At 42.2% G+C, this 60,948-nt stretch overlaps 1 protein-coding gene and 1 pseudogene across 1 annotated transcript; both read right to left on the bottom strand.

Annotated features, from left to right (window-relative positions):
• Nucleotides 1-3,731: 3,731 nt before the first annotated feature.
• Nucleotides 3,732-48,894, bottom strand: LOC100719875 (ubiquitin carboxyl-terminal hydrolase 42-like). Its single transcript, XM_063233610.1, is given in 20 exon segments — nt 3,732-5,651; nt 7,098-8,054; nt 9,158-9,892; nt 9,894-10,364; nt 11,555-11,637; nt 12,048-12,177; nt 12,179-12,324; nt 13,683-13,839; nt 15,139-15,239; nt 15,429-15,456; nt 15,458-15,567; nt 16,673-16,784; nt 18,021-18,042; nt 18,045-18,102; nt 30,849-30,919; nt 31,630-31,697; nt 32,628-32,730; nt 34,066-34,176; nt 46,596-46,790; nt 48,660-48,894. Coding segments are annotated over 19 exon segments (3,102 nt in total). The 3' UTR covers nt 3,732-5,651; nt 7,098-7,888.
• LOC134472486 (small ribosomal subunit protein eS6-like) lies at nt 45,707-46,432 on the bottom strand (annotated as a pseudogene).
• Nucleotides 48,895-60,948: the final 12,054 nt, after the last annotated feature.

Below are 60,948 nucleotides of genomic sequence, written 5' to 3'. Positions count from 1 at the left end.
GTTATTAATGACCTGAAGCTAGAAATAAGCAGAATAGTTAGAGAAATGCTAAGCACCACCCAAGAAAAAACAGATGGTGGAATGGAAGATCAGAAAAAGAGGGGAGAATTGTTTGATGGAGAAAATAGAGAAAGCATAGAATACGTGAAGCAGGTTCAAAGAGACTACCAGGAAACTAAAAAGTCTATCGAAAACTGGCATAACAGCTTGAAAGAAACTAAGGACAGACTATCTGAACTGGAGGGCAGATTTGTAATATGGGAGAATGAAATGAAAAACTTCTTAAAAGTAACAAAGAAACAAACAGCAATAATACAAAGACTAGAAGATGATAAGAGGATCCATAACTTAAGAATATAAAAGAAGAAGTAGGGACACAAACAAATGAACTACAAAAGCTACTCATAGAAATAATCCAGGAGAATTTTCCTAATTTAGCAAAAGGTAAAGATACTCAGTTGTATGAAGCATACAGGACCCCAGCCACCTACAACCCAAACAGAGCAACACCCAGGCATATAATAATTAAAATTCCAGAAATTCAATACAAGAACAGAATATTAAAATCTGTCAGAGACAAGAAACAGACCACTTACAAGGGAACACCCATCAGAAATACAGCAGACTTCTCGGCACAAACAATCAAATCACGAAGAGCGTGGGGGGAAATAATTCAAGCTTTGAAAGATAATAATCTCCAGCCAAGATTGATATATCCTGCCCAACTATCCCTGGAAATTGATGGAAAAACAAGGTGCTTCCAGGATAAAGAGGAACTAGGGGAATATGCAACCACCAATTCAACTCTACAGAGAATACTACAGGATATTCTAAAAAAGAAAAATACAAAGAATCCAGAAATAGTGGCAGAGAGGCCATAATGCATGGAGCAGAAAACAAAATGAAGAAGACAAACTGACAACTAATGACAGAAAAAGAGCTCAACAGAAATGAGGCAGAGAAGATTGGATGATAGGAACAGCTATTTTGGAGAAAATGATGTCTTAATAGGTAATACTGATTTAGTATCATCTTGTTTTGAAGTCTCATCAAGCTTTTGCTCTTCTGTCTCCATTGGTCTAAACAGGTTGTATCTTATTGGATTTTATTATGTATGATAGTATAGGCAAAAACTTTTAAAGACAAGGAGATTATACAGAAACCATTGTTCGTTTTCTGCTGGTTGATTCTAAATACCCTGTAATGCTGTCATTCTCTTAAATGATTTTACATTGTTTTGATATATTTGATGCTACAGTATACAAAGTTATACTCAAAGATTTCAAGGAAAGAGACAATATGGTAACTACTTTTATGTTGGGATTATCTTGTGGTGAAACACTATTCTGCTTAAATGGTTATGTTTTGATCTGCACTGTTTTGTTGTTATGCCCTCTTTTATCTCAATCTCCACTTCATTATTCACTTTTTTATTTTTATCCTTTTAATTAAGGGAAAAATAAATAAAAAATAGCAGGATATATTATAGTAACCCACTTTGACTTTCAATTATCTTGATTTAAAGCCCTGTATTACTCTCACCATCTTGTTTTTGACTGATGTCCCTCTATTCTGTTTGCTTGATAGTACCAGGTTCAAAAGTTTAAGCAACAGCTGTGAAGATAGTGAGATTCATTATAACGCCCATTCTCGTTGACTATTATCTATTTTTGAAGACCTATAATGTCTCCAATGTTTTTGTTTTGTCGGTTTTGTTCTTTACTGTTTTGTTCAATTTTATTATAACTGATGATATAGGCAATTCTATTAGAGATAGTGGGAGGCATTATGGTAACCATTGTTGATCACCTTGTATTATGCTTTTACATTATCTATTATGTCCACCCTTTTGATTTGATTGACTCTGTTCTGTTATGTCACATTTGGTTCTACTCCCTTCCAAAAAAAGGAATAACTGTGGGAGCAACAAAACCCAAAATGGGTAATTGTCATTGTTCAAAAGAAAGTGCTCTAAACGATATAACTGCATGTATATATAAGTGTATAAGATAGATAATGATATCACTGAGTTTTGTTGGATCATTGAACAGAACTGTTTGCAGTCTCACTGTTGGAATGTCCACTTTACAAGCTTTAATTTTGTGACTTGAACAATTATTTCTAAGATGACAATATGTAATCCATTAACTAGTGATTTCCTACTGTTTATTTTTTTCTGTAAATCTGTATAACTTGTACCCTTTTTCTGCTTTTTTTTCTCCTTAAATAAAATTTTTAAAAAATTAAAAAAAAAAAAAGAAACTTGGCTCCCAGCTGCTTTGACCTGGACCAACCACAATGCCCTCACACTGTGGGTCACCCTTGGGCCAGCTCTGCAAGGGACGACAGTAGTGCTGGCTCAGCAGGGCACACAGGAATGAGCAGTTTCCTCTCTTCCTATTGTCTAACCCAGGTACGGCCCTGGGGATGTGGACCTTTGTTTTAGGGTGTATACGTGAGCATGGAGTCACCTGGTGGTGAATCTGTCATCACTATGGTCACCTGAGAGCACCTCTGCTCGATGGCTGTTCACCCAGGATCATGCAGAAAGCCTTGGTGCTCAAAATCTTAAGTGACTTGTCTAATCAAGAAAGAGTATTACATGAAATCACCTAATTTCAGGTTTTCTTTCAATAGTATTAACTCTGAGGGCCATCATGCTGTGCACCTAACCTCCACCAGGCTGCCGAGAAGTGGGGACCCCACCACCACACTCCACTTATGGGGCAGCGAGCCTCAGTCATGCTCATCACCTCCCCGCCCGAGGGTCTACACTCCATCCTGAGTCATCAGTCCCAACTCTGGCCAAAGTAAAATTTCTTCCAGACACACAAGGCGATAGGCAGTTCTGAGGAGAAAAACAGGGAGGGAGATGGCAGCTCCACAGCACCCCTAGCTGTCTCACTGGGCCCCGGTATCATTTGAGGTTTACTTGGAATCACCCTAAATCCATACCCAAAGTCCCCACATCTCCGGGTCCTGTAACACTTTTGAATAGTTTAATGTGGCACCAAATGTACTCAGAGTAAGACCATTTATAGATGAAGCAGCATTTAATGCTTCACACAAAGCAGTGCCTGTTTTCAGTCTTTTTTTTTTTTTTTTTTTTACCGGTACCAGGGATCAAACTCACGACCACAGGCTTGCAAGGCAGGCGCTTATGCCGCTGAGCTAAATCCCAAGCCCCTAGCAGTGCCTGTTTTCAAGATTTCAAATGTACACATCTACACAGATGTGCTTTGCTGAGCAGTTAGGTCTATTATAGACCAGAATCCGCCAAGTTGTGATTTCTCATTTTCTTTCCCTCAGAAAACATTTCTATTAGCTAAACATAGATAATCTACAAATAATGCACATATACTGACCGGTATTTTGTTATTCAATGTATATACTCCCTACAACTTGTATGAATTTTCTATTGATATCAAAATATCTACTGATATTTCATTGCAAAATGAACAGTACAACTGAAGGTGTATGTTGCTAAAACTTGCAATACTGTCCTCACTAAATCTCATGTTGTCAAAACAAGGTGGTCTAAGACTTGCTTCTTTAAAATAGAGACGTGTTGGGTCCAGCAGACCACTGCTGGTTCTCCCTGACCCACCTCTGAGGTCTAAGGCACCTCCTGAGACGCCAGCCAGAGCTGTGGAGGTTTGAGAAAAGTGAACCCAAAGTCAGAGAAGACATGGCTGGAAGCAAATGGGGAAAACAAGTAACAAATGGCACAAAGTGTTTAATTTCCTGTCATTTACATGCTGTATATTTACAGGGGGCAAGTGCTTTTTAAATAGTTCATAACACTAAGATCAAACTTTACACATCTCTGAACAACACAAACTGTCTAAACCATACAGATTATTCAGATAGAAACAGTTTCATTCTGTATTAAATACAGTTTTCCCTACTCCATGTCCTGATGCAGGACCAGTAAAGTTTGAGTGTGATAGCATATCCATATTAAAAATAAAATCACAGCATGATATTGTCTATTACTAGAAACTTTAAGGGACTCAAGCTGACAACTCAGACTCTAATATCACACAAGTGACGAGACAGTATAAAAGTTTTACATAATAAAAACACTGTGAGCTTTACAAGTCTTTGGACTAAACATTCATTATGTGAATACTCATCATAAGTAGGAAAAGTCCCACAAAGTTAATAAACAGAACTTGTCTATAAAACACATTTTCAAATCTGGAACACAACTAAAATAGGAAGCCAATTACTGTCTACAATCAGACATCACAGAAAACAGACTGCCCTGTTGAGAGCTTACAAACTTTTAAATATGTGCACTGTCAGTTTGCATTTTTAAATAATTTCATGTATTCCCAGTTGGCCTTGCACCAGATTCTAACTTGGAAGAACATTACATGAAATACAAGTAACCAAACAGAATCTGGAATCAAGCAGCATCTAACACATTCTATTCCAGGTCATTATTTTCAATGTGATTTATATACACTATATCTTACAATAGTCAGCAATTCTAGAAAGTATTTATTCTTTTGGAATAAGAGTGATTAAGACAAGGTTAAAACTAAAAAAATAACACCAACAAAAACCAAACTAAACAAACAAACAAAAAAAGCAAGGTAAAACCTGCATGGTACTTAGCAAGGAAGTACCATGCAGACTTGCACAAATTTTTCTTTAACATTTAGGCTGAGGTGGCATGACCTCTTTGGAGCATGTTGAATCTGAAAGAGGAGGCACAAGCATTAGTTGAAGGCAGAGACCCCAGGAAGCCAGGCCCCCCTTTCTGTCTCACCCTGTCCGCAGGTACCCTTGGTCTTTGGGAAGCTCTTTTCCCTTGAAGCCATCACTGCCTTCCTGAATGGCAGTAGAGAAACCCAGGGATGCCAGGCAGCTGCAGAGGAACCGCTGGTGGCCCTGCCAGGGAAGCGCCATCTGCTGGGCCCTGCTGTACCCGCCCAGCCTGAACCCCAACTGTGGCTAAGCCTTCCCAATCCTCAGGAAGAGCTTAGTTCCTCAGAGTTAGTGCTTTCCCTTGAGGACACACAGATAAAGCATGTTAATTACTGCATACTGGTCTTCTATAGATAATTTGCCTTGAAGTTCATTTGAAATCACCCTCGCGATTGGGTATGAGACACAAAACAGTTTGCTTTCGTGGCTTAAATGGTTCACCACTCCCTTTACCTCCACAAGTGCACAGCATGAAACACAAGTCCCCACCTTCCAGGACCACAGAATACAAGTGATTCAGACACAGCCTGGACACCATGAAGGCTCTGCTCTAAGACACTCGGACCTCATCCCAACAGAGCGGCCGTGTCAGGTGAGGGCTGTGACCCAGCCCCAGCGTGACCTCTAGGCCTAGGCCCTGAGCTCCTGGGATGGGCTCTGCTGCCTGGGTAGGGGACACACATGAGCTTCTCATCCCAGATGCTTATCCAATGACTGCTGATTCAGATGGGGGGCGCTGCTGGCTTCTTCCAGTGAGGGAGGCAAGAGGAACCAGCCCTGCACTTCCCTTGCTGAGGCTGCCCCAGTCTCCGCGCTCTCCAGTGCTGGCTTGGAGTTCAGTGCCCCCCACTCCTGCTGCTCTTTCCACAGCTCAACACCAGGGAATTAGGTTTTCCTCAGGATTTCAATGCCTTCTCTGTCCCTGCTTAGTGCTCCTACAAAGAAGCAAAGGGACAGACAGGAAAAGTGCTTACCTTAACTTGTGAATTTTTTGTTTTGTTTAGAAGGCAATACTTAAGAACACTTTTAATGACTTTGTATGATTTGTGATGTCTGTGCTCTGAGTATGCATTACGTGGTTACAATGAGACAGTTTTCTTATAACTTAACACTGGCTGCCTGAGATCAGCCCCACATCAGGCTGAGCAAGTGCAGGCTGGCACTGCCCCTCCTGCAAGGTCCTCCTAAGAGGAAAGCACATTCCCATGATGATGAGGGCCTCTGGTCCCAAGGAAGATGCCCCAGAGGCTGGGGCTAGGGGACAGGCCACACCCGCCTCATCACACTGCTGAGTTCTCACAGGAGGTCAGAAGGGACTTCAGGCCAGGGCCAAAGAGATTTACCGGATTTGAATGGAGTCAGAGGTCAGGGGTTTGCAGGAGAAAGGTGAGTGGTCAAAGGTCAGGACACAGGAGCACAAGTGCACAGAAGATGGCAGAGTGCTGGCCTCAGCCAGGCCCCCTCTCAGGAGGCCCGGAGTCCAAGGGCCCTTGGTCTGTGCTCCTGGCAGAAGTGCTGGCTGCAAACCAGTCATCAGTGGTCCTGCACTGGGGGCAGAATGGGCCACCACTCACACACGAAGTGACTGTAGCACCTACAGTGGCTGAGTGGACTCAGCCCTGAATGCCATGCCAACACTATGGAGGCTGCTGTCCCCAGATGGGTGGGCTCTAGCTTGACCTGCCCTGCCAGGATGAGGGATTCTGACAATGCTGGGACCCTGCCCAACACACAGACCAGATCTGTGTCACTACCCAATCCTCAGGTAGCACACAGAGGTCAGAAACACCCATCCCCTCTGCAAATCGCTGAAATGTTAATGTGAAACCACTCTGCGCATGTAAATAATTTCTAAGGGTGAAGAGCAAATGCCTCCCTCCAGTCCTGGCAGCAGCACTGAGTCTGCTGTGCTCCCTGTGGTGGCCTCTGCCTTCCTCGAGCCTGCTTCTCTTCACAACTGTCAGAGCTGCACACAGATCCCGGTCTGCAGAAGGCAGGAGCCTGGCCCTGCCTGGGCCTCCCCAAGAGAACACATTTCAACCACTGAGGACCCAAAAGGCCTCGGGGCAACCGAGGTGATGTGTCACAATCCCTGCAATGATATGCATGGCCTTTACTCAAGAAAGTGACTCTCAGTGTCTAGGGCAGGGCCTGGCTAAGTTTCTTCCCTGTGAAGGGCCAGGTGACACACACTGAGTGTGGTGGGCTGTGAGGTCTCAGCGGTGACTACTTACCTCTCTCAGAAGCACCAACCTCACACAGACCACTGCATGCTTCAGCCAAAGTCTACAGACACTGACATTTGGATTTCACACATCGTTCAGGGGAAGCAAAGTGCTGCTGCTCTTTGGAAGTTTTGAAAACACGAAAGCCATTCTTACCTCACAGGTGATGAGCGATAGGCACAGGGCCGGCTTTGGCCTTCGAGACGCAGCTTGTCAACCTGTGCCCCGGCCCCAACTCCCATCACTTTCACTCTTAACAAGCTTCTCAGGGCTCCTCCTCAGGGAACCAGTCACAAAGGGGGAGGGGCTGCCCCACTGCAATCAGAGCACAAAGAGCAGTCTACACACAAGAATCCGAGATGCCCGGGAGCCCAGAGTGGGATAGCAGGCCAGGAGCCTCAAAGGCACCCCTGGCAGAGGAGACCACTACGATTTCTAATGGCCCAGATCATCAAATTATGAGCTAGGATACACTCTGGATGCTTTAAGGAATCAGGAGAGTAAAGCAAACGCTGCAAAAGCATCGCTTTCAAAAATGCATGAAAAACACAAAAAAGTTCTATCTTGGGAGCACATACACAGACACCCAGAGTGCCTAAATTCCAGGGTCATAAATTCCACTTCCACGTAACCATCCTTTGGTGCTAGGGATCAGTGTCAGGCACCCAAACTACACAGAGACAATGAGTGGCTCAGAGCCTGGGAGTCAAGGTGGACAAGGCAGGAGCCCTGTATCACTCACGCACCCTTTCAGGCCACCTCAGTTACTGTCTCTGTGTGTCAGTCACCACTTCAAAACCTTGTCAGAGTTTTTCTCTTCTGAGGAGTTCCAAGAATCTCCTCTTACCCTGGTTACATGCCAATACATGGCTCTTCTTTGGGAAAGATCCAGTATCCTCCACAGTCAGGCCATCAGTGAGCAGGTAGTTGCTCTTGGGTCTCTCAAACTAGCTGATGTTCCTGTAGCTGGAGGCCTTCAGCAGGTGCAGTCCTGGTTCTTTTTCAGAGTATTCTGCTTTCCCCAGGTGCCTCTTCTTTTTCTTTTTCTTCTTTTTGTGTCTGTAGAGGTCAGCTTTGGAGTATGCATCTAGAATATCTGAATCCAGCCGATGCCTGCAGAAGCAGCAGTCAGAAATTAGCAACCCAAACACCAGCACCACCTCAGACAGCACCTGGCACTGTCATGACCACATACTGAGGACACTCAATGTTCGGGCTCAGGTAAAAGCTTATCTAGTTAAAAATGTGTTCTCTACTTTCCCCCGTAGTGATTTTTAAAGCCAGGGTCAGAAATTCAGCAACTGAGCTCCACTCCTGGCACCTACCCTTCCGTGGTGCTGGGGCTGTCAGCCGGGACATGACCTGCAGGACTTAAGTGACATCTCCTGGAATCAGTGGCCAAAAGAAGGAAGGAAGGACATTCTGCAATGTGCCTCAGCCATAGAGGAGGGAGAGGCTTGTGAGCTGATTCCTTTTCCTAACCATTGCCTATTTACATATGGCTGTTGGCAACCTTTTGCTAGGATTAATTTTAAAAGAAGTCAACTAGAATACATGGGATTTCATTCAGGCTCACTCATCTTGCTTTGAACCAGTCACTTTAAGGCAGTTGCTGGGGTTGGGCGTGTGGCTCACTGGTCAGAGCACTTGCCTCGTGAGCACAAGGCTGTGGATTTCATCCCCAGCACCACATACAACACACACCACACACCACACACACACACACACACACACCACACACCACACACACACACACACACACACCACACACCACACATCAACTACCTTTTTTGCATTTTAAAAGTACAAAGATATTTACATTTCAGATTGAGAATTAGAGATAAAGGCCAAGAAAATAATGATGCCCTCAGACCTCCACTCTAGGCAGGCAGCAAAATATCAGCAGAACTATGGCCCCCCATTTTCTGCTGACTGCGTAGTCACTAAGTTTGAAAAAAAAATAGCAGATATAAAAATGTAACTACACCTGACCACCAATCTTGAAGTGAGAATCCCCAAGTTCCCTCTACAGAGCTCACATTTACTCCTAGGAGAGGTATAAAGCATTACCTGAGAATGGCAAAGTGAGACATTTTATGACACATGAAGTAAGACAGAGCTTGAAAGCTGCACCATTTTAGAAATGTGCGGAAACTGAAGTCTCAAAACCCACAGAGGTGAAGAATTCAGACTCCGCTGGGAGAGCCCGCCCTCACCTGTGGTCACGCTCCTGGTGTTGGTCTTTAGATTTCTTCTTCTTCTTTGACCTTTTGTGCTTCTTCGCCTTAGGCTCCTCCAGGTCTTTGGGCAGGCTCCTGTGGGCTTTCTTTTCCTCATGACTGTCATTACTTTTTGTATTCTCATACCTGCATTTGCGTGACTTCATGCTTTTGTGTTCATAAAACTGATCAGACAGGCCACAGCCACTGTCGTCAGCTCCAAAGGCAGCTTCTTCCTGGGAGTAGCGCTTGGGGTGCAGAGGGAAAGGGGGTGCAGCACCTGTGCAAGGGCTGTGGAAGTGGGTCCGCTCCCTCACCGGGGCAGGAGGCTCCCAGCCCTTCCTGGCCCAGGAGGAGTCCTTATGTGGTCCCTTCACATTGGGCTTCCTGCCTGCATATGGGGTGTACCTGTCGGGGTAATACCTGCACCGGTCCCACCGCATCTTCTTGGGGTCACACTTCTCTGGGAGCCAGGAGTGCTCGCTGGCTGAGCGGTGATATCGGCTCCAGTCCTGCTCAGCCCCTCTCCTGGTTCGGGAGTGGTGGCAGCTGTACCTTCCCAGATTGTAGCGCTTGCCAGGACTGACTGACTCCCCACAGCACAGAGGGTGCCGGCTCCTGCTGCGGGGCTGCACAGCAGCGTGGCATTCCTGTTCGCTGTGCTTTCGGGTGTAGGAGCGCCGCTTTTTGTGCCAATGACACCCAGTCGACCGCTCCTTCCTTCTTCCTCTTCTGCATGTGTTCCCCACCAGAGGAGTGGTCTCTACGGTTATAGCAATGTCCTTGGTCAACTTTCTTAAGACTGCCGACTTTCCCTTTCACTGGAAGGCAATTCGGAACCTTCTGGCAGGCTTTATCTTTGTCACACCTCTCCCCATGACTGTGTCCAGGATCCCCTTCAGGATGGGCACCTGAGGTCCTATGTGGCTGAGCAGAGGGCAGTGCATCAGCAGATTCATCTGTGCCCCAGGACAGGGCCTCTGTGTCACTACACAGGTCTCCACTAAGGGAAACCGAGAGTTCAGGCTCCCATCCACCTTCTGGATGTGTGGAGGAAGCTGGGCTCAGCTGCTCCACTGTCTCTGCTGGACCAGAGTCCTGCAGGCTCTCAGGTAGCAACACTTTGTCCTCCTGGGTGGTTGCGCTGCTGTCCTGTGTTCCCTTCTCAGTGCCACAGGGTTCAGGAAGTACATCTGCCCCCGTGCTGTTTATGACACACAAAAACTCATCAGGTTTGGCTGAGCTGTTTTCTGAGGTAACCTCTTGGGTAGATGGGACGCTGTTGTGAGCGAGTAGCAAAGCCTTAAATTTCCTGCATAGACTCATCATCTTGTTCAGTTTCTTGGGGGAACCAGCAGTGGGGCTGCCAGCCTCAGGCTCCATGGCGAGGTCCCCTGATGGATTCTGCCCTGTTCCAGGTGGACTGCACCCCAGCCAAAAGAAAGAGACAAGCCAGTAGTTGGCATGACTGCTATACAGGTTTTGTCATGGCTTACATTTTCTAAATATTTTATCACTCTAAATATAGCCGGCCACAAGCCACTAACAAGCTATCATCTCTAAACACCAAAAATTTTTAATAAAAATTCTGTAGCTCTAGACTTTTCCTATTTCCAGATGCATGTTTAATCCTTAAAAATTTAAGTCTAAACAAAAAGCCGAATCACGGACTGCCGACTTTTCTGGCTCCCTTCTTCCTCTTGGAGCCTCAGAAGCACAGCAGCTATTTCCAGACAGAGCCAACAGCTCCTTGAATCGTGGAAAACAGGGACTCACTGAGGCTCTGGGGAAACCTTCTGCAGGAACTGCAGGCTGCCGTTGGCACCTGGAAAGCTTCTGACACACTCTCAAGGTTAGCTGCCAGCTGCCAGGAAACAATCAATCACCCGCCTGGATCTCGGCTCTTCAGTGAGGAGATAACTTGTCCCCAGTCCCCACGGGGAAGTTCGTTGTCCTGAGAGTAGAAGCGGGGTTCTTGGGGCCACACGCAAAGGAAGGCGTGCTTGGCTGCAGTACCTACAGGGCCTCATTTACACAAATGTGTAATTACTCTCTTGCACACTGAATTTGGGGACCAGGGTGGGTTAGGAAAGAAACCAGGGAAGACCACTGTGAAATGACAGCGCAGCCCCGCTGCTCTATCTTAAGGTCAAGTGGGAGTGAGCGTTCTCTGCCTCTTCACTCTTAACAGTTCTGCACCCTGACTCAGGGTCTCAGGGGCCATCTGGGCTGCGCAGTGCCAGGAGGAGGCTCCTCCCCTGCACGTCCTCACACCCATGGGTGAAAATGCCAGTCGTGTTATTGCCACAGTTTTCACGGACACTACACTCCCCAGGAATCCAACAACCGTGTAAACTGAGGAGTGGTCACACCGTGATACGGCTGGAACGTCACCAAAAGTCAGTCACCACCGCAGCCCGACAGCGCAGATGGCAAATCTGGAGGCAGCGTTTATGCTGAATGGTCACACGGTGAACCTGCGGGCGGGCGGCTGCCACCTGATGCAGAGTCCTGCAGCAGTGGTTTCATCTGCAGTTTGCACACGAAGCAACCACGCCTGCATTTCAAACTCCTTTCCTCTTATTCCTGAGTTACGTTACAGGTAGGTGAATATATTGATTTTTGCTAAAATTGAATATGGGGACAAATTATATTTTCTGTGAATTTAACTTCAAATTTCTAGAGAGGCCCTTACAAAATATGTGCTTCATGACAGTGCTGGGACCCCTCTTTCTCTAAACTCAGTTTGCCCTTCACATACTCATTCATCATTAAAAAGATGAAATGGGAAAGCACGTGGGTCGGATTCAGAGGTGTGCAAGGGCACTGCTGGCCAGGGCAGGCGACACAGAGGAAAACGACAAGCAGTCACAGACAGCTTTCTCACTCTCCTCAAAGGCAAATTAACATATCCTATAGGTAATTTTTCAGATAGACAGATAGATTTGGCTTGGAGAACAGGCAGTTTATTATGATTCCAATGGTGATTTTTTTGTTCCTCAGGGTGTTCTGGAATCTCGGGGGCTGTTAACTGACCAGTTTTGGACAGAAGTAGTAATATTATCAGGACCACACCTCTTGACTCTGGGACTTCCACTGGGACTTGGTGTGGAACTCCTTGCTGGGTCTTTCCGTGGCCTGGTCCCACTGGAGCGGGGTGAATTCTGCAAGGAAGAAAGCCACAGCCTGGTCAGCACTGCAGAATCAGGGTCTGCTCCGGCCCACAGCCTTCCTCTTTGCTCTTGTGACTGACAAGTTACACAAATCTTGAACACAGCCCCTCTCTTTCATCTGCTCTGCCCATGTGCACCTTTCTCAGGCCCTAATTTTCTGGTTAATCCACACACGGGACACACAGTGTCTGTCAGAACACAGCCCTCCTGACATGAGTTTAGTATTCTGTCCTCGGCTGGCTTTCCTGGGAGGCTACCACCATACAGACAAAAGTAAAGCCAGCTTTGTGGCCTTCAAGCAAGGGAGACAGCACACGGGCAGGAGGAAAGGCCGCTTCAGGACTGCATGTGAGGTCACGGCTGCTGCCGCCGCCCAGTGATGCCTCAGCATTGTACTCGTGCAGCTCTGTTGCTCCAAGTTCCATGACTACCACTGAAGCCCTGTGACAACACAGGCGACAGCTGGTTCACAGACAAATGGTGTTTGGCTTTGGCAGTGTTTTCTTAAATATCTGAATTTGCTGCTGTCTTCAAACAAACAAACAAAAACAAAAACAACTCTTAAAAAAAGTCAGTTACACCTGCCTCTTTCTTTAGGTGCATACTTTCTGGTTTTCCAGTCCCCCGTGTCACTCTGAAGCAGAGCCCCATTCAGAAGCTGGCTAGCAGACCAGCTTATAAAAGCATTTAACTGAAACAGAGCCTAATGTCTACCAAAACAAGCATTCGACGAGATAATCTGATAAACCAAACTCAAACTCCCTGCATTTTCAAATTTCTTTTTTGAAACAGGACTTCATTATGTAGGCTAGGCTGGCTGTAAACTCACTACACGAAAAACTCAAGACACTGTAAAACCTGAGAGCAGCAATGACCCCGTGTAGTTCAAGCTGCAGATGGCCTGGGCATGGGATCCTGGCAATTATGGAAGGCAGGCCCTGCCCTGAAGACTTCTTCAGACCTCTTGGGCACACAGGCACAGGGGCATGATCCCTTGGGGACAGCAGATGGAGAAACAGCACAGTCCTAAGACAGCTATGTGGACATAAAGTGTCCTGTAATAGGGTCACTTTCCTGATGTCTAACATGGGTTAAAACCTATCTACCCCTGAGTAGGGGCCTAGTCCACAGTGGGTGTCACCTTTAATACACTCACACCAGCTGTTCCTGATTACTTCTATGCTGAGATTCTCATGCATTTAAAATTTTGACACAAAGGACCTGAATGAACTTTTTGACAAGAAATCCAGGTTTAGACAGGACATGACAATCACTGGAATGTTAGCCTGAGGGTTTGAGGACAGACCCTTAGAGTGAGGTAAAATCAGAGGCCACCTCTGAGGTGTTACCTTCACCGGGTGAGGGGGAAGCTGTGGTCCAGGAAGCCCTGCTGCAGCCTGCTTGTTAGCGATGCCCCGAGGACTGGTGACCCGGTGGACAGAGGACTGACCACGGCGGTGGGTGGGATGCTTAGCAAATTCACTCCCACTTTTCACATCATTGGTCCTAGGGACAAAGAATGAGAGGGCTTAGGGTGATGGAGGGCATCTTAGTAGAGACAGATTTACAGACTCAGTCCCTCTGGAAGTCACTGATTCTAAGTCACACTGCACAGAGCCTTAGGCTGCACTAGCTGCTTTAGGGGTATAGGTCAGTGGGGGGTGCTCAGCTCAGGTCACAAGGGCAGCTGAGTAAAGGAAATGGTATTTTTAAACTCTATTTTGATGATGCTGCTATCAGGATATTTTTTTCTGCTTACATTTGTAAATTAAAAATATATACCATTGTAGAAAACTTATAATGTCCAAAAAAAATAGAAAAAAAATGTTGCCCCAATAGTTTCCCTTTGATCAGATCATCTCCCCGTTTCTACTCAACACCAGTGTTTAATATTTCAAACTGCTTTTCCTCCACATACAGTCACCACTTTCCCAAGGCATTAAAAAAGGTTTATAACAATCACTCCTAGGAGGTGATGGGCAACATAGCAAGACACTGTCTCAAAAAAGAAAAAAAAATCTTAAAAACTGCATAAAATTTCAATGCATCATTCTGCTGTTGTTGAACATTTCAGGGTATTCTGAACTTGAAGTTACTGTATTTAAAAGGGACACCTTGGAGGCTGCAGTGTGGCTCAGTGGTAGCGTCTGCCTAGCTTGCTTGTGGCTCTGGGTTTTATTCCCAGCATGAATAAAAGGGGGGCGGGGAACACCGTGGAATACACATCAGATTTTTTTTCTAACAGTGAAATTTGTGAGTCAGTTTGCAGCTGCAGCAGGATCAACCCAACTGCTGGCCCCAGCCCTGGCCAATGCCCAACCAGCACTGTGCTCAGCACTGGGGAGGTGCTGGGTGGGACCATGCAGGGTGCTCAGAGCTCCCTTCCCCAGCTCTCTGCCCATGGCCTCCACATCCCCAGGTCCACTCCATTTTCTGCCAGCAGCATAAGCCACATCACTCCCTCAGTGGTCACCTTTCCCTGTCTTCCTCTCTGACACTGAATGACAAAGAGCTGGACGCTAACGCCAGCTCACAGTCCATGCTCAGAAGCGGCCTCCTGACTCTCCACGTATGTGGCAGTGTAAACCTTAAATTCCGGTTTTCAAAAAGTAACTCAAGGGCTCAGTGGCATAAGTGCCTGCCTGCCAAGTACAAGTTTCTGAGTTCAATTCTCAGTGCCACCAAAAAAACAAAAGCAAAAAACCAAAAAAAAAAAAAAAAAAAAAATCAAAACTGAATTGAATGTGGGTGAGATGAAAAGAAATAACATTGCAGAACATTTGGTAGCTTTTTTCATGACAGTACCTTATATAAAATAGTACATAAGCTTGCTGGTTTAGCACAGATCGAGTATCCCTGGGAGATACCTTGGAGTCATTCATCTGGTACCACAGGCCATTGCTAGCCTGCAAAAGACAGCCAGTAAGAGACAAAAATCAGATTTTGTTAGTTAATAAGGACAGAATAAAAAGAATAAGCAAAAGAGGCATTCACACTTTAATTGTCAAACTCCCACCATCCCTCCCAAAGAACGCTGGTGCTTGCGGTCTTACAGAGTCTATGTAAAAGCAATGAGCAAAATCCACACAGCTTACTTTTACGTGACATAAGTAATAGCCCACGGCAGTTGTATCCCGCGTGGACCAGCACTGCATACAAAGTGTATACAATGGGTTCTCCATTTGGCTGTGACGTGAATGGCCTAATGTCGAGATATTCGGGGTATTTCACATCCTACACAGAAATGGACAGAGGAGAAATGGATGTCACTTCTAAAGGCACAGAAGGCCCCACATGTTCAGGGGAGGGGTATTTAGGGTGTCCCAGGAGACCCACACAACACAGCACAGGGATGTTCCAGCAGAAACCCAGTGCACTGAATCACATTTCAGAGGACACAGCCTGGAGGACCCCTGGTCTAAGGGTAGCTAAGGTGTCTGTCTTTATTTTCCTTAAACAAGTAAAGATCCACATTAAGTGAATTCTTCAAATCCATGAGATGCAAAAGTCACAAAATGACAACTCTGGACAGTCACCACCAATTATTTTAATTTTAAGTAATTGCTTTTGTATTTTGAGATAGAGTCTTACTATGTAGTTCAGGCCTGCCTTGAAATCACTATGTAGCCTAGGCTGACCTTGAACTTACAGCAGTCTTCCTGCCTCAGCCTCCCTAGTGCTGGGATTACAGGCATATGTCTCCATGCCAGGCCACCTCAAATAATTTAAGAATGTATTAGTTATTTCTCTTCTGTGTCACCACATTTTTAATTTGTTTCTGAAATGAGACTTCACAATGTAGGCCAGGTTGGCTTTAAACTCGCTATATGGTCCAGCGTGGCCCCAAACTCCTAATCCTCCTGCCTTAGTTTCCTGAGTGCACCATGCCCAGCTTTGCTGGTGAATTTTTGACCACTTTCAATCTTTAGTAAGTGGGAAGAAAAGAGGAAAATTCAGTGTAAGTGAAAAATCAGAAAACAGTAAACAAGAAAATAAAAGAGAGGAAAGATTTAGTGAAGAAATCCTCTTTGGGTTTCAAACTGTACAAGCTCTCTGTATCCACTCATTACCTTGGATACCAAAGAACTGACTATGAAGCCCAAACACAGAGACGCGTTCCCAATTTTATCACTAGACAGGGTACAGTAAAAACACATGTACTCACAGGCACACAGACCAAACTCTTAACTCATTCTTTGACTTCTTTTCTGCTATCCAATGCAAGAAAAGCTCAGAAAGCTCAAAATTGTTCAGATAGGTAGTTTAGTAATCCTTAACAGCTACTAGCACTTAAGTGGTCACTCCACATAAAAGGTCATTAATAACAGCATCTACATACCTTAGCAATTTTCCCACCAGTGGAATTTGAAAAATGTTTTAGAGAAAGTACAAGAACGTTAGATGACTGATGTATGGTAAAATTCTTTGAAGCCAGAACCATGATTTTGCACCTTGAAGTAAACAGAAACAAAACATTAAAAAGATTAATATGTGAATTTTTTTATGTTTTAGTGTTGCCCTTGCTATTTCTCTGAAACACCCTAATTTGATTCCAAAAAAAGGATAATAAATGAGAGACATCACCCTCTCCAAACAAACAGTAAAAATGTTTTAAAATACTGTGGTTAGCCAGGCATGGTGGCACACACCTATAATCTCAGCACTTGGGAGGCTGAGGCAGGAGGATTGCCATGAGTTTTAGGTCAGCCTGGACTACATAGTCACTACATGGTGAGTTCAAGGGCAGTCTCAACTACAGAGAGATCCTGTCTCAAAAACAAAAAAATAAACAAAACAAAATACAAAACTTGGGGAAATTGCCTAGCAGGATGACAGGAAAAAAAGCAGAAATCTGAAACAGTGGGATGCACAGGGCACTGATGATGTGAAAACCACATTAACTCATTTGAGGGCGTGGCTCAGAGGTGGGATGCTTGTCAAGTACGAGTAAAGCCCTGAGTTCAACCCCCAGCACTGCAGAAAAAAAGAATTGGTTAACTCAATTCAAAAAAATTGAAAATGAATTGATGTTTTCTGCTGGTATAATTCTGTGAAAGCAAAGCTCTGCCCAGATACAAAAGGAAAAAAAAAAAGATAAAAGTGTCAGGAAAAATCTCTAGTCTTGGTGAGAGAAGCAACATCTTCCCCCAAATACTGAATACTTGATGATAAAAATTCTTTAATATAGGTATCTGTATCACCTGACTATAAAGTGGAAATCTACTTAACACATATGAAACAGGAATTCATAAAACAGACTCCCTTGACTGCTGGGGAAATGTATCACTGAGTAATGTAGATTAAAGGCTTCCAGCCAACACTACCGCACCCCACGGTACCCACTGTGAGAAAGATCCTCAGCTCTTCTGGGGGAGGAGGGAACCCCACCGTACCTCCCTCCAGTCTTGTCTGACAGGAATCAAGGAAGATGCTGCTGAGCAGACGTTGTCGCAGCTCTGAGGCATCCAGGGTGGCAGCACTATTCCCTGGGCACAGAGCTGCCCATCCTGAGACAGTGCGGGCACCAGTTCCGGCCTCCAGGGCACAGATGGCCAGGATCTCCCAGAGGGCACCACAAGCTAAGGCCACCTAGCGGCCATTCAAACACGCCCGTTCTTTAAAACCAGGGCTCCCTGCCACCCCAACTGGAGCAGCCAAGTCAGGGACTGCAAGTCGCCCCGTCATACTTGCTACACTGGTAGCAGTTTCTCCATGCAGCTGTTCCGGCTTCACAAACTGCGCCAGCGCCTCATTGATAGTCCGAGCACCCTGGGAGGAAAAAGTCATCAAAAGCACGTCACCACGCGCTGTCGTGGTTTATGAGAGAGACGAGAGAGCAAGCAAGCAGAAGACTCGGAGAAACAAAGGACAATTTTATGAAAAAAATGATTTTATGGGTGTGTGTGGCCGAGCTCCCAGCTACTTGGGAGACTGAGGCAGGAGGACTGCAAGTTTGGGTCCAGCCTCAGCAACTTAGGTCCAATTTTCAAAAAAAAAATTTTTTTAATGGGCTGAGAATAGAGCTAAGTGGCAGTGGTCGCTGGGTTCAATCTCTAATGCCAATCCCCCCAAAATTGTCCCCCACCCCAATTAAAAACAAGCAGATTAAAGTGGACAAAAGTATGTGAGGAGGTAGCTCGTGCAGCTTTACTTAGAATACTGTAAAAGTGGAAATCAGCAAGGAGCTATGGCCACCTACTGGCCACCACCAGATTTCCAAATTTTGGAAACAAAATTTGGATACACATATATCACTGTGGTACGACCTTTTTAATTCTTCTGGGAAGACACTCAGAAGAAGAGTAGCTGGATCAAATGGGACCTCTAGTCTTAGTTTTATGAGGAATCTCCTCACAGATTTCCACAGTGGTTACAGAAGTCTACACTCCCACCAACAGTGGAGAAGGGTTCCTTTTCCCCACAGCCCCTCTGGCATTTGTTATTGGCTGATTTCTTGATGATGCCATTTTATCTGGGGAGAGATGGGGCGCTGTTTTAATTTGCATCTCTTGAATGACCAATGATGTTGAACATTTTTCATATATTTATTTGCTATGGAATATTTCTTCATCTGAGAAATGTGTATTCATCTCAGATGTCCTTTTTGGATTGGGTCTTTGAATTTGTGGGGTCTAATTTTTTTCAATTCTTTATATTTTTTAGGTATATGTCTTTCGTCTGAGGGACAGCTGACTATAGATTTACCCACTCTGTGGATTGTATTTTCACTCTGTTGGTGATTCCTTTTGCTGTGCAAAGACTTTTAATAAGATTAGATCCCATTTGTTTATTCCCATTTTAGATCCCATTTGTACTGTTTCCCAAACAGTCTGGGTTTTGTTTTTGAGATGTCTGCCAACATGTATGTCTTCGAGATTTCTACCTATTTTCTCTTCCAGTAGACTTAGTGTTTCTGTTTTAATATTTAGATCTTTGATCCATTTTGACATTAGTGCATGGTGGTAGACAAAGGTCTAGTTTCTTTTTTTCTTTTTTTGAAATACTGGGGATCTAGCCCAGGGCTTTCATACTGAGCTAACTTCCAAGCCCTTTCCTTATTTTTATTTCAAACAGGGTTTCACTAAGTTGTTCAGCTGGGTTCAAACTTGTGATCCACCTGCTTGAGTCTCCCAGAGTCCTGGGACTATAGACGTGCCTCATTGTGCCCTGTTCATAATCTTATTTTTATAATTAGTATCTAATCTATTCTGGTGCAGTGTATATCCAAGACTAAGAGCATTAATCCTGAAGGGTAGGCTTTATATATATCTGCAATATTTGTCTTTTTCATTATAAGCATGCATTATACTTGTAATCAGAAAAATAAAAGCTCAGAAATATAGTTCAGAAAATGCAAGATGTAAAACAATTTCTAAGGAATAAGAACCATCTAAGGGCTGCTAATATAGGTATCAAAATCTGGTTTTATAGCCAAGTATGGTGCCATGTGCCTGTAATCCCAGCACTTATAAGACTGAGTAGGAGGATTTCCACAAATTTGAGGCCAATCTAGGCTAATAGTGAGTTCGAGATTAGCCTGGACCACATAGTGAGACTGCCTCAAAAAGCTGGAAAAAAAGAAAAAAGAAAAAGTAAAACCCTAGTTTTCTTTTTTGGTCTTTTCAAGGCAGAATTTCACTATGTGGTTCAGGCTGCCCCTGAACTCACTTTGTGGGCCAGGCTGGCCTCAAACTCACTGTGCTCCTTCTGCCTCAGCCTCCAGAGTGCTGGGATTCCAGGCATACACCACCAAACCCAGCTAAAGCCTTGGTTTTATGAAGATTTACTTAAGTGAAAAGTTAAAGGATAGGCACCACAGCTGCCCGCCGAAGGAGGGAGCTGGGCTGAGCCGCTGGAACCTGCCCTGGCCTTGCCTGTGACCTTTTTTTGACCTGGAGAGCACCAGCACTACTGCCACTGCCTGGAGGAGGGAGCAGCCCTGCTGAGGAGGTTTGAGGCCTACCTAGGCCATAGGGGGACCCTCTATCAGCCTGGGGAGCTTTGCCATCCAAGGAGCTGGATGACTACACAACATCCAATCCCTGGGAGAGTATGAGATCCTTGCTTTAGGGGGTTGGGGGTCTGCTGGGCTTGCAGCCACACTATATTGGGTTTAGCAGGATTTGGGATTGCCTCGACCACACCAGGTGGCCTCTTTCCCTCAAGGGAGCTTTGTTACCAGAGGGGGAAACTGTGCAGCTTGAGGAGACTTTAGGTCTACCAGAGAGGAGCCTGGCAACCCTCTTTTAATCCAGGGGCTCCACTGCCCAAGGAGGGAGCTACACTACCAGAGGAGTCCCAGGACCCCAGGACGTAAGAGACAATTTCCCACATGCCCAGGGGAAACTCTGGAACAACACTTGAAACACAGAAATATAGGAAAATTACAAAACAAAAGACCAAAATGCAATCTCAAACATCTAGCCCATCCCAAGAAAGCCTAGGAGCCTTCTACATAGAAGAAAATACATGCCACATACCTGAAATACCTGAAACAATAGTTACCAAAATAAAGAAGCAACTCCAGGAAGCTTTAAAAGAATTCAAACTAGAAATAATCTCTCGGGTAAAAGAAGAAATGATAAAAGAAATGAAGGAGATGCTGAACAATATCTAAAGAAGACAGTTTAAAAATTGGAGGAATTAAAAGACAAAAAAAAAAAAAGAAATATACCATTTGGGCTGGGGGTTTAGCTCAGCGGCATAAGCGCCTGCCTTGCAAGCAGGCAGTCGTGAGTTTGATCCCAATACTGATAAAAAGGAAAAAGACAAAAAAAATTGGAGGAACTAAACAAAAATATAGAATCCCTGGATGAACAATATAAGAAAAAAAACAGAATATATAAAACAGATGCAAAGAGATATACAGGAAATCAAAAATTCCATTGAAAGTTGTAAAAACTGCCTCAATGAATGTGAAGATAGAATTTCAGACCTTGAAGACAAGATTGCAGCCAGTGAACAGGAAAGGAAAGATCTTTTAAAAATAACAAGAAATCATGAAATAACAATTCAATACCTGCAAGATGATGCAAAGAAAAACATCATAAGGTTGATAGGGATAAATGAAAAAGAAGGAGACAACATAAAGGTGGTCAAAAGGATATTTAGAGAAGTAATAGCTGAAAATTTCCCAAACATGAAATTGGAAACTGATATCAGGATCAATGAAGCATATAGAACTCCAAATAGCCATAACCAAAATAAAACTACACCCAGACATATAATAATCACCATCCCAGAAATCAAATAAAGAATAGAATATTAAAAGCTGTCAGAGAGAAAAGACAGATCACCTACAAAGGAAAACCTATCAGAATCACAGCAGACTGTAGAGAGCGGTGTGACAACCCCATTGCTGCCTCCCCGCCCCTCTCTCCTATGGGCACATAATGCATCTGCCTACATTAACCATAATCCTCTCCTGCTTACGTCACATACCCGGACGTGACGATGACCCATCCGAAACCACCCTATAGCCTCTTCCTGTCCCACCAGTCTGCCCTTGGCCCATAAAAGCTGCAGCCACTTCCTGAATAAATGAGACTTGATTGGACCCATCATCTTGTCTCCATCTCTGTCTCCCACCCTGTTTTATCTCATCCCCGTCCCCCCTCCAGGTACACCCCACGAATTGATCCAAGGGCCGGATCAAGTGGCGCCCAGTGTGGGGCTCCTGGCATGGGGGAGTTAACGAGGGAGCCATTCGAGAATGCCGGCTGAAAATGAAAGTAAACTGAATCACGGCTGAGGCCTGTGCAGACGACCACCCAAAGTGCCACCCGAGTCATGGTGAGTAAAAGGCAACCCCATCCCCTTTCCCGGACATGGGTCAAGCATTGAGCGAACATGAATTGTTTGTGGGAGGCCTTAGCAAGGCATTAAAGAGGGGTAAGGGTTACAACAAAAGAATTGTTGCAGTATTTTCAGTTTATCCATAAAGTTTGCCCTTGGTTCCCCCTAGAGGGCTCTATAGATACCAAGAGGTGGAAAAGAGTAGGAGATGCTCTAAAAGATTTTTATAGGGTTTTTGGTCCTGTAAAGGTTCCAGTGACCACCTTTGCATACTGGAATTTAATCTCTGAGCTGCTTACTCAGCGGCATGCAGATCCTCAGATTAAAGAGACTGTCGTACAAGGTGAGGCTGCCCTGCGCGACTCCGCTAATTCTACCCCAAATCTGTCCTCAGAAAAATCTGCAGCCTCTGATCTCTCAGACGCAGAGGCTGATGGCCTGTTAGAGGTCCTCCAAGATGGCGATCTGCCACCACTTCTTCCTGTCGACATGATTGACAGGTTCTGAGATGGCGGCCCCCCCCATGCCTCCACTTATATGAATCCATTGGAGATTCATATAAGTGTTTATACCCCGACCTCTCTGATTTTCAAGAGGTCGACTGGGAACACCTGGCACAACAAGCCTCTACATACCACCCTGACCCTGTTGTGGCACCGGCTGCCATTAAGCCCCTGACTATGATGATGCATTTAGTGTCTGCCCTCAACCTTCTAGCATGCTAGCGGAATTAGAACAAAGAAAAAGGGATCTTTTAAAACAGATACAGCTAGAAAAAGAATGCTAAAATCTTTCAACTCAATTACTACACAGGTTTATAGAGCCAAATAGAGTGCAGTATAAGCTAGCAGTTCTCGTGGCCAGGCCCTCCCCTACAGGGGGATCAACTCAAAATTGGGAATGCAAAACTAAACCCCAAATTATATCCAAACTAAATAACCGACCGGGGCCTTGCCCACAGGAGTGTAACTTATATCAGATAGAGATGCATAGCTCCTGTTATGATGCTGTACAAGGATGTACTGGCTTAGATAATACCGCTTATTTTACAGCCATACTTACAAAAATAAAAGTGGCAACAGCCAGAGGCAATTGGGGCCTCAACCCCTCTGTATCGGGAAGCCCCATATACACCCAAGCCTCCTGCAAAGGCGAAATCAACAAGCTGGTCTGTTGGTTAAGAGGGCTCCAATCCATGTCTCAGATGGGGGAGGTCCTCAAGACATAATGAGAGAACTTTATGTTGAGAAAAAACTAAAAGAAATAGAAGACAGTCTATTCCCAAAGATCAATTACCATCCGTTAGCTCTCCCCAAATCACAGGGTGTGAATTTAGACCCACAAACTTATGATATCCTTTCAGCCACTCATCATGTACTTAACCTCACTAACACTGCTATAGCGCAAGACTGTTGGTTGTGCATGGCCTTAGGCACTCCTATGCCCTTAGCCATCCATTCCAACTCAACAATTGACTACTCTCGTGATCCACATAATTTTACCTGTAGACCTTCTCAATAATTTCTAGTCCAGCCATTAATGACACTCAACGTATTCATGACCTGCCTACAGGGCTCTCTCCAAAATGATTCTACCCTTATAGATATGGGCCATCTCCTGTCCACTGCCTGTGTTCAATTTGTCAATCATACAGGCCCCCTGTGCCCCCTGACAGGACACATTTTTGTCTGCAATAATAATAGGGCCTATACCTATATTCCAGCCAACTGGACAGGTACATGCATAACTGCTTCCCATCTGCCCGACATAGATATTGTCTCAGGTGACCAACCTGTCCTGGTGCCAACACTTGATTACATTGCTGGCTGCCAAAAACAAACGGTAACACTGATCCCGCTTTTGGTGGGAATGGGCGTCACTGGCGCTGTAACCATGAGTACTGCTGGCCTCACCGTTGCCTTAGATAAATATACTGACCTATCCAACCAGTTGTCTGAAGACGGTCAAGCCTTATCCTTTACAATAAAAGCTCTCCAAAACCAATTAGACTCACTGGCAGAAATCATCTTACAAAACAGACGAGGGCTAGACCTGTTCACAGCAGAGCAGGGGGGAATCTGCCTTGCCTTATAGGAAAAATGTTGCTTCTATGTCAATCAGTCCGGTGTTGTGCGAGGCAAGCTCCAAGAAATAGAAGAACAACTTCAACAGCGACGACAACAAACGGCTGCTAACTCCTCCTTCTCGATGTGGGGGGGGGCGGGGAATTTTCCCTTACCTAGCACCTCTTTTGGGTCCCCTAGCTGCCCTGTTGCTTCTTCTCTCTGTGGGTCCTTGTATTTTTCAGAGGATTATGATGCTCATTAATAACCGGATAGACACGTTTATGGCAAACCCATTCAGGTACACTATCACCAGCTGGAGATGGCAGATCAACAAACTTACCAGGAAAGAAATTCCCATGAGTGGCCCATATGACGATGTGGCCTAACCGCCCTGGCAATGGTTAGGCAGCCAGAGACGGGCAACTAGGACATACATATTACACTACCTGCCACCTATGACAGGCACAGTACCAACTGCTGTCCTGCAAGCCCATGACGGGTAGGGCCCTGTTGGGTTCATGTAATGAGGTCCTTGACCTAAGACAGGTGCTGTCCTCACAGGGCCGGCCATACTCCTGATTAAATAATATAGAAAGGGAGATGTAGTAGGGAGCAGCATGACAGCCCCATTGCTGCCTCCCCGCCTCTCTCCTATGGGCACATAATGCATCTGCCTACATAAACCATAATCCTCTGCTGCTTATGTCACATACCCGGACATGATAATGACCCATCAGAAACCACCCCATAGCCTCTTCCTGTCCCACCAGGCCACCCTTGGCCCATAAAAGCTGCAACCACTTCCTGAATAAACGAGACTTGATTGGACTCCTCATCTTGTCTCCATCTCTCTGTGTCTCCCACCCTGTTTTATCTCATCCCCGTTCCCCCTCCAGGTACACCCCATGGATTGATCTGCGGGCCAGATCAGCAGACTTCTCAGCACAAACAATAAAGGCAAGAAGAGCATGGAGTGAAGTATTTCAGATCCTAAGGGAGAATGATTTCCAACCTAGATTGATGTACCTTGCAAAACTGTCCTTCAAAATCGATGGGGAAATAAGATACTTCCATGACAAAGAACAGCTGAAGAACTTCATGATCACCAAGCCAATCCTGCAAAGAATATTGAAAGACAGTTTAGATACACTTAGGAAAAAACCACTAAACAAAGCAGACAATTAAACAGAACAGAAAGATAAAGATGCAACAGCAGAAATATAACATGTCAACAATAAGCCAATATATAACAGTTATAAACATTAATATAAATGGTCTCAATGCACCAATTAAAAGAAAGAGACTGGCAGAATGGATCAAGAAACAAAATCCAACCATATGCTGTATACAAGAAACCCATCTAACCCAAAAGGATACTCACAGACTGAAAGTCAAAGGATGGAAAACAATACTTCATGCAACAGGAACCCAAAAAAAGTGGGAGTAGCTATTCTGTTTGCAGACAATGTGAACTTCAAACCAATAATGATCAGAAAAGATGAAGAAAGTCACCACATACTGGTTAGGGGAAAACTTCAAGAGGAAGAGATAACTATCTTAAATATATATGCACCAAATTCCAGAGCACCCAGTTATATAAAACAAGTAATATCAGAAATGAAAAACCAAATTAGCAGTAATACAATTATAACAGGAGATTTTAACACACCATTGACACCAATGGACAGATCAACCAGACAGAAAATCAGCAAAGAAATAAAAGAACTGAATCATACCTGTGAACAAATGGACTTGATAGACATATACAGAGTATTCCGCCCAACAACAACAAAATACACATTCTTCTCAGCAGTACATGGGTCATTCTCTAAAATAGACCATATATTAACTCACAGAACATATTTAAATAAATGCAAAGGAGTTGAACTTATTGCTTGCATGTTATTGGATATAACGCTATGAAATTAGAAATTAATGATAAAAGATACTGCAAAAATCCCAAAAACATGTGGAAACTGAATAAGACACTCTTGAGTAATCAGTGGGTCACAGAGGAAATTAAAGAAGAAATTAAACAATACCTACAAACAAATGAAAAGACAAAAACAACTTACCGGAATCTGTGGGATGCAATGAAAGCTGTCCTCAGAGGAAAATTTATTGTACTGAGTTCCCACATCAGGAAAACAGAACAAATATAAATAAATAACCTGATGTTATACCTCAAACATCAGGAAAAAGAAGAGCAAGTCAAGCCCAAAGCCAAAAGAAGAGAGGAAATAATAAAAATCAGTGCAGAAATCAATGCAATAGAGACTAAGAAAACAATCCAAAAAAATCAATGAACCAAAGAGTTGGTTCTTTGAGAGAATAAATAAAATTGATAAGCCCCTTGCCAACCTTATTTTAAAAAGGGAAGAAAAAGCTCAAATTCATGCAATAAGGAATGAAAAAGGCAAAATCACTACAGACCCAAAAGAAATACAGAAGATCATCAACCCCTATTTCAAAAACCTCTACTCTCAAAGGTTTGACAACACAGAAGAAATAGACAGATTCCTAGAAGAATATGAAGTACCAAAGCTAGGTCAAGAAGATGTAAAACTGCTGAATAACCCAATTTCTATTAATGAAATTGAAAACGTAATTAAGTCCTTACCTACAAAGAAGAGCCCAGGCCCAGATGGATTCACTGCAGAACTCTATAAGAAATACAAGAAGACCTAATGTCAACACTCCTCAAAATCTTCAATGAAATCGAAAGGGAAGCAATCCTTCCTAAGTCATTCCTGGAAGTAAATATTACTCTAGTACCAAAAGCTGAGAAAGACCCAACTGAAAAAGAGAACTACAGACCAATTTTCCTAATGAACACAGATGCAAAAATTCTCAATAAAATATTGGTAAATAGGATGCAGCAAATCATCAAGAAGATTATACACCATGACCAAGTGGGATTCATCCCAGGTATGCAGGGATGGTTCAACATACGTAAATCAATAAATGTAATCCATCATATCAACAGAGTCAAAAATAAGAATCACATGATCATTTCTATAGATGCAGAAAAAGCTTTTAATAATGTCCAACATTCATTTATGATAAGAACCTTGCAGAAAATTGGAATAGATGGTCTTTACCTCAACATAATAAAGGCCATTTATGACAAACTAACAGCCAGTATCATACTAAATGGCCAAAAATTGAAGGCCTTTACTTTAAAATCAGGCACAAGACAAGGATGTCTCTTATCACCATTCCTATTTAATATAGTACTGGGAATACTAGCAAGAGCAATTAGACAAGAGAGAGAAATAAAAGGCGTAAAGATAGGAAAAGAAGAAGTTAAATTATCATTATTTGCAGATGATATGATACTCTACATAGAAGACCCCCAAAACTCCATTGAAAGACTCCTAGATATAATAAATAAATTCAGCAATGTGACTGGATATATAGTCAATACTCAAAAATCAATAGCATTCCTATACACTAACAACAAAATCACAGAGAGAGAAATAAGAGAAGCCACACCCTTCACACTAGCAACCAAAAAAATGAAATATTTAGGAATTACTCTCATGAAAGAAGTGAAAGACCTATACAGGGAAAATTATAATATACTGAAAAATGAAATTGAAGATGATCTCAGAAAATGAAAAGACATCCCTTGCTCATGGATAGGAAGAATAAATACTGTGAAAATGGCCATTCTCCCAAAACTGTTATACAGATTCAATGCAATCCCAATAAAAATACCATCAACATACTTCATAGATCTAGAGAAATCACTCCTAAAATTCATCTGGAGCGAGAAGAGACCTAGAATAGTAAAGACAGTTCTAAGCAGCAAAGGCAAGGCAGGAGGCATCACAATCACTGACTTGAAGTTATACTATAAAGCAACTGTAGTAAAATCAACATGGTACTGGAATCAAAACAGAGCCGAAGATCAGTGGAATAGATTAGAAGATACAACCACAACTACAAACACGCTCAACCACCTTATCTTTGATAAAGGGGCCAAACATGTTCAGTGGAAGGACAGTCTCTTTAATAAATGGTGTTGGTGGGGCTGGGGATTTAGCTCAGCAGCATAAGCGCCTGCCTTGCAAGCAGGCAGTCATGAGTTCGATCCCCAGTACCAATAAAAAGTAAAAAAGAAAAAGACAAAAAAAAATAGTGTTGGAAAAACTGGCTCTCCATATGCTGAAAACTAAAACTAGACCCATGCCTATCACCATATACTAAAATAAAATCTAAATGGATCAAAGATCTAAATATTAAAACAGAAACACTAAATCTAGTGGAAGACAAATTGGGTAAAAACCTTGAAGACATAGGGGTAGGTAGAGAATTCATGAACAGGACTCAAACCGCATGGGAAATACTTCCCAGAGTCAATAACTGGGATCACCTCTTATTAAAAAGTTTCTGCACGTCAAAAGAAATCTCTAACATAGTGATAAGAAAATCCACAAACTGGGAAAAAAATCTTAGTGAGCTGCCCCTCAGACAAAGGACTTATGTCTAAAACATATAAAGAATTTTAAAAAATCAGACCCCCAATATTCAAAGACCCAATCCAAAAATGGGCATCTGAAATGGATACCTAATTCTCAGATGAAGAAATACAAACGGCAAATAAATACATGAATAAATGTTCATCATCATTAGTCATTAGAGAAATGCAAATTAAAACTACGCTGAGATTTTATCTCACTCCTGAAAGAATGGCCAGGATCAAGAAAACCAACAACAACAAATGCTGGAGAGGCTGTAGGGAAAAAGGAACTCTCCCGCACTGTTGGTGGGAGTGTAGACTAATGCAACCACTGTGGAGGTCAGTCTGGAGATTTCTCAGAAATCTGGGACTGGAAGCCCTATTTGACCTAGCTATTCTACTTCTAGGCATATTCCCAGAAGAACTGAAAGCATCACACCACAGTGATATATGTGCACCCATGTTTATAGTAGCACAATTTGTAATTGCAACATCTTGAAAACAACCTAAGTGTCCATCAACTGAGGAATGGATAAAAAAAGTTGTGGTATTTTTATACAATGGATTACTACTCAGCTATAAAGAATGATCACATTGAGACATTTATAAATAAATGGACGCAGCTTGAAACCACACTCATAAGTGAAATAAATCAAACTCACATGTATAAATACCAAATAGTTTCCCTAGTGTAAGAAATGATAATACATAAAAGTACATGGTAATCATGATTCCCAGTCATACTGGTTTGAAGCCATATAATGTTTTCACTCATTAATTGGAATGGTTTTAATCTGGGTTGTTTGATTTTATTGTCTGCGATAGTACAAATAGCTATTTTGAAGAAAATAAGACAGCGTAATAGCTAGTGCTGATTCAATACCATCCTGTTTTGAAGCCCCATCAAGTTGTTGTTCGTCTGTTTCCACTGGTTTTAACATGTTGTATCTTATTATATTTTAATATATGTGATAGCATAAACAAAATTTTTTATAGGAAAAGAGATAATATAGAAACCGTTGTTTGGCTTCTGTTAGCTGGTTCTAAATACCCTGCAATACTTTCATTCTCTTGCATGGTTTCACACTGTCTTGATAAGTCTGATGCTATAGTATACGAAGTTATACTCAAATATTTCAAGGAAAGAGATACTATGGTAACTACTATTAATGTCAGGCTATCTGGTGGTGGAACACAATGAAGCTTAAATTGTTTGGTTCTGACCTGTGTTGTTCTATTGATATGTCCTCTTTTAGCTCAATCTCACTTTTTTCTTTTTTTAAAAATTAATTTATTTCTTATTATTTTTTAATTAAGGGAAAACTAAATTAAAAATAGCGGGATATATTATAGTAACTTTTTATTTTCCTATTAACCTGATTTGAACCCCTGTATTGTTCTCCACATCTTGTTCTGACTGATTTTATTATATTCTGTTTTGTTTAATAGTATCAAGTTTGAGGGTATAGACAACCACTTTATAGGCAACAAGATATTCTATGATGCCCATTATGGTTTGACTAGTATCTTCTTTGGAAGTCCTGTAAGGTCTCCAATGTGGGTTTTATTGATCTTGTTCTGTACTGTTTTGTTCAATTCTATTATACCAGATGATACAGGCAACTCTTTTTAAGATAACAAGAGGCTAATGGTAACCATTGTTGATCACCTGGTAATCTTCCTGTTCTGACTGACTCTGTTTTGCTTTGTCACATTGGGGGTTTTTTTTGTTGTTGTTCTATTTTGTTTTGTTTGTTTGTTTTTCCTCTTCAAAGAAAAAGTTATAAGAACTGTGGGAGTAATAAAACCCAAAATGTGTAATAGTTATTGTAAAAAAGAGAGGAAAGAAAGTGATCTAAAGGATATAACTGCATGTATATTTAAGTGTGTAGGACAGAAAACCATATTACTGAGTTTTGTTGGATCATTGGACAGAACTGTCTGCAGTCTCAGTGTATTAATGTCCACTTTGTATGCTTTAATTTTGTAATCTGGACAACTGTTTCTGAGATGACAATATGTAATCTATTAACTAGTGATTGCTTACTGTATATTTTTTCTCTTGAAATTCTGTATCACTTGTACCTTTTTACTGTTATGTTTTGTTTTGTCTTTCTCTTTAAATAAAAAAAAAGTTAAAGGATAATAAAGATTTAAAACTTGACCACCATAAAAATTATCAAATTTACCTTTATCTCCAAGGTAATATCCAGATATGGATCAAAGGTATCTGAGACACCCTTGCAATTTAAACATTGGACTGAAATAAAAATAAAACATAAGCGAAGTATAATCATTATGACAGACGTAAGTATTAAAATTACAGAATACAAGTACTATTTGAAAGTAAAAGCATAACTTTTCTCCTACTACACTGGGAAAAAAGTTAATCTTCTACACAGTGCAGGAAAAGATCTTATGAATTGGCCCCTTGTACACTTCTGGGTGGAATATAAACTGGTATGATCTCTTAGAATGACAGCATGTCAGTATTAAAATTTAAAATACAGCTTAGGATTTAAATTCTAATTCTTGCCCTTTGGGGCTGGAAAAAAATAAAGAAATTCTAATACTAGAAGTTTATCATGCACACTGTTACACAAACACAAAAGCGTGAGCACATGGGTGGTGTTCATATAAGGCACTGATGGTGACAACAGAACAGCAAGCTAAATGTCCATCGATAGGGGAGTAAGACAAATGGGCGCCACTGCCGCTGTGGAACAGCCCGTCAGACCTGTGTGTGCTCAAGCAGAAAGACTGCTACTCATGTTAAGGCAAAACACAACTACTCTACAGTCGGCTCTCAGCGTGCTGATGAATAAGAAACTACCAGGAGGAGAGACTAGGAACTGGTACAGGGGCTGCTCCAGGGAGGAGGAGGGAGTCTCTGCTTTTCCTTATTTCCACAGTTTTCATTCTGATACCACATGCGTGTGCCACTTTATCGACTTGTGAACAAAAACTCACCTCTAGATCTCAGGTATCCCCCGAACACTTGGCAAATTAGTGTGGTGGCCTGGGTGTGTCTGTCTAACCTGAAAAAGACAAAACACTGATATAAGAATTCTGCAAAATTACAGATGTTATCACTAGATTTTAAAAGCACGTACATTTATAAAAGAACAAGAATTCAAAGAGGAGAGCCACAGAAAATAAAAGACCAGTCTGTGTGGTATCAGAGATTGGCCCTGCCTGGTGGGGCACAGTGACAATCTGGGGAGGAGGACAGAAGGAGCTAAATTACGGAGGGACTTTGAAATCAAGGCAGGAATTTGGATCTCAAGCAAAGCGGCAGGAGGAAGACGCCCTCAGCAGCCCTGTGACCCCACGTGGGCTTGGGGAAGGAAGGGAAGGCAGAGTCTGTCATTGTCCAGACCGGGAAGCCCTGGACAGGGAGAGGAATGCAAAGGGAGCTCCCTGTACCGGGTGTGCGGGCAGTAGCGGGTGGGTTAGGAGTGTTACATAAGGGTCTCGCCCGTCTTTCTCTTGGGTCTGCATTTAGATTTTAGGAAGAAGCCACAGGAACTGGACACTGACAGGGAGAGGGAGGAGGCAGGAAACACTTATTAGGCTGGAGGTCAACAGAGAAAATACCTGGCACAATTAGGAGAAGCAGCGACTTTTAGACCTGCCAGGGCGTGCCGACATGGAAATTAAGAACAGCGAAACCAATGTTCATTTCCTGACATCTATAATTGAAGCAATTCCAATTGTGATAGTAAGGACATCTTTTTAACTTTCAGTCATTTTAAAATAGTGCAAATCGGGGCCGGGGATTTAGCTCGGCAGCTCAAGCGCTTGCTTGGTACTTACAAGGTCATGATTTCGATCCATAAAATAATGCAAATCAGGTGGGAAGAGGCAACGCAGAGCCACAGGGTAAAGCAGACAGATCTGTGTATTTTCAGCATAAACACAGGCACAACAAGGCAGAGGTGTAAACTGAAGAAATGCTGTGTGCTCACTCGTTGCTGCCACTGAGGCACGCTTCCTGCATGGCGTCAACCGTGTGCTGAAGAAACTCGTGGGCATCTTCTTGCTCGCCAATTTGGAAGTGGCTGGCTATGCCTGTAGGTTTTAAGGAAAGACAGGGCTTTATCATTACATATTAAATGCAGGGCTGCCAAGTTACATCTTATGTTACTCAGAAAACCCCAAATAACTACACGGAATGAGAAAGTAGCGCTCACTCAAGCACCGCGCACTGTCACCAAGGCCCCGGAGCTGCAGTTCCCGAGTCCAGGAGCAGCCGCGGAATGACTCTCTACCAGTTAACACAGTTCACGTGAATGCAGTCAACATCGTTCTACCCACACAAGTTCATCCAAAATGTTCCGTAAGAGACCCTATGCAGGACATAATATCCAAACTATTCGATCCTGTACCAATGACCACAGGACAAATTACATCCTGCTAAATGACTCAGCACTTACAAGAAGGAAGTATTTTTAAAAACTATAAATAAAACAGTAGCAAAAGTATATGAATAACACAAAACCTATTCGACATTGGGTTTTATATGTGTAGGTCTATAAATATACTCTAGCTTATATCATGTAAAACTGCCAGGATCCTGCAAGTTCTGACCTATATAAATAGCAATTCCATGGAATTTACCTTTGATGATTCTTGTATAGTACAGGATTGATTTACCAAATTAAAACTAAATATAAATCTGTTAAAGAAACCTGTGGGACAATATGCAGGTTACACTACTCAGCACAAAAATCCAACTATCTGAGCAAAAGCCTCTGTAAATAATTTTATTAACAAACTGCATTTTAAATCACCTAAAATTTGCTCATATTAAACTGTGGTCTTCTTTTTTGTTTGTTTGGGTACCAGGAATCAAACTCAGGACCTTGTCCTTGGCAGGTGCTGTGCCACTGAGCTGTATCCCTGGCCCAGTCTTATTATATTGTCATCTCTAGAATTTCTAAAATAGTTTATATAGTGAATGTTTTACTAAACATCTGTTATTAATTAAACACATATCAGCTGGGTATGGTGGCACACAACTATAACCTCAGCACCAGAAAAGTACTTATCCACTTACAATAAAATATTTGTAATTTATTTGTAATAAACTTTGGACTTTTAAAAAAATCATGTAGGCCATTAAGCTAAAAACCAGGCATGGCAGTGCATACCCGTAGTCCCAGCTACCCAGGAGACTGAGGTAAGGCGATCCCTTAGGCAATCTTATTAGCCCTCATCTCAGGAAAAGACTACCTTGACTACCTCGCTTGAAAATACTTCTCTGCTTGGAAGGCTGAGCCAGGAGGATTGTTGTGAGTCCGAGACCAACCTGGACTACGAAGTGAGCTCAAGCCTGCCCGAACTGCATAGAAAGACCCTGTCTCAACAAAACAAAACAAAACAACTTCACTGGTTGATACTTATGCTGCATTTCATTGATGACAAACATGGGTTTAATAACATCCCCAGGATTATTGAGTGCCTCGGTAATATGGTCTTGCATTATACACATCATGCAAAATCCTTCTGCATGACCTGAAAGATAGATGTTAATGCCCCATATTAGCAAAATACAACTAGATAGTAAACCATAAATGAAGAGCACATTCCTGAAAAGAAATAACAGTAGCAGCTGCTAGGTGTACGCACTGACTCATCTACTTTTATTTTCATGTAGTTCTCTAAAAAAAAAAAAACTAAATAATAAGTATATTTTGGCTCTAGTTCACAAGAAAGGAAAAAAGGCTCAGGAGTTGAAAATATCCCTGTAATCTCAACACTTGGGAGGCTGAAGCAGGAGGATCACTGCAAGTTCATGGCCAGCCTGAGCTACAAAGTGAGTTCAGGGCCAGCCTAAACTGAATACTGAGATGGTATCTCAAAAAAATTACTTTCTTGTACTACTATTAGTTTCAAATGTGAAAGAATGTTAGCAATTTCTATGTAAATATTCTGGCTTTCCTGGCCACATATTACAGTCTCTGTTTACATTTTTTTTCTTCTTTTTAAAACCAGTCCTTTAAAAATGTAATAAATGATTCCTAGTTCATGCCAAGTGGTGTTATTGGAAACTAGTGGCTAGAGGCATGATATACTTCTTAATATCCTACAAAGAATAAGGTATCTCCTTACAGCAAAGAATTACCTGGCCCTAAATATCAAGAGGTTCTGCCTATAGAAAAGCTTCAGAACTTATCTAATAAAGCTTTAAAATCCTTGAAAGGATCAAACTATTTCTAGTTTACTACATCCCAAAATAAAGCTCAAAAATATTTAAGTAGAATCTGTTAGATGAAAAATACACTAGAGGATTAATAACAGATTAGACACCACAGAAGAAAACATTAGCGAATTTGAGGACACTCGTTATGGATAGAACATAGCTGTAATAATATATCAAGAGAAAAAAGAAACCTTAAAGTAACAGTAACAAGAGAGATGTGTATCAGTGAGCTGTGGGACAATTCCAAGTTGTCCTTGGTATGCATTTAATTGCAGTCTGAAACTAAAGGGATGGAACAAACACGTCGAGAAATACTTACCTACGAAAGAACTGCACAAGGAAGATTCTTAGGGTGATGGAATGATTTTGCATTTTGGCTGAGGTGAGGTGGTGGTTTACATGGATGCTATACCTTTGTTTAAGTTCAAAGAATTTAAATACGAAAATATTAATTTTATTCTGTGAAGTATATGGTTTTTTTTAAATGACCAAAAGTTGTCCCAATTTCATGGGAATTGTACATATACATATTTAAGAACCTCAATAAACTCAAAGTAGCACTGCTTAAGTCAAGCAACGAAATCTTAAAAGCAACTCTGGATAAGAAGCGTTCCAAAGGCAGGGAAAACTGACAGCAGACTTCTTGTCAGAGAGTGCAGGCCAGCAGGTCATACACTAACATCTTAATCTTATTAAACATCTTAGTTAAAGAAAAATAAGATGCTAACATCTTTCATAAAGATGAGATTTTCATACCTGGGAAAATGAAACAGAACTGGTTTTCCCTATTTCTTCTGCCATATGCAACAACAACAAATTCCTTGAAACTGCATATTCAGCTCACCCATAAAGAACAAACTTGACCTGGTTTGGGTCTGTGGCGCGGAAAACGTGGCAGGCCATCTGCGACTCGGGATCGTCGGGCTGCGCTTTGATCAGAAACTGATTCATGGCCGCGATGGCAGAGATGGGCAGCAAGGGGGTGACGGCGGGGAAGATCGCCAGCAATGTGCAGAAGAAGCTGACCCGCGCGCAGGAGAAGGGGACAGTACAGCTGGAGGATTTAAAGTCGTGCTGAGACCGGAGGCTGCAAATCCCGCGCCCTTAAATCAACGAACAGACTCGTGGACCCAACACGAAAAGCTGAGTTGCTTTTGGGGACTGCGGAAACTGAGACCCAGATCGAGACTCCAGGCGGCAGCCAGTTCTGCACCGCTGCACCAGAGCAGATGTACAGAGCTCTGGCGTTTCGAATCTAAACGGTGCACAGAAATCTGACCAGTCAGCGCTGAGCCGCGAGGTGGGGAAAAGTGGACGGCTTGGTGTGTGGCGGTCCCGGAACGAGGACTTGCACCGGACTCTGGTGAGTATAGAAAACCCCGCGGCGGCTGGGTTTGGCCAGAGAACAGCTGGCCCGCCACCACGGGGAAATCAATAACACAGAATCTGGTGCAGACATATTAGCCTGGCGGCAGAAATCGCAGCTTGGTGACATCACCAGGACCCCCTGTAGGGAGGGCTGGTGGAAGACATCTTGAGTCCTGGCAGAGTCTGATTGCTTGCTGGCTTCAGCTCCGCACGGAGAACTTAGTGGGAGCCATCTTGGTTTTGGGCAGATCTGCTTTTCTAGAGCTCCTATCACAGAGAGGTTTGGAAGAGAACGGCTGGGACCTGGGCAGAATCCTGTGCCATTACCCAGCTGCTTCTGATTCAGGGAGAACTGGCAGGAGCTGTTGGGGCTAGATCAGGCCTCTGCTTGGGGCCCAATGGGCGGATGCAGAATGGTCACAACTCAGTGACAACCAGAAAGTACAGCCTAATTTATGAACTAACTGACACAGAGGCTAGAGACTAGACTGTACCGCCCCTGCATCCCAACCTACCCCAGATAACAGCAAATTGGGGAGGACAGCAAAAACTCAAGCTGGCACGCTTCTGAAAGGCCCTAAGCAATTCGGAGAGGGCCAGAGAACTCCAGGACAGTCTGAAAGAAACCAGAAACATGACAAGAGATAAAAATAAAAAAAAATCTCCAGCTGTTCAACAGGAGAAATTAAACCCAAGAGAACTAAACACTGAAGAGAACAAGCACAGTAACCATCCATTGCTCGACTCAGCATCAGCCGAAATTAAAAAGTATTTACACGATCTCATAGAGGAATTTAAAGATGTACTCCTGATCCAAGTGAGGCAAGATATAAAGAGATTAATTAAAGAAATGACAAGCCCTGCCCAAGAGAACACAGATGGAAGAACTGAGGAAATCAGAAAAGAAAGAGAAGCATCTGAAGAATTTAAGCATAACTTAGAATACATGAAACAGATCCAAAGAGAAAATCAGGAAATTAAAAACTCCATTGAATATTGGCAAAATGCCTTGACAGAAACTAAAGACAACCTTCTGAAACTTGAAGAGAGATTTAGGGCTTATGAACGTGAAAGAAAAAGCCTCTTAAAAATAACAAGGAACCAGAAAGAAGCAATTCTAAAACTGGAAGATGATAAAAAGATGCATAACCTAAGAATAAAGAATGTGAGTGAGGAAGCAGGAACATCCAAAAATGAAATACAAAAAATATTCACAGAGATATTAAAGCAAAATTTCCCATGTATAGCAAAAAGAAATGATATCCAGATAAAAGAAGCATACAGAACGCCAGCTACCTACAACCAAAACAGATCTACACCTAGGCATATAATAATCGAGATCCCAGAAATCCACCAAAAAAACAGAATATTAAAAGCAGCCAGAGAAAAGATGCAGTTTACCTATAACGGGAAATCTATCAAAATAACGGCAGACTTATCAACACAAACTCTTAAGTCAAGAAGGGAGTGGGGAGAAATATTCCAAGTCCTGAAGGAAAAAAATATGCAACCTAAGTTCATATATCCATCAAAACTCTCTCTAAAAATTAATGAAGAAATAAGATACTTTCAAGACAAGGAGGAACTGTGGGAGTTCGTGGCCACCAATCCAACCCTACAGAGAGCGCTGAAGGACATTACAGAGAAAGAGAGGAAGAGATATCAGGATTACAGCTACAGTGGCAGAGAGGCCTCAGTGTACGGGGCAGACCATGGAATGAGGGAATAAGGTGGACAAATTATAGCAGAAAAGTGGAGTAGCAGACATGAGGCAGAGACGGTAAGCTAGTCTTTGGTAGAGACAGCTCTGAAACTATATTTAAAAAAAAAAAAAAGCAGAGGTCATTGCTAATGGTGTATAACGATTTAAAAGACACAGTAGTCCTAGTGCCATATTTAGATTGAATTAAATTTGTTCTGGTCTGTCCACTCATATCAGATTTGAGGACACAGACCTCTAGAACCAAAAATAGCAGGTTATACCATGGTAACCATCCTTACTTTCCTATTGACTTAAGCTGAAATCCTGTATTACTTACATTGTCTTACTATGACTGATCTTAATTGTATCTGAATCATAAGACTATTGGTTGGCCTTGACTGATCCTATTTGAAATCCGTATGCGTGTTAGAATCAACCCTAAAAGTAGAGGAAACTACTCTGAGCATGACAGGATGTAAAGGATATCCATACTGGTATGAATCAGTAACAGCTCTCAAATACTACAATGCAGTCAAAGATAAGTTTTTATAAAAATAGATGATAGTATATTTAACTATAATAAGCCAGTGTTGTCGACAAATCTATTGAAAATAACAAGAGAAAACATAGTAGCTATGGAAGATCATTTATATTATAGTTTTGTAAGTCTTATCCATTGCATGTTTATCTAGGAAATTGTTTCGCTGTCTTGTTATGAATTGGTTTTCCCTATAATACAGAGAGGATAGGAACAAATACTCTGAAGAAGAGACCTGAAAAACCCGAGGCTTATTTTGTAGCATTATAATATAAATTCTAGCAATCTATTGCCTGCTGATTAAAATGACTCTGGACTGGTTTCTTCAGCTCAACTTCAGCATATGCAGAGATGGGGACGGCTATCACAAAGAGAATGAGAGATGCGAGGGTAGTTGGAAATGTCTTCCCTAATTTGGAACTTGAGGACCTAAAAAGACTCCATCATCCTGTAATGATTTGATTAGTTCTATAATATGCAATAAGTATAGAAAGTGGGTGAAGTTAGGGACAACTATCTGTAAGAAGCTAGAGACAGTTAGATAAGGTAGATCTCCAGTGGACTTGCTTTGAAATCTGTATTTCTTTAAATTGTTTTTTATTTTTTTTTTAAATGTTCTGTTCTGTTTTGATATTGTTAACCTTATCCTCTTAGAGATGTAAAACAAATAGGTGGGACTGATAATCATATTACGGAGCTTTTGATCGGCCATAGAGCAGAATGGTTTGTAGGGTCACTTTTTTGAATGTCATTCTAAATACTTTAATTCTATAACCTAAACAGCCATTTCGAAGAAGACAATTTGTAACTTATCAACTGGCAATTTCTTACCTTTTGTTTGTCTGTAATTTAGTGTTATTTTTCTACCCTTTTATTCTTTAATCTCCATGTATTTTTTTTTCGTTTCCTTTTCTTTAAATAAAAAAAAAAAAGAACAAACTTGAGACTTTTGTAGGAAAATGGAAGCAACAAGAGACTGTAATCACAAGTGAAATAAATCAGTCTCACATGTGTAACCATCACATCGTCTCCCTGGTGTGAGACACTTAAAGGGTAAATAAAGTCTAACATGTGACATAGGAATAAAAATTTCAAAAGGAAGGAGGACAGGCTGGAGATACAGCTTAGTGGCACAGGGTCTGCCTGGCAAATGCAAAGTTGTGAATTCAATCCCTGTGAATTCAAAAAGTTTCAAATGGAAAAAGGAAGTAGGATGGGGGAAAGTGGGGAGGGTACAAGTTAATTATACTACTAGTATCTGTTAGTTCATTGAGAAGAAAGTTTTGTGCTAATATCAATTGGAGAATTTTTCATGCCTGTATCTTATACTCTGAGTAACTAAAGATAACACCTAATGTATTAACTATTGTTATTCTATTATTTTGTTATCAAGTGTTGTTTTACATTTTTCCATAAAATAAAAGAAAAAAGAAAATCGGCTCTTGAAGGCTAAAAGAAATCCTGAATATTACAATGGTTTATGGCTCCCTAAAGTCCCTAAGAGAGACTGAAAGGTAGAGAGAAAAAGACACACACTAGGGACTTCAGGGCTCCAGCATGGTGGCAGTTTCTTTAGTTTTCTTTGTGCCTCAAATATTCCAAACCTGGAGCTGAAGAAGACTGTAACCTGGAAACAGCAACAAATGCCCAGAACAAAGCCGCCACAGAAAGCCTGCCTGTCCTACCCAACCAGAGGCTGAGGCAGGGGCAGCCTAGTGTGACAGTCAACTTTAGAAAAACTTGTTCTACACCATCTCTTGTGTGTATGTATGCAGCCCCTGCCCAAAATGTTATGATACCTTTAAAAGCCTTTAACTACACCTTTAAAAACCTTTCTGACCCCCCACCCACTGCAATCCTTGGGAATGGCTCAGCCAGGTGTGTACCTTTGCTTTGCAAACTTAACAGTCCAAAACTGTACCCGCTCTGTCTGGTCTGCACACCTAGCAGGCAGTGTCACTGTGCACGAATCATCCCATGTTCAGGTCCCAGGCAGCCAAGGACCACGCCTGTGGCCTAGAGCCCAGTAGAACTAATCAAATGAGCAATGCTCATGATTAACCCTGCCATGCTTTGCCTGAATGCTCTGCCCTAATGCTGTCCTCTCATTCCTGTCTTCTACTTCTTGACCACTCTGTGTCTTTCCCACATGTCCCTATGTAGTCCATGATGCCTCTTGTCTTCAGGACCTATAAATACACTAAACTGTACTTTTAAAGCCCCTCCTGTGCCTTCACCTGAAGCTGTTCCTGACTGACCACTATGTAAAAGAACAGCCACACTCTACAGGACAACTGTGACTCCAGCTCTACCCACACCTGCAGTCGCCAAGAGGAGAGCCTGGACTTCACCTGCCAGGCTCTAAGGCACCCAGCAGATCTATGGGAGATGGATTAGGAGCTGGAACTTTCCTCACAGTGTCTGTAGGTCCCCCAAGCTCCACGCAGGTGAAGGTATGCAGAGCCAGCACGTCCACCCTCACCCAGTAACACAGAGGTGCCCCTCTAACCCCATCCCTCAGGGTCACAGTCAGGACTTGCCGTGTGGTAACAAAGCTACTCCCACTGCAGCGTCAGTGGGGACCCTGCAGAGATGCAACTTCCACTCTCACCCACAGCAGCAAGGGCCCCAAACCCCACTTTGAGCCAACAGAGGCCGGGTAGAGAACCTGGACTTCTACCTCAGCCTGAGCTCACTTCCTCTGCCTGAGCAGTGTCAGAAAATCTGGCTAAAAAAGAGTTTAGGTAAGACCCAGGGTCCCATAATATGCAAAAATGCCCAAGTTTCAAGTGAAAAATCTTTTACCACACCAAGAACCAAAAATTCTTCAAAAAAATTGTAACATTCTGACTTGGTTCTAAATGTAAGTAGGAAAAAGTATTTAAAACAATTATAATTTAAGAGAAAATAAAGGAACAAAAAAATAAAATAATCCTTCTAAACTTCCTTCAAACTGGTAAAAATGACACTGCCAGTAGACTGATAAATTATGTATGTATAATGCAATACCTAGAACACCACCAAGGCATTCCCTCAAAAACACCAAACGAAAATGGAATTCTAAAAATATTCAAGTAACCAACATGGTGTAAAGTTAAAAAAAAAACAAAGAGAACAAACAAAAGCAGAACACAAAGTGGCACACTAAGTCTTGATACATCAACAATCCTCTTACTTCTAATTTTCTAAATACACCAATTAAAAAACACAGTGGTGTGTGATGTGCACACCTGTAATTCCTACACTCTAGGAGTCGATCCAGAAGATTCACAAATTTGTACCCAGCCTGGACAACTTAGCAAGACCCTCTTTCAAAATGAAAAGTGGAAAACATACTAGGGATATACTGCAAAGGCCCTGGATTCAATACTCATTAACAAATGAATGAATGACACAGAGAGACAACGTGGATTAAAAACATGATCCAATCATATGCTCTCGATAATAAACCAAATTTAAATGTAATGCTATAGGCAGTCTGAATACAAAAGTATGAAAAAGATACAGTATGTGGTTATTACTCAAAAACAAAGAAGGTCTATGTTAATGTCAGATAAAGGTAGACTGCAGATGGAAGGCTCTGGGTATAATCTCCAATACCAAATGAATGAATGAATAAGTGATACACATGGAAAAATGGACAGAGAGAGGGACATTATATATTTGGTGGAATTAATGCATTACAAATTTAAGGGCCAATCCGTTAAGAAAACAGATATCTTGCAAGAGGTGAGGGCACATGCCTCTAATTCCAACTAATTGGGAGGTTGAGGGAGAAGGATTACAAATTTGAGCCCTGCCAGGACAACTTAGTAAGGCTGCTTCAGAATCTGAAAAGGGCTGATACAGCTCTCAGTGGCAAAATGCTTGCCTAGTGTGTGAAGGCCCTGGTTCAACACTCAGCACCACCATAAAAAAGAAAGGGAAGAATGAAGGAAAGAAAGGAGAGAAAAATAACATAGCAATCTTGAATGTGTTTGTACCAAACAATAAAGCTGAAAAATATATGAATCAAACTCAAAACTGAGAAGTGACCAAGAAACATCTACATTTAGAGATGGAAACTCAATGACTCATTGAATAATTCAAAAGAAAATCATAAAATATATTGAAAAATCCAACAATATTCTCAGCTACCAAGTCAAATCAACATTTATAGAACATTCCATCCACTCAAAAGCAAAATACACATTTCTTTCAGAGTCCTCAAAAAATTTAAGTCTCCTCCAATCACAATGGAATAAAAAATAAGTATCAGTGAGAGGAAGATAAGAAAACCTCTAAATAACTGGACATTGAAGATGTCTAAATGATACAAGGATCAAAGAATAAGCATCAAGGGAAAAAGACAGGGTTTCATTATGCAGTTCAGGTTGGCAGTGATCCTCCTGCCTCAGCCTCCTGAGTGCTGATATTCTAGGCTTGAGCCACCACACATGACCACTAAAGGAAAATTTTATAATATACTGAATTGAATAAAAATAAAATTTGGGGCACAAAGCAGTACTGAGAGGGAAATTTATAACAATTACCAATATCAGGAATGAAACTGAGGATATTACTAATACAGGTCCTGAAAACACTGAAAGAATAATAAACACTATGGATATTTTACACACATAAATTTAAAAGAAATGGACCAATTTCTCAAAAAAGCAAACTATCAGCCTGGTGTGGTGGCACGTCTGTAATCCCAGAACTCAGGAGGCTGAGGCAGGAGGATCATTGTGAATTCGAGAACAGCCTGGGTTACAAAGTGAGTTTAAGGCCAGCCTGAACTCACATGAGACCTTGTCTCAAAAAGACAAAAAAAAAAATCCAACTACCACCAGTCATCCAATATAAAATAAATATTTTCAGTAATCCTATACTTACTAAGAGAATTCAATTTATGATTTTTTTTTGTACTGGGGATCAAATTTATAAACTCACACTTGCCAGGAAGGCACTGTGCTGCTGAACTATATTCCAAGTCCCAATTCATGATTTTAAAACTCCCAAAGAAGAGAAACTCTGAGCTGGGGATGTAGCTCAGCAGCATAGGTGCCTGCCTTGCAAGCTCGTGGTCGTGAGTTCAATCCTCAGTACCAGAAAAAATATAAAATAAAACAAAGAAGGAAAACTCCAAGACTAGATAGTCATACTATAGAATTCTACACATTGTAAAAAGAACAACAATTCTACAAAATCTCTTGTAAACAATTAAAAAAAACTGCTAATGTGTCCCAACTAGCTACAAAATTATGTAGCTAATTTTACCCTGACACCAAAACCAGGCAAAGACAGTACAAAAACAAAAAATATCTCTTGGGTAGAGATGTAAAAGCTTTACTAACTTATTAACAAACAAAACTGGGCAATTTATATGGAGAATTATACACTATGACCAGAGTTTATTCCAGGTATGCAGAGATATTACAAAAATCTATCAGTGTAGTTCACTGTATTAACAGGCTACAAAAATACCAAGCTGAGCATGGTGGTGCATGTCTGTAACTCCAGAATTTGGGAAGCTGAGGCAGGAAGACAGTGGAAAGTTTGAGACCAGCGTGGGCCATGAGCGAGTTTAAGACCAGCCTGGACAGCATGGTAAAACCTTGTCTCAAAAAAATCAAAAACAAAACACAACACAACCAGAAAACATATGATCACATCAATTTGATGCAGAAATCATTTGACAAAAATCCTCAATATACATTCAGGATTAAAAAATTAGAATGAGACAAATAGGAATGGACAACAAATTGAATGTTTCCTCCTAACTTCAGAAAAGAAGGGTGTCTCTTCTCACCACTTTTATTCAACAGTGCTGGAATTTCCAGCCAGTGAAAAAAGAAAATAAAACAAGGAAATAAATAAAGTAGACAAACCGGGAAAGTATAAGTAAAGCTGCCCTGAATAGCACATGACATGATGTGACCGTGCATGTAGAAAATTTCAAGGAATCTATGCAAAAAAAAAAACAAAATCAAAAGACTGGAGCTAATAAATGACTTCAGCAAGGTCACAGCGTACAAGAGATCAACATGATGCAGAAATCAAATGTGTCTCTATATTCCAGCAAGGACTGCACAGACACCAAAATTAAAAATAAAATATTACAACTAAAAACAAACCAGCCAGGAGGAGGAGGAGGAGGAGGAGGAGGAGGAGGAGGAGGAGGAGGAGGAGGAACAATGTGTGCATCTAACCAAACTACTTCCTCTTGCTGTACTAGTGCCAGTACTGGGTTTTTCAACCACACCTTACTTTCATTAAGCACCAAGTGATACAAAAGCTGTCTGTGGGGAATGAATCTTGGACTTAGAAATTGAGGGAAATGCAGTATTTATTCTATAATTTAATATAATCCCCTGGCATAGCAAGTATCTTTAGCTGAGGAGTCTCCAGGTGGTTTTTCTTGGCTTAAATTTTTCTGTACTTACCAAATACTTTATTAATTTACTCTTTGATGGAAAGACAGTTGTAAAACAATCCATTTAAATTCTCCATTTAGTAAATAATTATGCAAGAAGAAACTGAGGTTTTTGTATGTTTTATTCAGATCATTGACAAATTGCACCAGAGCACACACACAAACCTGAGCATTAACTCAGAGCCAAGAGCAGGGAGACTTCATTTATAAAGGATGACAGATAATCACGGTATGCAGGAGTCAAAAACCTCAAAAACAGATATTCTACATCCTGCTTCAGTAGTCAGCACTGAGCTGGCTTCTATGTAAAGGCATCTGTGTAAGTTTTAACTGATTTCTGCCCCAGGTTGCACGTGGAGCCTCCAATGCTGAAAGGAAAGCCCTGCAGGACCCCACGAGGTTGGGGGCCGGGTGAGAGCTCTTCTCCTCTGCTTAGAAGCTGGGAAAGGACTGAAGCCTTCCAATGAAGGCCAGAGGGCAGGATCTCTTAATCCTGTCTATGCCAACCGTTAATGTCAGACATCATGTCACATTTTTAACACGTGTAAGAACTGGGGGTGTAGCTCAGTGGTAGAGCACTTGCCTGACACATGTGAGATCCTGGGTTCGACCCCTAGCACAACAAAAATGAAAACAAAAACATTTTAACAAGTGTAGAAAACTAGGCGGGGGTTAGAAATGCTAAGAGATAATACAAATAGGTTTCCTTTTAAATACCCACCCCGAGGTCAAATTAGATGCCATATGCTTCTTATGAAGCTAAATACAAATCCTGGGGTCTAAAAGAATAAAGCACCTTTACAAATTTTTTTTGATACATAAGCATTTCATTTTTGACTGGACTCAGAGTAGAAGCTCTCAGAGAAAAGCCTGCATCTGTTGGCAATTTGTTCCTGGTGTTTTTCTTTAGCTTCCTTCATTCTCTTGGCCAGAAGCTTAGAATATTCTGCAACCTCTTTGTTTTTTTTTAGTATGTGGTTTCTTCAGAGCCATACGGGCAGCATTCACATTGGAGGACACATGGAGTAACAAGACGCTGAGTCTTGGGGGCTTTCATCTTGGGTTTATCTTCTTTGTTTAAGGGCTTTCTGACAGCCTAGTGGCGGACATCATCATCTTCAGAAAGATGGAAATGTTTATGGAGTCTGCTTGCTCTTTTGGGCCCCTGGCACTGAGGCACAGTAGTATCAGTCAATCCAGGAATATCTTTCTCTCATTTTTTACAATAAACAAATTGAGAACCCTCAGATTGGCATCCACAGTGCAACCTGAGACAGATTTACGCTTTCTCTCTCTGGTTCTCCCTGGTCTGTAACAGGAATGCCCCTTGCTCAGTAGCAAGTGGACTTGGCCATGAATCGAGAAGCCCTGCTTCATGGAGAAACCTTGCTTGTCATTCTCACCACTGATTTGGACCCCTGTTCTTCACCCAGAGTCAGCAGCAACTTCTGTGGCCATACGCTTCTCACGGACTGTACGAAGTTTAGGTTCATCACCACCTCAGTGATGGCAGCCACTAGCTGGGAAGGCGATGTTCAATTTCATGTTGAAGCAACTGATCACCCTCCCGGGGCCACAAAAAAGAGCAAGAATAAGCCAGCTTCTTAATGATCGCATAACTCAACTTAATTCCTTTCATTTTAGAGGGGGAAAAAGTGAGTAGGTTAGCATACCACAGTCCACAAACACCACTGTGCACGACACTTACATATCTTGGAGTGTTCATGTGACAACATGTAATTGGCGAGAGGTGCTGTGTATGTCAGACACTGCAGCGCTGCATTGGCAAAGCAGGTGTTGCCCAGGTTCTGAAGCCCAGCGCCAACTCCGTGAGTTTGCTGCCACTTAAGACAAATCTTCTCCGAGGGAAAAAGAACTTTCTGTGGCAGCGCAATGCTGTCACCTGGGAATAGAAAAATACACAACAAAGATTTAAAAACACAACTCCGCATGCTGCTAAAGCCAAATAAATAATGATACTTGATCGACATTATAAATTTCATTATCGCTGCCAGAAACACGCTGCCAGAAAGGGACATTTAACAAGACAGAACCTAGAACAGGAAAAGCTAAGATTTAGTTTCTTCAGTAAATAAATTGCAAACACAAAAGGTGGGAGGGCTTACAAATTATGAGAAATTTCACAGACAGATCCACAAATGCAAAGTGCAGACTCCAATGGATGTCGCTTTCAATGACTGAGTACTGAAAACAAGCTACACAGCCACCCATGACAGTGCATGCCTGTAACCCCAGCTACTCAAGAGGCTGAGGCAGGAGGACTGCTAGCAATTTAGCAAGATCCTGTCTGAAAATAGAAATAGCTCAGCACTTCCTGGGTTCAATCTCTGGTACTCTAGTACTGAAAAAAACACGACAACCAGAGATATCTGAATATTGACTACATTTTTAACATAGACATTTTTAACTTTTAAAAAGAATTCTACACATATACACACTAAAATACTTATAAGTGAAATATGGAATATTGGACTTGCTTTAAAATTCTCTGGATAGGGTCAGTGTGTGATCTGGCTATAAGTTAGTAAATGTCAGAGCTGGCTGACGACTTTGTGAGAGTTCATTACAATTACTTCTTTATAGCTACTTAACCCAACCAATGGAATAGATAAGGTGAGCCAGCCCCTTGAACGTTTGCTTTGGATGCGTGTATTCAGGGCCGCCTCCATCCTTCCCATCGCATAGGCTGGGCCTCCCCTCGTGTCTCGGTTTCAGTCCTGGTGGTTGGTACTGGTGAAGAGACAGCTTACTGCACTAGGAACTTTCAATCACCAGCAGCAAAACTGATTTTCCAAAGATGGCAAGCGTCTTGGTGCTAACAGAGGCAAAGACGGCCTGCAGGTGCTTCTCCACTGAAGAGATATTACTGACTATTTCAGTAATATCTTGAGAGGGAACAAAGAACAAACAGGAAAGGAAAAATGAGTCTGTGGGGAGTAAGACAAGACCAGAGTGAGGAGCGAAAGAGAAGCCCCAGCAATGTGACAGAAGCTGGAGCCCTGCGGAAAGGTGGTCTGTGGGAAAGTCTTTCTTGTTTTGTTCTGTTTTTGTGCCTGTGGGAAAGTCTTGATGGAGAAGCCAAAGGACCTCAAACCTTTATGTGTAACGTAAGTTGTTTTGATCTGTGACATAAGCTTCCCCTCACACACACTCAGAACACCTTCAACAAACCACACCACCCACTCCCACACCACAGTATCAAAGTTACTAAGAGGACGCAAAACAATACCAGGATGGAACTATTCTAAGCTGAACCAAATTCCCATTAGAACTAATTCTAGTATTATCTTTCTTTGCCTTTCAAATCTTCAAGGGTTTAAACACAAGCCTTTCAAGTACCAATTGAAAGTGTTGAGGTTTCACTCATCTGGATAAATTTTAACAAACGTAACTGTGTTTACGTTATCTGCTCTTTTCCAAAGACAGATGCAGTATCTACTTAGGGAACACGATACTACTGGTTAGCTGAAAATATAAAAATTGCTCCTCTCCATTCTCTCTAAGATAGTTTATCCTTCTAAAAATTAGAAATAAAAGAAATTATTCATATTTGGGAACTAAAAAAATAATAGCCTGTTATGCTACATATATTAATAATGAATGCTTACTCATTAAAGGAAAATAATTTGCATCATATAATTCTGGCCACGTGTGTGGAAAGATCTCTTAGAAAATAAGCACCTCTCTGAAACTACCAACCTACTGACAGGATTTATACAGGAGTTTCTGGCAGTGAGCTTTTTAATAGTACCTTGATCCTTTGGTGGTGATGGCTCTGATCTATCAGAGACAGCCGAATCTGAATAAGCAGCCCCGGGCACTGGTCCTAAAGAAAGTGTGTGACTGGAAACATCACTTAGTGAAGACACAGCACTCCAGCCGGCAGAGCCTGCGTCCACGTCTCCAGTGGAGACTGCCTCGGAACGGCCGGGCTGATTCTGACGGGCTGATGGGTCTGAAGAGTCAGCTCTGCCAATTACAGTCATTGTTCACTCTGCTAAAATCAAAAAAACAAAGGAATCTACTCACCCGGCCATTAGATTTTGGAATGCTTTCTAGCCATTTTAACTTATTTTCAAACAAATCACCCGAGTATAAAAACATTAGTATTTGGGGGCAGGCAGTACTTGGAATTAAACAAATGGTCTCACCCATGCCGGCCAAGCACTCTCTCACAAAACCGCATCCTCAGCCCTCTATCTCTTTTTAATAATTTTCTTGGGACATTTAGAATCATGCTAACCTAAAAATATCAATTAATTTCATTTCAAAATCTTTGACAAACTATTCATGCCTTCTAAAAGTATATTTCAGTTTTTGATCAGGCACTTCAATTTCCATTTCCAAAATTTACTCATATTTACTAAGTACTTACTTGCACCTCTCTGTTTAACACTAGAAACTATTACTAATATAATTAAATTTTCAGTTCACATATAATTTCTTAGGAAACTGTCTTGACTATGTGAAAACAAAAATTAGTTTTGATTTTTAAGTTAAAGTTCAAAATGAGAACTTAAAAGGAAAAATATCACTTCCTAATGTAAATAATGGAAATCTCTTCCTGAACAAACAAGAATGCATGCTCTCTTGAACAATGAAAAAATACAATACTGGAAGTCTGCCACCGACACATCACCATCAAACCAAGCTATTTCTGCCTGAAAGGAGACAAAATTATCTTTATTTGCATGTTATACATCTATCTATGAAAAAGAGAACATGAGCACATACTATCAGGATCCAATTATAAAAACCAATGAAAATAATCTTAATCATAGGTGCAGAGAGAGGAGGCAAAACCAGAGTGAGGGGAGGAGGTATCATGGTCGGAACTGTGTAATGGGAGCGAGAACTGTGTCCTCATTCAGGATCACATCAACTGGGTCAGATCCTCAGAGAATAAAGTCTTTAGGATGGGTCCTAATCCAATGACGGCGTCTCCGAGGGAAAGGGAGTCTGGATGCATGACCAGAGGGACAAGTCCATGTGAAAGTCCAGGAAGGAATCAAGGTGAGGCATTGACAAGCCTGGATGTGTCAGCAGTGTTTTATATGCTCTGTATTTTATGTAGTTTAGACATTTTAGGCAGTGTGTTGGCCTGAGAAAAATTCCCTCTCTTATGTATAATTGCTTTTTCTGGATACTAAAGGGCCACTCCAAACACATGAGTTTCCTATAAAAACCAACCAACCCAGGATCTGATCTCAACCATTTACTTATCTAGATATTTCCCTAATATTTCCCCTGCCTAAACCACGCAGGCCCAAATACAAACATCTAGAGATGTCCCAACAACCAAAGCCCAATAAAAATTATCTCAATCTGCCATTTGTAGCTGTCTACTCTGGTCTGGCTTGCTTTTCCTCCAAAACTCCATAAAGGCGGATTCGGTTTCCCCCACATTGTGATCTTCTGCCAGGTGACCCACACCAGATGCATCCGCTTGGTTCCACTGGCCTGGGCAACCTCCTGTGTGAGACCTGGTGTTACATGAATGTCTTCCTCCTGGTGCTCATTCTTGTCCCATCTCTGGAACACAAACCCCTTATCATCCTGTGTCTAAGATTACACTCTCAGAACACTGCAGATTTCACAGACTAGGCTGTGAGAAAACGGTGCTAAGCCAAGTGCCTCACTCACCTGAAGGAGCTGGTGACAAAATCTGCACCCTCAGGAGACACCCACAAGCAGGGAGATTCAAGGGGTGAAGGCCGAGCAGGGTCAGAGAACCTCTGACCTAGGATGGACGTTGGTCAGAGGTATCAACTTCCTAGGAGCAAAAATGAAAGCTTGTCATTAGGAAAGGATGGTTATGCCAGCTCGCATGACTGCTTCCCAGGCATCGCTCCTCAATGTGTAGACATGCCATTTACTATTCCCCACAGAACCGTGGAGTCATGTCCATGGAAGTCAGTAAGACTTCCATTCTACAAGTTTGCTCAAAATCCAACAACTAGTGTCTTTATACACATTCTTTGCAGGGCTGGAAGGATTTTCTAGGCAAATGCTCCACCCTTACTCATGGCAAAGGGGCAGGGTACAGTTTTGAGTGGTAGAGCCTCTGCATTGCTGTGGCAAGAGTGCTGGACAATTGTGGGTCTAACTTACTTCAGTGGCCAAAAGACGGAAAGTCAGTGATGACAGACAATTGGTTCTGCTGACTTCAGGTAAGAACTATGGTTGGTTTAGGGAAGGACACTTGGAACTGTAAGGATGACCCATGGTTATTTATGTACATACTTTTTCTAGAAACACTCAACCTTCCATTCACCTAGGGATTCTCTGCCCATCAGGGAGACAACAAAGGTGTTTGTGCCACAGACTGCCTGCCCTCAGTGAGCTTTCAAGCTGCTTATGGAAAGCAGGTGACCAATAAGCGATAGCTGTGAAGGGAGAGAAGGTGGGAACAGTGGATGGTGCAGGTGGAGGATGGGAGAGTGCATGTTACTTTCTGTATTTTATGATGTTTGGATGCCTAAAAAATCTCACTGGCCTGAAGGCACACCCTTGCCAGCACTAGCCATCTTTCCAAGCACAGTAAATTCTGCCTGAGACATGTCCTCCCGGTAGGAACACAGCTTTCCTGAGTCTTGCTTTCACTAACATTTCCCGGGCTCTAAACCATTTGAGGCCTGCTGCTGCCATCTAGTGACCTCCCCAACAATGAAGCCAATGAAATTATTTCAGTTTACTGGGGTTTTTCCAGCTTTTTTGTTTGTTTGTTTTTGAGACAGGGTCTCGCTATGCAGTTCAGGTTGGCATTAAGTTCACTTTATAGCCCAAGCTGGTCTCAAAATTTCAGTGATCTTCCTGCCTCAGCCTCCTAAGAGCTGGGCACTTTGCCACTTCGTTTGGCCTGCTGTACCTTCCAGCACCCCAGTAAAGGCCCTGCCTTGGCCTCTCCATTGTTGTCTTCTGCCACGTGAACTACCCCAGATGGTTGCCCTGGGTTCTCCCCAGCATGGGCAACCTCATCTCTCAGGCCTGCAAGTATATAAATGTCTTCCCTCTGAGCCTCATTCTTGTCCCCCGCTAGGCCTGCAAACTCTTCCTCATTCTGTCTCCACTGCAGGGTTCATGGACTGGTGCGGTGAGAAAACAGGGCAAAGGAAAGCCAAGTGTCTCCCTCACTTTAAAAGTTGACTACAAAATACGTACCCCTAATTAGAAGGCTCTTCACCAAACAGGTACTCAAGGGGAGAAGGCCCGTAGAGGCCCTGCCCAGCAGGGTCAGAGACTCTCTGACCTAGGGATGGATGTCGGTCAGTGGTACTGGCAGCAATCAGCCTCCTAGCAGCCAAAATGAGGGATGGTCATTAGGAAAGGATGGTTATGCCATCTAACCCAGGAGTGATGACTGATTCCCAGGCCTCTCTCCTCAGGGTTTCAGACATGTCACTTACAAATATGCACAGAATTGTGGAGTAGACTCCAAAACTACTTTCATTATATAAGACAGATGTAAATAGCATTGCTCATAATTCAGCAATCAGTAGTCACCGGTGGTGCATGGCTGTAATCCCAGCACTTGGGACGATGAGATTAGAAAGTCAATGCAAACTCCAGAGCAGCTTGAGCTACAAAGTGAGCTCAAGGCCAGCATGAACTGCACAGCAAAACACTGTCTCAAGAAGACAAAAAAATCAGTATCCACAAAAATGTTCCTCACTGGGCTGTATGTGGTTGTAGGATTTCCTAGACAAATGAGAGTCCATCCCGAGTGATGGTGTAGGTCAGGGCTGCAGGAACCCCAGGGTACTTGCGGAGGGTGCTCTAGGATGTGGGCCCAACTCACCTCAGTAGAGGAGAAATGGAAAGTCGTCAGTGACAGAAAGCTGGTTCTATGCTCTCAGGCAAGAAACAAGGGTGGTCCGAGGGATGTTACTCCAATCTGTAAAGATGACCCCACACGACCTTCAGTCATCTATGGCTACTGTGTCTTTAAAACACTTTCCCTTTCAGCCACCTGGGGTTGTCTCTGCCCTTCAGGGAGATACCAACGTGTTTCTGCTAAAGAGTCCCTGCCCTCAGTGAGCTTTCAAGCTACCTATAAAATTGGGCTAAGAAATCAGTGATATCCTTGAAGGAGAAGATGAGGGAGACAATGGAAAGGTGCTGGGGTGCAGGGCGGCTGAATGCTTTTTACTTTTTCAGAGTCTCAAAGAGCTCACTGGCCCGGGAGTCACTGCCTTCCAGCCATAGCCATTTCTTCTAAGCAACAAAAATCCCACCACAGGCTGGCATTTCCTCCATAAACCACCCTGTCCTGAGCCCATACTCCAGGATCTTCCTTACCTAACTCTCTCCCACAGGCTATCTCCCCAATATTTCCCCCTCTACACCATCCAGGGTATAGTGCCCCCATCTAGCAACTTCCCCAACCAAAGTCCAGTGGAATTAACCCAACTTGCCATTTCTAAACTGCAACTCAGTGGCTCTGGTTAGCCTCCCCCTTCACTCTCATTTGCTGCCCTGTGTCCCACCAGATGCTTCCTTTAGTTCTACCAGGCATGGGCAACCTCCTCTCTGAGACCTGGAGGTTCTTAATGTCTTCCGTCCAAGCCTCATCCCTGTCCCCTCCTAGGCCTGTGAACTGTTTCTCTTCTCATCTCTAACATCCGCTGCAGCTTTCACGGACCGGTGTGGTGAGAAAACAGGCCAGAAGGAAAGCCAAGTGTCTCACTCACCTTAAGGAGCTGATGACAAAAACTACACCCTCACAAGGACTCCACAAACAGGGAAATTCAGGGCTGAAGGCCCTGAGGGGCCCTGCACAGCTGGGTCAGAGATCCTCTGACCTAGGATGGAGGTTGGTCAGTGGCACTGGCAGGAATCAGCCTCCTAGGAGCAAAGGTGAGGGATGATCATTAAGAAAGGATATTTATGCTGGATAACACTGGACAGAGGAAAGTGTCCCAGGCATCTCTCTCCTCAGTGTTTTAAATCTGCCTTCTGCTATTCTCCACAGGGCTATGGAGATATGCCTGTAGTATAGTATTTCTTTTTTAGGGACTAAATGCAAAGTAGATTTCTCACTGTCTAATAATTAGTGTCAACGCGTAGTTTCTTCACAGGGCTGTAAATGGGTGAAAGGGTTTCCTTCACACATGGGCTCAGCTTTGAATAATGATGAAAGATCAGGGTGCAGATCCTGGTGGTAGGAGCCGCTGGGTGTTGTGGGAAGCTGTGGGACCAACTCACCTCAGGACACAAAAAATGGGAAGTTGTCAATAAGAAATGGTTGTTGAACAGCCTTCAGGTGAGAAATATGCCTTGGGTCAAGACAGGATACTTCTGTATGTAAAGACAACAGTGTTGGTAACTTATAAGCAAATCTCCCAGGTGCCTAAGACAAAATATTTACCAAAGAAACTCCTGGAATTCTGTGCCACTTCCAGAGAGTCTACTGTTAATTATGTCAGGTCCTTCAATGTGACTCCAATCCTGTTGGTTACCTGACATCAACATCTCCTTTACAAACTAAGGACTGAGACACAGGTTCAGTAATATCTGTAAAATTGCGGACTGTTCACATGTATTCCCTGTGGACATACACTTGAGTATCAATGACAGTTTTTGAGTTTTTTATAATATTGAAGAGACCTGATCTCATTCAGTGGGGAGGATGCTAAATTGACTATGCAATATCAGGTTTGGAGAATTACATTATATTAACATAGAATGCTCCCCAAAACATATGTTCAAACTAAAAATACAATAAACATGTATTTTTGTATACAGTAACAAATCCCTTTAAATTACTATTTGATTATGAAATATGCCTATTTCAGTGAATGGAAGAAGAATACATGAATGGAAATTAATAGAACAGGCACTAGACTAATGTACATAAAGCTGTCTTCAGCACAGAGGGAAGGAAAGGAGTCCTAATGATTGATATGAGTCGCAGAAGGGTTGGAGGATGTACTCAGAAAAAAAATATTTTTTTATACATATTAAAATTGAATTTTAAGGGTCACCTTAAATGACACCAGATTTTGATCACTCACTCTTATATATGACATTTGAACAATTCCAGAAATAAATTTCATCATCAAGGTGTGGAGATGTGATGATTATGAGATATAAACATAAAACATTCGCAGGGAATGCTAGTGGAGAACTTTGAAAGTAATTTTAAGGAGCACAGCCTGTGATCTCAGCAATCAGGAGGCAGAGGCAGGAAGATCAGCATGAGTTCAAGGTCAGCCTAGACCACACAGTGAGTCCAAGGCCAGCCTACACTACAAAGTGAGAGCCTGTCTCAAAACACAAAGCAGCCATCCCCCAAATTATACAGGACTGTCTTCTATAGTGTAGGGCAGAGAACTTTACAAAACAAAACACGGGCTGGGGATTTAGCTCAGTGGCATAAGCACCTGCCTTGCAAGCACATGGTTGTGAGTTCAATCCCTGGTACCGATATAACAAAACAAACAAACAAACAAAAAAGAAAACACGTGGTACCAGCACGTGGTCTGGGACTACATTATATGTGACTGGACACTGAGAGGTGCTAAGTCACTGTCCAGACTTTTTCAAACAGGGATCTGGATATTTCCAGTTAAAGTACTTTGTAAAAATGTTGGTTACTAGGATCAAGGCTTAAATTTTTATTTTATTTTTAAATATAAAATATATGAGATGTGAACATAAAACATTCTCGGGGAATAGTAACGGAGAGCTTCAAAAGTAATTTTAAACAAGATGGCCTGTAATCCCAGTGCTCAAGGGGCAGAAGCAGGAGGATCTCTAGTCTATGATGCCACTGAATTCACTGTGAAGCCCAAGTTGGGCTTGAACTCTTGATCTTCCTAGCTCTTACCTCCTTAGGAGGCTTCATCGTCACTAAAACTTGTCAAAGCTTAACCAAAATCTCGTACCTGCTAGTTTTATCTCCCTGTTTACAAATATTTCAAGCCAGGAATGGTATGTAACACATCCTCTGAGTTACTCCAGAGGCAGAGTCAGGAGGGTGGTAAGTTCTCGGCCAGCCCAGGCAACCCATAGTGAGACCCTGCCTCTATGTAAAACAAAAAATGCCTCTAGGATCAATCCTCAGTACTTGCCACAACCAAAACAATATTTTTAAAGATTTGAAATAATGGGCCCGGGAGTTTAGCTCAGCGGCTTAAGTGCCTGCTCGGCATATGCGCAAGGTTGTGAGTTCAATGCCTGGCACCAAAAAAAAAAAAAAAACAAAACCAAAAACAAAAAACAACAAAACAGGTTTGAAGTAGCACAAAATATATGTTTTTCAGACTGCATGGGTGTTGAGGCCTCAAACTCAAAGGGTAAGTCCAGACATTGACATGGGAACCGCCTATACCTCCTCGCAGTAGGCACTGGAAATTGCCATTAAAAGTATCTCAATTGACTAAGAAATGTCAAGAGCCAAGTTTGGTTTGATTTAGTCACCTTCGCAGATATAAAGGAGAAAGCAGAAAGAAATGTGTTCACCTGAACAACTCCCTTGGCATCGGAGAGTGTTGCCAAGTTCCAACCAAGTAAGTGAGCCCATGATGATATTGTCACAAGTGTTGCTTGGCAGCCATGCAAATGAGCAGATTTCTCACTCCCCATTGGCTAGGCCGCTCCTCACCCTCACTAGATGGTTGAGATCTACTTTAACATGTGAATTATTGTGGCTCCCCCAATATTTTCCTCCAGGTTCTGTAGGGTTAGCTCTGGTGATTCTATTCCATTTTTTGCTGAGGTTGTTTAGGGCTCTGGATCACGTGTGGGCTCTAGTGGGGATGGGGGTCTGCAGACTCACGTCCTTGCTGGTAGCAGACTCAGCTTTAGAACAAGATGCAAGGTGCAGTGTCTTTTGAGCTCATCTTGGATGCCATGTACTTTGCATTTTCTGTGCTCTGTGCTAATGTTCACACACTCTAACCTTAGTACAACATGAGAGCAAACTTGACACGGGTGCAGAGGCAGGGAAGCAGAGACCAGAGGCTGCCAGCTGTTCGTGTGTTCTGGGGACTGAGTCCAGGACTTTCTCACTGAGCTGCCTCCCCAGTCCTTTTAATTCAGTGCACTTGGAGACAAGTTCTCCCTAATTTGCCCAGGCTTTACTAGATATGGATGCTAGTGACTTTGCCTCCCTGAGCACTGGGATTTCAGGCAAATGCCACCACACAGGTTCCTGGAAGTTGTCGTCAATCTAGCTACTACCATGTCCCAAACTATTTCCTTATATAGTTACAATGTGCCTGCAGGGTACCCAGAACCCTTGTTAGAAATAAGGAAATCTGAAGCACTGCATACAAGATTGGGTCCAAACACACACAGGGACAATGTCATTCACATGAACAAGCATTAGGTGGAGAAGAGTTCACTGCAGTTATACACAACACCACATTATGAGACACCTCATACCACATACTTATCAATCAGGTCATTTGTCCACCTGGTGTAGATAGTATTCTTTTTTAGCCAGTGCTAAAGACTGAACCTCACACACTCCAGGTTAATTTTGTAGCAATTTGGACAGCCCTGTCCTTTTAATTTGTACTTTTTCATTTTGTTGTAAAAATTTCTGTGGTACTTGTAAGGAAAAGAAACTTAAAGTGGTTTTTTTTTTTTTAATTGTTTGGGATTTTTTTGTACTATGAATCTGACTCAGGATCTCATGCATGCCAGGCAAGGACTGTGCCACTGAGCTAAATGCCCAGCCCCCTTTTCATTTTGAGACAGAATCTAGCTAAACTGTTAAATTGTCAAGGCTGGGCTAGGACTTACAGTTCTACCATATCAGCCTGCTGTAGTGCTGGGATAACAGGCATGCACCACTCCTCGCCATTCTTAATACTGTTTTAATAGTGGGCTTTTTATAACTCTTCATAATACTAGCTTAAAGTACATAAAAATCTGTCCACAATTCAAAGATTTAATAAACAGAAACTCAGAACAGAACCGAGTTTTCATTCCTACTCAATCCAAGCATGATAAGTACTACTTGTACAGGAAAGGCTTTTCCAATAAGCAAAGAGAAGTTCTTTTCATTCTATAAATTACCAAAGATTATCATTAAACTCAACAAAACCATCGCGATGCACTGTACGGGCTTAGGATCTATGATGAAAACCAAATGCTCCAAAGTTACCAAGCCATTTAAACAATTCCAACAGGGAGTGCAGTCACCCTGTCACTGCCCCTGGAGAGGAGACTGGCGTGGAAGGCACAAGCAGCACTTCTAGAAGCTCTGGGCTGTCCTTGTGCTTCAGTAAGTGGGCTGACACATCACACTTAGGTCTCATTCTTTGTCTTTTTGAGACAGTGTCTGGCTATGCAGTTCGGGCTGGTCTTGAACTCACTTTGTAGCCCAGGCTGATCTCAGACTGCCAACGATCCTTAAATGGTCCATTTTTAAGATAAAATACTAGTGAACTATGAATGGAGAATTCCTGGCAGTTAAGAGTGCCTGATGGCCCGGGAACATTCATGAATTTAGAACACGTCTAAGCAAACGGACCTTGGGGGAGAAATAAGCTAGTGCTGGAAAATGTAGGCAAAATAGCTATGGCTAATAGAGACATGGGGATCATAAAGTCCCATGAAATTGCTAAACATGAACATCTGCTTCTTAAAAAGTCCTAAGCCCCGGGGGCTGGGGATTTAGCTCAGCGGCATAAGCACCTGCCTTGCAAGCAGGCAGTCGTGAGTTTGATCCCTGGTACCGATAAAAATGAAAAAGACACACACACACACACAAAAAAAGTCCTAAGCCCAGATTATATTATGAAGAAATCCAAACTCAGATTGGGAGGGGGACCAAGGAACTCCCTTATAAAGAGAAAAAGAAAACCTAGGTGGCATCTGGAAACACTGTCCCCATAGTACTCAGCCACCGGGGAACTGTAGGAAGGGACCTGTGTGCTAGGAAAAATTCCTTACTGTGAGCGCTCTTAGGTGTCTCTCGCCTGCTCAGCATATTCCTACCCTCCTGAGACTGATTAAAGCCACGCTTTTATAATCTTCTTGCCTCTGAGTCCTTTCTTTGAGTTCAGGCAAGTGAACCCATTTCTCACGTACTGGAGAACAAATTCAGGACCTCCCGCATGCTAGGCAAGTGATCTGCTACTGTTATATCCATAGACTTTCTGATGTAAAACCTTTTAAAAGGTTGAGGGAGTCTTACAGGCAGCTGAGTTAGTTAGGAATATTCTAGGCGGCCAGAGAGGGCTGGGCCCTCAAAGGAGCCAATGCAGAAGACCAGATACCTTGCAACCTTGCAGAAGACAAATACCTCCCACTGTGGGCCAGATCTCAAGACAAAAGACAAAGCAAATATACCCATATCCCAAGGATTGATAGTCTAAATAGTTCTCTATCACCATGAGAAAGCCAAGAGTCACCATCCCAATCCCTACAGGACAGTCACTGTTCTTTAAGCATGCCTGTTTGCTATGTGGCTCACTTTCCCATTTGTTCCTGATTTAATCAATTGTACCTGAGCAATTAATCTTACTGGTTGACCAAAGTTCTGTCCCATTTTATGCCCACCTTGTGAGTTCCCATGGTTTCCCCACCTCAGACCCTTCTCACCTTCTGGCTTTGTTCTATTAAAGTCCCTAAAAACCATTGTTCATTTTCTGTTAGTTGATTCTAAATACTCTGTAATGCTGTCATTCTCTTGAATGGTTTTACATTGTTTTGATATACTTAATGCTACAGTATACGAAGTTGTACTCAAGGATTTCAAAGAAAGAGACAATATGATAACTACTTTTAGGTTAGGATTATCTGGTGGTGAAACACTATTCTGCTTAAATGGTTATGTTTTGATCTGCACTGTTTCGTTGTTATGCCCTCTTTTATCTCAATCTCCACTCCATTATTTACTTTTTTATCTTTATCCTTTTAATTAAAGGAAAAAAAATAGCAGGATATATTATAGTAACCCACTTTGACTTTTCATTACCTTGATTTAAAGCCCTGTATTACTCTCACCATCTGGTTTTTAACTGATGTTCCCCTATTCTGTTTTGCTGGATAGTATCAGGTTCGAAAGTTTAGGCATCAGTTGTGAAGATAATGAGATTCATTATGACGCCCATTCTTGTTGACTTTTATATACTTTTGAAGACCTACAATGTCTCCAATGTTTTGGTTTTGTCGGTTTTATTCTTTACTGTTTTGTTCAATTGTATTATAACTAACGATATAGGCAATTCTATTAGAGATAGCAGGAGGCATTATGGTAACCATTGTTGATCACCTTGTATTATGTTTTTACATTATCTATTATGTCCACCCTTTTAACTTGACCAATTCTGTTCTGTTATGTCACATTTGGTTTTACTCTCTTCCAAAAAAGTAATAAGAACCGTGGGAGCAATGAAACCCAAAATGTGTAATAGTCATGGTACAAAAGAGAGGAAAAGAAAGTGCTCCAAACTATATAACTGCATGTATATTTAAATGTATAAGATAGAAAATGATATCACAGAGTTTTATTGGATCAATGAACAGAACTGTTTGCAGTATCATTGATGGAATGTCCACTTTACAAGCTTTAATTTTGTGACTTGAACAATTATTTCTAAGATGACAATATGTAATCCATTAACTAGTGATTTCCTACTGTTCATTTTTTTTCTGTAAATCTGTGTAACTTGTACCCTTTCCCTGCTTTTTTTTTCTTTTCTCCTTAAATAAAATTAAAAAAAAAATAACAATAAAGTCCCTAAAAAGACAGTCTTTAGTGACCCACTCAGGAGCCCTCTGTCTCTCTCTCATACATAAGCTTTCTTTCTCTCAATAAATGTATTCTGCTCTTAACCTCCATTATTCCTAAAATTCTTTGATTTTAGAGAACAGGAACTCACACCACACATCTAGCAGTTTGGGAGTTTCTTTCCCCTATATCATACTCACTGTGTATGGCACTGTATTGGTGACCGTTCTTTTCCCTTTTCTTTTATCTCCTTTCTTCTTTCTTTCTTTCCTTCTTTCCCTCTATCTTTTTGGTGTTGGAGATCTCAGCCTGAGCATCACCTATGTCATTGTTCATTTTATCTTTCAAACTG

The sequence above is a fragment of the Cavia porcellus genome, unplaced genomic scaffold (assembly GCF_034190915.1).
Source record: "Cavia porcellus strain 051 isolate PalLab524CR breed Dunkin Hartley unplaced genomic scaffold, mCavPor4.1 scaffold_23, whole genome shotgun sequence".
Classification (NCBI taxonomy): domain Eukaryota; kingdom Metazoa; phylum Chordata; class Mammalia; order Rodentia; family Caviidae; genus Cavia; species Cavia porcellus.
This window is presented reverse-complemented; position numbering and strand designations above follow the sequence as displayed.